The 72089-nt window shown below is 37.6% G+C and overlaps 1 protein-coding gene across 1 annotated transcript; it reads right to left on the reverse strand.

Annotated features, from left to right (window-relative positions):
* Nucleotides 1–29777: 29777 nt before the first annotated feature.
* LOC143555136 (protein ABSCISIC ACID-INSENSITIVE 5-like) lies at nt 29778–32657 on the reverse strand. Its single transcript, XM_077044756.1, has 5 exons — nt 32188–32657; nt 30434–31582; nt 30287–30358; nt 30162–30191; nt 29778–30066 (listed from the first exon to the last, which is right to left on the reverse strand). Exons 2-5 carry the CDS (start codon nt 31568–31570, stop codon nt 29971–29973), a joined length of 1335 nt encoding a protein of 444 aa, XP_076900871.1. The 5' UTR covers nt 31571–31582; nt 32188–32657; the 3' UTR covers nt 29778–29970.
* Nucleotides 32658–72089: the final 39432 nt, after the last annotated feature.

Genomic DNA, 72089 nt, shown 5'->3' on the forward strand with positions numbered 1-72089 from the left:
AGGCAAAACCCTTCACATACCTAGCGCTCCGCTGGGAATTGAAACCAAGAAGGATCTTCTGGGCAATGCTTGCGGAAACGGAAATAACATCCCCGCATAGCGGGAACGTCGAGAACTACGTTGTTTGAAGCTCCAAGATGGAATTGGTGGTCTTAACATAATTGATCACTATGTTTAAAACTACCAAAACCTCATGGAAAATACATACAACTGGGACTCAATGCTCCTGACTTGCGAGGAGGTTACAGACCTACCCGCATCATACCCAAAGACCAAGCATGAAACTCGGGCATTTCTGCAAGTGACAAGGACTTCCGCGGAAAGAATCCCCATGGAAAACCTTACAAAACCCTTTTCAAAACCCTTTGCTCAAGTCCAAAAGTTCACCTCACTTTATTAAACACTCATGAGAAGAACATTGGACTGGGGGGACTTGAAGAGGTAGGTCCCAGCAGAGCCCAGTTGGACCCGCAAGACTCACCTTAAACAGGGACGTCTGCGCAGAGACCAACTGGATCCGCAGGACCAACTATGCTCAGAGACGTGACGTCCTTACGCGCAGTACGCAAGCTGGTCCCGCAGGAAATGCCTCCCAATGGTGAAGGACTCCGCCTGTCCCCGCAGCCTCGGATACAAGCCATTAGGGAAGGCCACCCGCGCAGCATGGCTACACGCACAAGGCACTTAGCTCTCGATCATTCAGTGTCACCTGAAGGAATGAGCCAAGCCGGGAGCAATCCCGCACAGAGGCGTGAGGGGGAATACTCCCGCCCAAATAATCCAGTCCGTATACTGAAGGATCTTTTACTGTACCTGACGAGGTATGGGCGAAAGATCTGATCAGAGATACGACAGCTCACTGATACAGTATGGCGAGCAGCATGCTCCTGTACTGTATCACTATTAGCCGCTGCCTACTCACCAACTACTGCCATACCACGTGCGTAGCCGTCAGTTGGTGGAACAGGAATAGTATACAGCAGGCCTGGTCACTATCAGCCGCTACCCACCAACTACCAGCAGGGCACGTGCGTAGGCTACTGTTGATGAACAGGAACACTGTAGCAGCCGGCCATACCTCCTTGGAAACCTACCTTCGGCTATAAATACCCCAAATGGTATGACCATCTCATCTTATCATACCTTACTACATTATCATCATATTATACCTGATATCTGCTCTAGCAATCTCTTAATATACTTTTATATTTAAAGAGCAATCTAGTCTGATTCTCACGCCGGAGGGTGGTCACAAGGAGGAACCCCCCCTTCTCAGTGACGAGCTCACGGTGTCTGTTTTGCAGGTTATCAGAAGAACCATCTTCCAAGGGTCTAACCCCTCGTGGGAAACATCTCTCCAACCCCCAGGTTACCAGTAATCTGTCCGGGGTCAGGTTAGTGTTTCTTCATTGGCGCCATCCGTGCATAAAGCTAGAACTACAATTTTCTCCAGTTTTTTCAAACTTCAACAAAGATGGTTAGAGAAATTCCGGTAACCACAACCCCAGCTACTAGGGGGAATACCGGCAACACAGTTTTTACGAACACTACCCCGGCTACCGAAGCCGGGGCAAGTGAAGTAAATTTTACGAACACTACCCCACTTACCAAATCTGGGGCAAGTGCAGTAAATGACCGCCTACTGGGATCCACCGATACCCAGTTTGAGAAACGAAGACTCCCCCGCCAGACTCTCGATGAAGTTAAGGCATGGGCGGAGGCACGACAAAAGGAATTCCAGGCTGAGTTGGACGAACGCTTGCGTTCCGTGCAACAGGCCGACGAATTCGAGTACTGGGAGGATGACTCGGAGGAATCCGACTCCGACGCGAACCCTCGCCATAGGGCAAAAGGGAAGCGTAAGGAAACGGAATCCCAACCGAAAAGGCATTTTGGACAAGCCTTCAAACCAAAAAGCACAGGTGGAAGTCCACGAGACTTCTCAAAAACGTTCAGACCAAGCGTTGCAAATGCAGGAATGTCCAAGTTTGCAAGGGACATTGCGGAAGCAATCGCCCCAAAGAGTGCCAAACAAATGCCTAACATAGGCACATATGACGGTTTATCTGATCCAGACGATCATTTGAACAGGTTCATAGCGGGGGCAACCGTCAGCAATTGGACGGAACCCACGTGGTGCTACATGTTCCAAATGACGCTTGTTGGGGCTGCTAGAGCTTGGTTTGATCGTCTACCGGTCAACCACATCTACGACTGGGCAGACTTCCAACAGAAGTTTAGCCAACACTTCAGCCAGCAACGGAAGTATACCGAAGAGCAATGGACAATCCTCAAATGCATACGAGAGGAAGATGAATCTCTGCCAAACTTCATCACTCGCTTCAACTCAAAGAAGCTAAGTTTGGGCAATATCAGCGAAGATCTTGTTCACGCTGCCTTCATCCAGGGCGCACATGACCCAGAGCTCATCCGCACCCTAACGGGTAAAGATGGCATGCCATCCACATGGGATGGCATCATGACAGCAGCAAAACGCTATGCGGAAACGGAGAAGCAACTGGGTAAAGATCTCCCACAGAGCACAAACCTCTACACCCAGAGGACGAGAGAGGACAACGTCCTCACAGCCCGACTAAATAAAAAACGAAAGCTAGGCATTTGGCAGTCAAGGGTAAACTTTGACACCTCATCTGACTTGCAACATCGGTTGGGCGGAAGGGATAATGTACAGCCGCACCGAAACTCCAGATGGACGCCACTCACCAAAAGCGTCACTGAGATATTCGCCACTGAAGAGCTCCCGTGGCCAAAACCTCCGATAATCCGACATCGTCACGATGCTGATCGGAGCAAATACTGTAACTTTCACAAGACAAAGGGCCACAACACTGAAGAATGCATAGATGTAAAAGACATGGTCGAAGCATTTGTCAGAGATGGGACGCTCGCGCACCTCGTGGCGCAATAAATGCTGAGCAGGCGGATGCGTGTAGAACCCCAGCTGGGGAAAACGAATAAAAATTCCAGCTTCAACATTGAGACTACATGCTGCGTAAAGAACGAGATCCCGAACCAGGTGCGTATCGGCTCGATGGCGCTCCCATCCCAACATGGAAGGGAGCTCATTTACACAGTTTGCATGTAAATCAATTCCAATTTGTAAAGAAAAGGCCAAGAGCCACTTCTAATGGAAATGATTCTCTTTTAAGAACATCGAAGCTGATGATTTTACATTTATACTTTTCTGAACACTAATATGCCGGTTTTCACCGCATAATTACGTGAGGTCATTGCATGGTAAGGCGGTCCTACCCGCACGAACCCAAAAAACGTGACAAACCTTCACGCAACCGCGCGTCGAACGGTTAAACTATGCAACACTGGTGACGGCATTCACATTACGTGAAGTCGTTGCGTGGGAAGGCGGTCCTACCCGCACGAACCCAATAACGTGGCAAACCTTCACGCAGGTCAGTTGAAGGAAAAGTTCAATTCTCCCATTAAATGAAAGTGCCGGTCTATCCGCATGAATCATGAAAGGAAACTGAACACTAACCTATCGACAACCGCGCGTCGAATGGTCAAAAACAAAATTCTTAAAAGGATAAGGAAAACCTACACGCAGGTCAGATAAGGGTAAAGTTTTGCCATCCTACTAAGTGCAAGTGACGGTTCTACCCGCACAATCACGAAAGAGGAAACAAAACTTCACACCTATTATCAACCACGTTCAAAGGTTAACTTATCCTCAAAGGATGAGGAAAACCTACACGCAGGTCAGATAAGGGTAAAGTTTTGCCACCCTACTAAGTGCAAGTGACGGTTCTACCCGCACAATCACGAAAGAGGAAACAAAACTTCACACCTATTATCAACCACGTTCAAAGGTTAACTTATCCTCAAAGGATGAGGAAAACCTACACGCAGGTCAGATAAGGGTAAAGTTTTGCCATCCTACTAAGTGCAAGTGACGGTTCTACCCGCACAATCACGAAAGAGGAAACAAAACTTCACACCTATTATCAACCACGTTCAAAGGTTAACTTATCTTAATGCCTTAGAAATTTCGAAAAGGAAAACCTACACGCAGGTCAGATGAAGGCTAAAGTTTAGCCATCCTACCAAGTGCAAGTGACGGTTCTACCCGCACAATCACGAAGGAGGAAGCGAAACTTTAACCCATTATCAACCACGTACAAAGGTTCTTATTCTAAACACTTGGAAAATTGCTAATTTAAACTAAGTATGCAAGTCATAAGTTTATAAAGCAAGGAACCCAAAGAAGGAAATAACAATCTTATACGCAAAAAGATTAATATTTCAAGAATATATTACAAGAATGGCCGGGTAACTACCCGCCTAAAAGAATAAAACTATACAAGTCTATCTTAGCAATGGGAAGGGATCTTCAGGATCAAGCTTCAGGGCCGCTTCCACTAGGACCCGCTCCGTCAGAAGAACGGGGTGGTTCGAGGAACGCTTTGAGGACAGCTAACCCATCATCAGCAGCAGCTACTTCGTCCACCTTCTCCACCACTGGATGCGGGAAGGCGGCGTATTGGTTCAATGCTTGGTCATAAATGGCTTACGTATCCACATCGAACAAAGGGAAGTTGGAAGGCGGGACGCCTTTCTCAACAAACCCTAGACCAAGCAGGAAGCCGGCCTTTTCCCCATCCTCATGAGAAGCGTTGAGGGCTGCGGTCATAGCATCATCGTAAGAGGTCTCCGAAAAGACCCGACGCACAACCTACAAAGAAAACACAAGTATTAGAACCTTTTCTTACAAAAGAAAAGCGTGAAGATAAAACTAAACATACCTGAGGCAACGCTTCTCGAAGAAGCCATTGGAGGGCAGCTTGAGCTTCGTTATGGGCGCGTTCGGCTTCGCTCTTGTTAAGGTTGGCAAGTAAAACTTCCTTTGCGGCAGCCTCTTCGACGCCCTTAAGCTTCCGCTCGGTGTGGTCAAGCACCCCCCTCTGGTCCAGGATTTCCTGGAGTTTCTTGGCATCTTCCATTGCCAAGGCATCATGAGCGCGTTGGAGAGCCTCTAATTTGGCCTTGAGCTCCTCATTCTCCACACGCAAAGGCTCAGCAACGGCTTCAGCCTTGGCAGCCCTCTCGGTTGCGTTTCGCGCAGTCTCCCTGGCCAGCCGAAGCTGTTCATTCACAGCTTGGGCAGCCTTGGAGCGGGCCTCGAGTCGCGCCTGAACTTCAACCTCGAGGGCCTTGAAGGCCTTCTCCTTGTCGGCGGCAGCTGCCGCCAGCTGTTGGTTCTCCTCCCGAAGAGCACGCGCCTCAGATATGTCCTTGGCGCGAGCTGCTTTCAACTTGTCGTTTTCACGACAAAGCAGCTCGACGCGCGGCTGCATCCGGGCCTGGAGAACCCGAAGCTCATTAGTTAGCCTACCCTCCTGGTAGCTAACCATGGCTTCCCCCAACGCACCCGGAGGAGCAGCGTGGCGAGCCCAGTCCACGCACTCCACAGGTGTGCGAAGGGTTGTTCCTCGGCGTATGTTCCATCGTGGAACATACACTTCATTGGAATCCGACACTGCAAAAGAAACAAAGGCAGTAAGGAAAAGATGATAAAAAACATAAGAAAAGAAAGGAACCCTACGCACCTGTAGGGTCAATGACAGGCCGATAGCCGCCAAACCCATCACCTGAACCTAAAGGAAATCCATCCAACAGGTCAGGCAGACGGGAAGGTGGCAAAGATCGGCGGGAAGCCCTGCGCGTACCTGATGGCCCGGCCATCGGTGCCGGTGGCGCGGGCATGGTGGCAGCCGCCGAGGTCGCCGTTGTGGTCGCCGCCGCGGTCGCCGCCTCGTAGGCAGCAGCAGTAACCGCCGGCTCTGTGAAGGATGCTGTAAAAATCGCACTCACAGCCGGCGGTGACGTCATCTCAGCTGGAACAGTCTGCTCAGAGGGAGCAACTGAACCAGCGGAAGCAGGCGCAGGCACCTGGGTCGACGCCTCAGGTAGGCTGACCAAGCCTACCGTCATTGGCGGAAGGGTACTCCTCTGCGCTTCACCCCGGAATGCGTCAACATCCACGCCTGCACAAAGAAGAAAGTGTTAGATAAAGTTATGAAGTAATAAATCTGCAAAGACATTATGATTGTACTTACGGGTTTTCTTGACCCTGAACGTACGGACGGGCGGGGAGGAACCCGATGGAGCCGGCCTCTTGGTACCGGTCACCGTCGTCTTCGTTGGTTCTCCGGAGGTAACGGTCGTAGCCTCCGGAGCAGTGGTCTCCTCACCACCGGGGTTCCCCGCCACCTCTTCACTATCTGACTCCGAGTCAGATAGAACCACCGGACCAGCCGTGAAGGCCTTCTCCTTCCCTTTCCCGCCGGCAGCAGCTTTCTTCTTCCGCACCAGTGGAGGAGCATCTGAGGATTCCTCAGAAGAAGACAGGTCAAGAATTCCAACAGCGGGTACAGCATTAAGGGGTTGAGGAAAGAATATCGCCTTACCTGGCCGCCGGTGGCTCAGGATCTCGTGGCCCAGCGGATAGACCTCCACAAAACGATCCGCCGTTTGCTCCAGGATGGGCAACTCGCCCTCGTCCAGAGCACGAGTACCCATCCGCGCGGGACCGTCGGTTTCCCGCGGGAACAGAAGCGACTCCAAATTATTTCCCTCTGAAAGAAAAGAAACAGTTAGAAGACAAACTTGTATCAAAAAGAAAGACAAGACATACCATAGGGAATAGAGTTCAAACCGTATTCGAGAAGGATGGGAACCTGAGACGCATCTTTCCACACCCGGCTCATCCCTAACATAACCATCCCGGATTCCGCAAACCGGTAAACCGGAGATTGGACCCGGGATATCTTCGAAAACCATTCCGCCTCCTGGTAATTGGGGGCGTGAAGGCTCGGTATCGCTTGGCCATTTTTAAACTTCATGGCAAGAGGGATGGCGCGGGCAGAAATATAGAAGAATTCCTGCTTCCACGCGCGAAGACTGCGCTCGGTGTCGCAAATCTTCAGACCCTTAATACGGGTCGTCAGGGTGTACCACCCCTGGATGCACCTCCAGGTATAGAAGGTCATCAGGCGGTCCACATGGGGCTCGATGCCCAAAATCCGGCACACCCACTCAAAATGGCGAATCTTGGCGATCGCCATGGGGTGCAGCTCGGTCAAATGAACACCGTGCCTCTCAAGGACACGGTAAACAAATTTAGTCAATGGAAATCTAAGATTCCCATAGACAAAAAATGCAGCATAAACCCCGATCTTGCCTCTGGGGGCATCGTACACGGTCTGGTGGGATTCAGGAAACTCAGGCTCGAGATGATCGAGCATGAACTTCCTGACAACATACCGGTACTGATCGCCGGGCAGAGCACACTGGCACTCGCCAGCAGTACCCCTGTCATCGGCTATAGCTTCAGCATCACGAGAAGACATCTTACAGAGAGAAAAGAACGATTTCGAGAGAATGCTCGATTGAATAAAGGAGTATTCGCCGGAAATCGCCTTAAAGATGAAGAGAAGAGTTAAAAGTGTGAATTGCAAATAACCCTCTCCCCCTTTATATAGTAATCGCAATTAATGCGGTGAATTTAATGCGGAGGAGAGAGAAATCGAATGTGCAATGAAACTATGACACGTGGCAAAAAGCAAGCTGGCAACAGCTGTTGAAAGGACGTATGCCAGTAATTTCGCGGCCACGCGCCCGAAAAATCGCGCCCACGCGCCTGAAAAAGCGACTGGAATGACCATGTTCTGTCACGTCACCATAACTTCCTGCACGTCCTGACACAGTCAGAAGAAACCGTCGCACGACGTTTCAGAGGTTTGGACTGTTATCTTTTCACCAACTCTTCGAATTTCAAAATTCAAAATTCGAAAATATTAAAAAGTAAGCGGGAAAATACCCCTTACCCCTTGGCAAACAAGTAACCGTAAGACGGCTGCGGGTACAGTGTTAAGGCAAAACCCTTCACATACCTAGCACCCGCAGGGAATTGAAGCCAAGAAAACCTTGGTGAACAAGTAACCGTAAGACGGATGCGGGTACAGTGTTAAGGCAAAACCCTTCACATACCTAGCACCCGCAGGGAATTGAAGCCAAGTACCTCGGCAACCAAGTAACTATAAGACGGGTGCGGGTACAGTGTAAAGGCAAAACCCTTCACATACCTAGCACCCGCAGGGAATTGACGCCAGGAATACCTTGGAAGTAAAGTAACCGTAAGACGAGCGCAGGTGCAGTGTTAAGGCAAAACCCTTCACATACCTAGCGCTCCGCTGGGAATTGAAACCAAGAAGGATCTTCTGGGCAATGCTTGCGGAAACGGAAATAACATCCCCGCATAGCGGGAACGTCGAGAACTACGTTGTTTGAAGCTCCAAGATGGAATTGGTGGTCTTAACATAATTGATCACTATGTTTAAAACTACCAAAACCTCATGGAAAATACATACAACTGGGACTCAATGCTCCTGACTTGCGAGGAGGTTACAGACCTACCCGCATCATACCCAAAGACCAAGCAGGAAACTCGGGCATTTCTGCAAGTGACAAGGACTTCCGCGGAAAGAATCCCCATGGAAAACCTTACAAAACCCTTTTCAAAACCCTTTGCTCAAGTCCAAAAGTTCACCTCACTTTATTAAACACTCATGAGAAGAACATTGGACTGGGGGGACTTGAAGAGGTAGGTCCCAGCAGAGCCCAGTTGGACCCGCAAGACTCACCTTAAACAGGGACGTCTGCGCAGAGACCAACTGGATCCGCAGGACCAACCATGCTCAGAGACGTGACGTCCTTACGCGCAGTACGCAAGCTGGTCCCGCAGGAAATGCCTCCCAATGGTGAAGGACTCCGCCTGTCCCCGCAGCCTCGGATACAAGCCATTAGGGAAGGCCACCCGCGCAGCATGGCTACACGCACAAGGCACTTAGCTCTCGATCATTCAGTGTCACCTGAAGGAATGAGCCAAGCCGGGAGCAATCCCGCACAGAGGCGTGAGGGGGAATACTCCCGCCCAAATAAGCCAGTCCGTATACTGAAGGATCTTTTACTGTACCTGACGAGGTATGGGCGAAAGATCTGATCAGAGATACGACAGCTCACTGATACAGTATGGCGAGCAGCATGCTCCTGTACTGTATCACTATTAGCCGCTGCCTACTCACCAACTACTGCCATACCACGTGCGTAGCCGTCAGTTGGTGGAACAGGAATAGTATACAGCAGGCCTGGTCACTATCAGCCGCTACCTACCCACCAACTACCAGCAGGGCACGTGCGTAGGCTACTGTTGATGAACAGGAACACTGTAGCAGCCGGCCATACCTTCTTGGAAACCTACCTTCGGCTATAAATACCCCAAATGGTATGACCATCTCATCTTATCATACCTTACTACATTATCATCATATTATACCTGATATCTGCTCTAGCAATCTCTTAATATACTTTTATATTTAAAGAGCAATCTGGTCTGATTCTCACGCCGGAGGGTGGTCACAAGGAGGAACCCCCCCTTCTCAGTGACGAGCTCACGGTGTCTGTTTTGCAGGTTATCAGAAGAACCATCTTCCAAGGGTCTAACCCCTCGTGGGAAACATCTCTCCAACCCCCAGGTTACCAGTAATCTGTCCGGGGTCAGGTTAGTGTTTCTTCATTGGCGCCATCCGTGCATAAAGCTAGAACTACAATTTTCTCCAGTTTTTTCAAACTTCAACAAAGATGGTTAGAGAAATTCCGGTAACCACAACCCCAGCTACTAGGGGGAATACCGGCAACACAGTTTTTACGAACACTACCCCGGCTACCGAAGCCGGGGCAAGTGAAGTAAATTTTACGAACACTACCCCACTTACCAAATCTGGGGCAAGTGCAGTAAATGACCGCCTACTGGGATCCACCGATACCCAGTTTGAGAAACGAAGACTCCCCCGCCAGACTCTCGATGAAGTTAAGGCATGGGCGGAGGCACGACAAAAGGAATTCCAGGCTGAGTTGGACGAACGCTTGCGTTCCGTGCAACAGGCCGACGAATTCGAGTACTGGGAGGATGACTCGGAGGAATCCGACTCCGACGCGAACCCTCGCCATAGGGCAAAAGGGAAGCGTAAGGAAACGGAATCCCAACCGAAAAGGCATTTTGGACAAGCCTTCAAACCAAAAAGCACAGGTGGAAGTCCACGAGACTTCTCAAAAACGTTCAGACCAAGCGTTGCAAATGCAGGAATGTCCAAGTTTGCAAGGGACATTGCGGAAGCAATCGCCCCAAAGAGTGCCAAACAAATGCCTAACATAGGCACATATGACGGTTTATCTGATCCAGACGATCATTTGAACAGGTTCATAGCGGGGGCAACCGTCAGCAATTGGACGGAACCCACGTGGTGCTACATGTTCCAAATGACGCTTGTTGGGGCTGCTAGAGCTTGGTTTGATCGTCTACCGGTCAACCACATCTACGACTGGGCAGACTTCCAACAGAAGTTTAGCCAACACTTCAGCCAGCAACGGAAGTATACCGAGGAGCAATGGACAATCCTCAAATGCATACGAGAGGAAGATGAATCTCTGCCAAACTTCATCACTCGCTTCAACTCAAAGAAGCTAAGTTTGGGCAATATCAGCGAAGATCTTGTTCGCGCTGCCTTCATCCAGGGCGCACATGACCCAGAGCTCATCCGCACCCTAACGGGTAAAGATGGCATGCCATCCACATGGGATGGCATCATGACAGCAGCAAAACGCTATGCGGAAACGGAGAAGCAACTGGGTAAAGATCTCCCACAGAGCACAAACCTCTACACCCAGAGGACGAGAGAGGACAACGTCCTCACAGCCCGACTAAATAAAAAACGAAAGCTAGGCATTTGGCAGTCAAGGGTAAACTTTGACACCTCATCTGGCTTGCAACATCGGTTGGGCGGAAGGGATAATGTACAGCCGCACCGAAACTCCAGATGGACGCCACTCACCAAAAGCGTCACTGAGATATTCGCCACTGAAGAGCTCCCGTGGCCAAAACCTCCGATAATCCGACATCGTCACGATGCTGATCGGAGCAAATACTGTAACTTTCACAAGACAAAGGGCCACAACACTGAAGAATGCATAGATGTAAAAGACATGGTCGAAGCATTTGTCAGAGATGGGACGCTCGCGCACCTCGTGGCGCAATAAATGCTGAGCAGGCGGATGCGTGTAGAACCCCAGCTGGGGAAAACGAATAAAAATTCCAGCTTCAACATTGAGACTACATGCTGCGTAAAGAACGAGATCCCGAACCAGGTGCGTATCGGCTCGATGGCGCTCCCATCCCAACATGGAAGGGAGCTCATTTACACAGTTTGCATGTAAATCAATTCCAATTTGTAAAGAAAAGGCCAAGAGCCACTTCTAATGGAAATGATTCTCTTTTAAGAACATCGAAGCTGATGATTTTACATTTATACTTTTCTGAACACTAATATGCCGGTTTTCACCGCATAATTACGTGAGGTCATTGCATGGGAAGGCGGTCCTACCCGCACGAACCCAAAAAACGTGACAAACCTTCACGCAACCGCGCGTCGAACGGTTAAACTATGCAACACTGGTGACGGCATTCACATTACGTGAAGTCGTTGCGTGGGAAGGCGGTCCTACCCGCACGAACCCAATAACGTGGCAAACCTTCACGCAGGTCAGTTGAAGGAAAAGTTCAATTCTCCCATTAAATGAAAGTGCCGGTCTATCCGCATGAATCATGAAAGGAAACTGAACACTAACCTATCGACAACCGCGCGTCGAATGGTCAAAAACAAAATTCTTAAAAGGATAAGGAAAACCTACACGCAGGTCAGATAAGGGTAAAGTTTTGCCATCCTACTAAGTGCAAGTGACGGTTCTACCCGCACAATCACGAAAGAGGAAACAAAACTTCACACCTATTATCAACCACGTTCAAAGGTTAACTTATCCTCAAAGGATGAGGAAAACCTACACGCAGGTCAGATAAGGGTAAAGTTTTGCCACCCTACTAAGTGCAAGTGACGGTTCTACCCGCACAATCACGAAAGAGGAAACAAAACTTCACACCTATTATCAACCACGTTCAAAGGTTAACTTATCCTCAAAGGATGAGGAAAACCTACACGCAGGTCAGATAAGGGTAAAGTTTTGCCATCCTACTAAGTGCAAGTGACGGTTCTACCCGCACAATCACGAAAGAGGAAACAAAACTTCACACCTATTATCAACCACGTTCAAAGGTTAACTTATCTTAATGCCTTAGAAATTTCGAAAAGGAAAACCTACACGCAGGTCAGATGAAGGCTAAAGTTTAGCCATCCTACCAAGTGCAAGTGACGGTTCTACCCGCACAATCACGAAGGAGGAAGCGAAACTTTAACCCATTATCAACCACGTTCAAAGGTTCTTATTCTAAACACTTGGAAAATTGCTAATTTAAACTAAGTATGGAAGTCATAAGTTTATAAAGCAAGGAACCCAAAGAAGGAAATAACAATCTTATACGCAAAAAGATTAATATTTCAAGAATATATTACAAGAATGGCCGGGTAACTACCCGCCTAAAAGAATAAAACTATACAAGTCTATCTTAGCAATGGGAAGGGATCTTCAGGATCAAGCTTCAGGGCCGCTTCCACTAGGACCCGCTCCGTCAGAAGAACGGGGTGGTTCGAGGAACGCTTTGAGGACAGCTAACCCATCATCAGCAGCAGCTACTTCGTCCACCTTCTCCACCACTGGATGCGGGAAGGCGGCGTATTGGTTCAATGCTTGGTCATAAATGGCTTCGGTATCCACATCGAACAAAGGGAAGTTGGAAGGCGGGACGCCTTTCTCAACAAACCCTAGACCAAGCAGGAAGCCGGCCTTTTCCCCATCCTCATGAGAAGCGTTGAGGGCTGCGGTCATAGCATCATCGTAAGAGGTCTCCGAAAAGACCCGACGCACAACCTACAAAGAAAACACAAGTATTAGAACCTTTTCTTACAAAAGAAAAGCGTGAAGATAAAACTAAACATACCTGAGGCAACGCTTCTCGAAGAAGCCATTGGAGGGCAGCTTGAGCTTCGTTATGGGCGCGTTCGGCTTCGCTCTTGTTAAGGTTGGCAAGTAAAACTTCCTTTGCGGCAGCCTCTTCGACGCCCTTAAGCTTCCGCTCGGTGTGGTCAAGCACCCCCCTCTGGTCCAGGATTTCCTGGAGTTTCTTGGCATCTTCCATTGCCAAGGCATCATGAGCGCGTTGGAGAGCCTCTAATTTGGCCTTGAGCTCCTCATTCTCCACACGCAAAGGCTCAGCAACGGCTTCAGCCTTGGCAGCCCTCTCGGTTGCGTTTCGCGCAGTCTCCCTGGCCAGCCGAAGCTGTTCATTCACAGCTTGGGCAGCCTTGGAGCGGGCCTCGAGTCGCGCCTGAACTTCAACCTCGAGGGCCTTGAAGGCCTTCTCTTTGTCGGCGGCAGCTGCCGCCAGCTGTTGGTTCTCCTCCCGAAGAGCACGCGCCTCAGATATGTCCTTGGCGCGAGCTGCTTTCAACTTGTCGTTTTCACGACAAAGCAGCTCGACGCGCGGCTGCATCCGGGCCTGGAGAACCCGAAGCTCATTAGTTAGCCTACCCTCCTGGTAGCTAACCATGGCTTCCCCCAACGCACCCGGAGGAGCAGCGTGGCGAGCCCAGTCCACGCACTCCACAGGTGTGCGAAGGGTTGTTCCTCGGCGTATGTTCCATCGTGGAACATACACTTCATTGGAATCCGACACTGCAAAAGAAACAAAGGCAGTAAGGAAAAGATGATAAAAAACATAAGAAAAGAAAGGAACCCTACGCACCTGTAGGGTCAATGACAGGCCGATAGCCGCCAAACCCATCACCTGAACCTAAAGGAAATCCATCCAACAGGTCAGGCAGACGGGAAGGTGGCAAAGATCGGCGGGAAGCCCTGCGCGTACCTGATGGCCCGGCCATCGGTGCCGGTGGCGCGGGCATGGTGGCAGCCGCCGAGGTCGCCGTTGTGGTCGCCGCCGCGGTCGCCGCCTCGTAGGCAGCAGCAGTAACCGCCGGCTCTGTGAAGGATGCTGTAAAAATCGCACTCACAGCCGGCGGTGACGTCATCTCAGCTGGAACAGTCTGCTCAGAGGGAGCAACTGAACCAGCGGAAGCAGGCGCAGGCACCTGGGTCGACGCCTCAGGTAGGCTGACCAAGCCTACCGTCATTGGCGGAAGGGTACTCCTCTGCGCTTCACCCCGGAATGCGTCAACATCCACGCCTGCACAAAGAAGAAAGTGTTAGATAAAGTTATGAAGTAATAAATCTGCAAAGACATTATGATTGTACTTACGGGTTTTCTTGACCCTGAACGTACGGACGGGCGGGGAGGAACCCGATGGAGCCGGCCTCTTGGTACCGGTCACCGTCGTCTTCGTTGGTTCTCCGGAGGTAACGGTCGTAGCCTCCGGAGCAGTGGTCTCCTCACCACCGGGGTTCCCCGCCACCTCTTCACTATCTGACTCCGAGTCAGATAGAACCACCGGACCAGCCGTGAAGGCCTTCTCCTTCCCTTTCCCGCCGGCAGCAGCTTTCTTCTTCCGCACCAGTGGAGGAGCATCTGAGGATTCCTCAGAAGAAGACAGGTCAAGAATTCCAACAGCGGGTACAGCATTAAGGGGTTGAGGAAAGAATATCGCCTTACCTGGCCGCCGGTGGCTCAGGATCTCGTGGCCCAGCGGATAGACCTCCACAAAACGATCCGCCGTTTGCTCCAGGATGGGCAACTCGCCCTCGTCCAGAGCACGAGTACCCATCCGCGCGGGACCGTCGGTTTCCCGCGGGAACAGAAGCGACTCCAAATTATTTCCCTCTGAAAAAAAAGAAACAGTTAGAAGACAAACTTGTATCAAAAAGAAAGACAAGACATACCATAGGGAATAGAGTTCAAACCGTATTCGAGAAGGATGGGAACCTGAGACGCATCTTTCCACACCCGGCTCATCCCTAACATAACCATCCCGGATTCCGCAAACCGGTAAACCGGAGATTGGACCCGGGATATCTTCGAAAACCATTCCGCCTCCTGGTAATTGGGGGCGTGAAGGCTCGGTATCGCTTGGCCATTTTTAAACTTCATGGCAAGAGGGATGGCGCGGGCAGAAATATAGAAGAATTCCTGCTTCCACGCGCGAAGACTGCGCTCGGTGTCGCAAATCTTCAGACCCTTAATACGGGTCGTCAGGGTGTACCACCCCTGGATGCACCTCCAGGTATAGAAGGTCATCAGGCGGTCCACATGGGGCTCGATGCCCAAAATCCGGCACACCCACTCAAAATGGCGAATCTTGGCGATCGCCATGGGGTGCAGCTCGGTCAAATGAACACCGTGCCTCTCAAGGACACGGTAAACAAATTTAGTCAATGGAAATCTAAGATTCCCATAGACAAAAAATGCAGCATAAACCCCGATCTTGCCTCTGGGGGCATCGTACACGGTCTGGTGGGATTCAGGAAACTCAGGCTCGAGATGATCGAGCATGAACTTCCTGACAACATACCGGTACTGATCGCCGGGCAGAGCACACTGGCACTCGCCAGCAGTACCCCTGTCATCGGCTATAGCTTCAGCATCACGAGAAGACATCTTACAGAGAGAAAAGAACGATTTCGAGAGAATGCTCGATTGAATAAAGGAGTATTCGCCGGAAATCGCCTTAAAGATGAAGAGAAGAGTTAAAAGTGTGAATTGCAAATAACCCTCTCCCCCTTTATATAGTAATCGCAATTAATGCGGTGAATTTAATGCGGAGGAGAGAGAAATCGAATGTGCAATGAAACTATGACACGTGGCAAAAAGCAAGCTGGCAACAGCTGTTGAAAGGACGTATGCCAGTAATTTCGCGGCCACGCGCCCGAAAAATCGCGCCCACGCGCCTGAAAAAGCGACTGGAATGACCATGTTCTGTCACGTCACCATAACTTCCTGCACGTCCTGACACAGTCAGAAGAAACCGTCGCACGACGTTTCAGAGGTTTGGACTGTTATCTTTTCACCAACTCTTCGAATTTCAAAATTCAAAATTCGAAAATATTAAAAAGTAAGCGGGAAAATACCCCTTACCCCTTGGCAAACAAGTAACCGTAAGACGGCTGCGGGTACAGTGTTAAGGCAAAACCCTTCACATACCTAGCACCCGCAGGGAATTGAAGCCAAGAAAACCTTGGTGAACAAGTAACCGTAAGACGGATGCGGGTACAGTGTTAAGGCAAAACCCTTCACATACCTAGCACCCGCAGGGAATTGAAGCCAAGTACCTCGGCAACCAAGTAACTATAAGACGGGTGCGGGTACAGTGTAAAGGCAAAACCCTTCACATACCTAGCACCCGCAGGGAATTGACGCCAGGAATACCTTGGAAGTAAAGTAACCGTAAGACGAGCGCAGGTGCAGTGTTAAGGCAAAACCCTTCACATACCTAGCGCTCCGCTGGGAATTGAAACCAAGAAGGATCTTCTGGGCAATGCTTGCGGAAACGGAAATAACATCCCCGCATAGCGGGAACGTCGAGAACTACGTTGTTTGAAGCTCCAAGATGGAATTGGTGGTCTTAACATAATTGATCACTATGTTTAAAACTACCAAAACCTCATGGAAAATACATACAACTGGGACTCAATGCTCCTGACTTGCGAGGAGGTTACAGACCTACCCGCATCATACCCAAAGACCAAGCAGGAAACTCGGGCATTTCTGCAAGTGACAAGGACTTCCGCGGAAAGAATCCCCATGGAAAACCTTACAAAACCCTTTTCAAAACCCTTTGCTCAAGTCCAAAAGTTCACCTCACTTTATTAAACACTCATGAGAAGAACATTGGACTGGGGGGGACTTGAAGAGGTAGGTCCCAGCAGAGCCCAGTTGGACCCGCAAGACTCACCTTAAACAGGGACGTCTGCGCAGAGACCAACTGGATCCGCAGGACCAACCATGCTCAGAGACGTGACGTCCTTACGCGCAGTACGCAAGCTGGTCCCGCAGGAAATGCCTCCCAATGGTGAAGGACTCCGCCTGTCCCCGCAGCCTCGGATACAAGCCATTAGGGAAGGCCACCCGCGCAGCATGGCTACACGCACAAGGCACTTAGCTCTCGATCATTCAGTGTCACCTGAAGGAATGAGCCAAGCCGGGAGCAATCCCGCACAGAGGCGTGAGGGGGAATACTCCCGCCCAAATAAGCCAGTCCGTATACTGAAGGATCTTTTACTGTACCTGACGAGGTATGGGCGAAAGATCTGATCAGAGATACGACAGCTCACTGATACAGTATGGCGAGCAGCATGCTCCTGTACTGTATCACTATTAGCCGCTGCCTACTCACCAACTACTGCCATACCACGTGCGTAGCCGTCAGTTGGTGGAACAGGAATAGTATACAGCAGGCCTGGTCACTATCAGCCGCTACCTACCCACCAACTACCAGCAGGGCACGTGCGTAGGCTACTGTTGATGAACAGGAACACTGTAGCAGCCGGCCATACCTCCTTGGAAACCTACCTTCGGCTATAAATACCCCAAATGGTATGACCATCTCATCTTATCATACCTTACTACATTATCATCATATTATACCTGATATCTGCTCTAGCAATCTCTTAATATACTTTTATATTTAAAGAGCAATCTAGTCTGATTCTCACGCCGGAGGGTGGTCACAAGGAGGAACCCCCCCCCCCTTCTCAGTGACGAGCTCACGGTGTCTGTTTTGCAGGTTATCAGAAGAACCATCTTCCAAGGGTCTAACCCCTCGTGGGAAACATCTCTCCAACCCCCAGGTTACCAGTAATCTGTCCGGGGTCAGGTTAGTGTTTCTTCAGGTTGGTTCTGAAGATGATTCAAGGAGGGAGATTGCAGCTTTCTTTGCTCATGTTACACATGAAACTGGACGTAAGAATTAAGATTCATTCCTCTATATTAATTATGTTACATGATCTAAATAAGGCAACATTTGAACCATATTACTACTTTTGAAATCATTTTTGTATACTTTATAAACTTATATATGCCTGCCCAATATGGGTATTTTAACCGTCACAAGATATTTCTTAACAATACTTTCACATAGAATTCTTGCAATACCATGACTAATAGATTATAGGTATTAGTGAGATAGATGTAGAGATCTCTTTAAACGTTTGTATGTAATTATTTCACTTAACTAATGAAAGATCTATAACATATAAAAATATGTTATTACTTGAGTTTGTTACAATTAATTTTTGGTAATTAACCATTTACAACATTAAAGTCGCTAACAAAAATAATAAATAGATTGTGTTGTGTGTTCTATATATAAATTAACTATTTGTTTTGCATGTGACAGATTTTTGCTATATTAATGAAATAAACGGTGCCTCAAGGGATTACTGCGACGAAAATAATACTCAATATCCATGTAACCCTGACAAGGGTTACTTTGGGAGAGGCCCGATCCAATTGTCATGGAATTACAACTACGGTCCAGCCGGAAGGAGCATCGGGTTTGATGGGCTCAACAATCCTGAAACTGTGGCCACAGATCCTGTGATCTCTTTTCGGACCGCACTGTGGTTTTGGATGAACAACGTCCACTCGATCATCGGTCAAGGGTTTGGAGCTACTATTCGAGCTATTAATGGAATGGAATGTGATGGTGGCAATCCAGCTACTGTAAGTGCCCGTGTCCAATACTACACTCAATATTGCAACCAGCTTGGTATATATTAAAACGTTTACGATGTTAAACCAACTGACACACCAGCGCAGTTGGCTGGTGTGTGTGTGTTACACTCTGGTCCGGCCTGAGGTCGCGGGTTCGAGTCCGGCCAGCGAGTTTTTTGGTATTTTTCTATTTTGAAGAAGAAGAAGTTGCAGGTACAGGTGAAAAGACAAAAATGCCCTCACATGCTTCTCACGTGATGGGATTTAACAGAGTTTTTCTAACCCAGTTAGCGTAAAGGACATAACTTGTAGGAAAAAAAAGTTTAAAGTACACCGCCTGCAAGGAAACTTAGAAAAGGACACGAACCGTAATTCGTCTTATTTTAAAGGACAAAATTTGTAATTCTGTCTTTTATTTATAAGAAAAGCATGGGTTTTCTGTTTTGCTTGTATTCATTAATGTGAGCGAACTCGAGTGGTAAATTTCTAATATTAGACAAGTGTTATTGATCTTGAGAACGAGAGTAAAAGTTAGAATTATTATTGATTAAATTGTTATGATGAATTATCATCAGCCACCTATTTATAGTTTGAATTATAAAATTCTAACATGTATTTGTTTTTTAATATTTTGATAAATCAATTTTAATATTTATTCATCTATCTAAATTTTCATACTATAATGCTTGCCCCTTGTTTTTTTTTCATAATTATTGTTATTAAGATTTTTGTCATCATTATTGTCGTTATCAATTTTTTACATAGTTAAATATTATTGTCATCATACAATAAAAATGAAAAAAAATATCATAGAAGCACCTCAAGTATAGTCCACCAATTATCGACGATCCTTCAACTTCAAACAAACCCTTCTCTTGTCGCCATCAATATTAAACCCCTCTTCAAATATTTGTTTGTTTAAGCGAAATAAAACAAATTATGTTAATGTATTTGAAGAAAAATGTCATAAAACCGATAAAAAAACAAATTATGTTTGACTAAAATTAACACCACACTAAATATTCTTCTTTTACAAAATAAACATACCTTGAATTTGTGGGGTTGTCTTTGGGATATTGTGAGGTCGGTTTTGATTTGCGAAAAGTTAGGAATCTTATGAATTTTGCTTTTGGTCGATGGGAACAAAGGAGACATATAAAGGCGAAGGGTATTATTGAGACTTTCGGAGTGGTCTTTTGAATGACGGGTTTTTCATAAAACAGGAAATTGTGGGCTTGGGATAACCAATGTTGTCTGAGATCAATAGCGTATGGGGATCGCCTTTTACCGTAGGGTTACCCTGGGTAGCCCGGCTTTATTCGTTGGTAGTTAAAAAAAGTGTTGCACGTATATATATATATTGTTCATAAATAGATCATTTATTTAGGAATCTATGTATTTTGTATAAAAGATTCTCGATGTTAATAACTATATAAAAGATTCAAAACAATAATGTGTTTATCGTACAATATGTGTGTGACTTACAATCACCGTTGATTTTAAAAAACACATATTGTAGCAAAGTTGTAAATTAATTGATTCAGTTTCATTTTCGTACTAATTGATGAAACTGAAAATCTATTTATGATTCATTGATAATTACGAGTGATATGAAATGAATTCAGTATTCAATTTCATGTAACACAAAGTTTAATTTCATATTTGATATTGAGAACGAAACACTTCAAAATTGTCGACCAAAATCAAACTGAAATTCAAAATCGAACGTATTGGTTTGTGAAATCGTGAATCAATTAACTGATAAATGATGAGACGAGGAAAGGCTATTGAACTGAACATGAAGTGAGAGTAACATAGCGTAATTGATTTGAACGTTAATTTGTTTCAATTTTGTTCTATAGAGTTATTTTTATTCGTTTAGGTCAGCAGTTTTGTTCTGAGCGTTTTTCATTTTTGTCTTAAGCATTTTTTTTGTTCATGTGTATTTTGTTCTAAGTGTAATTTTAATTTGTTTAGGTCAACAATTTTGTTCTGAGCACTGTTTACACTGTGTATTTTGTTATGAGTGTCATTATAATTCGTTTAGGTCGCGAAATTTTGTTCTAAGCGCTTTTCATTTTTGTTCCGAGTGTTTTTGTACGTTGTTTATTTTGTTGTGAGTGTAACTTTGATTCGTTTAGGTCAACAATTTTGTTCTGAGCGTTTTTGACACTTTATTTTCTGTTTTCAAAACTTGCACATTTATTGTTTTTTTTTTTTGAAATCATGAATCTCGTATAGAGAATGTGTCAATGAAATAAATTTGACTAAGACTCTGAATTAATTATTTGCAGTCTTAAACGATTTATAGAGAATCGTGAATCTCATATCAATTAATTTGATATTGAAGTTTATAGATTCAGGTTTGATTATGAATCTGTCATCGTGTGAAATTGAAATCGAAAGAAGAATTCAATCGATGTATTAGATCGTGCCAACGAATTAGGTTTAGGTTTAATTATGAGATTACCACCGCGTGAAATTGAAATCGATGCTCAGAAGTGTCGCATATGTAATGTAAAATAATTAGTTATCGTTCGATAACTCACTCAAGTAATAACTATATAATTTTGTCTCTCATCATATTTGATAACGTATATCGTTATCAACTTAAATAAATTATTGTATACTAATGTCATTCTCATATTTTAAGTGATGGTCCAATTTACTCGTTGATGTGATGTTATGAAACACCCTTCGGATGTGACTCATTTTTTCTCACGCATTAAGTTATATATTTTCACAACTTTAATATAAAACTAGTTTTAAAACCTTGCCGCGTTGCGGCGGGATGATGATTTTAGTATACGTGTTCGTCAAGTCATTTTCACCACCAAATCAGTATGACACCGTCACCTAACCATCACCACCATAGCACCACCATGTAACCATCGTTGCTTCGTTCTCTTATCCTCTACAAAACCATTATCGCGGCCAAACACTACTTAGTTTAGCGTTCAGACACACACTCATCATCGCTCAATGATCCACCAACCAAAAATTACAATTTAATATGTATATATATAGTAAAGTAATAATATGTGAAATTATGACAAATTTTAACACATGTGAAACTATGCATATGTAAGTAATGGAAAACACTTGGCTTCTTAACCTATGAATAAGATACAACTTTTATTACATGGTGTATAACCCATGATGCAACCAAAAGTTGTAAATTAATATATATAGTAATAAACAAACTATCCCATGTAATCTCTTTTAGGCGATGTGTTGTAGTGGAATAAACGATAAAAATGATATGTTGTAGATGCCACGTAAGTAGGGAATGTTTCATCTTTTACTAAGATATGAAAAGTATGAAATGTAATGGGTTGAATAATAAATAATAAACTTGAGATGAAGCTAAATAATTAGTTTGTAAAAAAACTACATTTAAACATTATGAGCCTCTGCACACGTAAAAACCTCAAACACCTTGCCCCTCGCGACCCTCACCTCACGCCATGTCGTCTAACATGACTTTGCTGCACATCCCCTTTTCACAAATGACATCAGATAGTCTTATAGCGAAGCTATTGATGGAATCTCGAATCTTTAATAAAAAATATGGTCTAAATTCTAATACATGATAAGTTTATTTTAATCATTATTTTGATACGATTATTACAAACCGAACTTTATTCGATTTAATTTATTTATGATAAAATTTTAACTTACATATTGTATTTAAAATATATTAAATGAATAATAATCTAAAAAGTAAAATTAATTATCTCATCAATGAAATTTGAGATTTTTAAAGATGTAAAATCCCCGTATTCAAAAAATGGAATCGTTCTTTCAACAGTTATTCCTGAACTATGATTTTGAACCTCCTACCGTCCTACGTCCTCATATATATTTCATGCAACTAATGACCAACAAAATTATTTTCCACTACAACATATTATTTTATCACATATATTTTTCGACGTATTCAATTCACAACTTTAATAGTGTGTAACATTATGAACCTACAAAAGTAAATGTGTAGTAACAAATAAAAATTAAATTTTCACATGCAAAAACCGGCCTATATAAAATTTTGTTGAAACTTCAGACCTCATTTGTTTCCTATATTTACATTATTATTTTCTATGAATTTACATACTTTTTATTTTTATGTTATTCAAAGTTGGCTTGTACGTTTACTTCCATGCCCAGATTTTTACTGATATGATTCGGTTCATGAACAACCTTACACGGATGAATAATAACTTATGAAAATATGATGATTTTATTATTCTTACACATTTATGAATAATAACTTATGAAATTAATTATACGCATTTATTTATAAATATGATGATTTTATTATTCTTACACGGATGAATAATAACTTATGAAAATATCACCTATGTGTTATCGACCAAATAAGATGCAATAAAGCAAAGAATCAACTGAAAGACGCATTCAACTTTTAATATCATTAACCAAAAGTGATAATGATGGATTCGTGTATGGTTCTTGACTCAACCATTCTTTCAAAACGACTTTTTAACTTTAACATTTAGCAAATGAGAAATCTTATATAGCAATGATGGTATTGGTAACCTGGAGCGACGCGAACATAAATTTTATTAATATCACAGTCAGGTCATCTCAACATTTTAAATCACGGTTATATATACAAATAAAAACTTATCCAACATATTTACTCATATAAATATCCATAATTTTTCCACCAAGTTGCATTGTCTGTGGCATGGACGAAATTCTAGTGGATGGCTCCGTGTTACTAACAAAGAAATTAAAATTCCACCAACAAATTCTGCAAAACAAATATATTAAAAAAAGAATTCAGATTTCTATTCTAATAATTTTTTACTGAATTCCTTTAAACAAATGTACCTTAATATTACATTAAGAAGGGTTTTGGTAAAATACGGATGAATTATAATAGATGGTGTGTGAAAATAGAACTGACGATATATATATATATATATATATATATATATATATATATATATATATATATTATTTCAAACGACTAACTTGAATCATTAACGAGTCATTGATCTATTCGATCATTTTCATCCTTTAGGCTTTAGGTACCGGAGACCAAAGTCATATAAGATAACTAAATACTCCATATATCATAATGGTATATTATATCAAACTAGATTTAGAGCCCGTGTAATACACGTGATTAAACAAATTATAAAATTACATGGAAAAAATAGTCAATTTGTCAAATCCCGAATCTTTTGATTATTTCCAAAAATGTCAATAAAAGTAAATTTGAAACCCGAATAATGTTTAAAATTCTAACTTTCACCCGTTTTGACGTTTTAAAGTCAACACTTTGAACCTGTAACAAATCTGACGAGAAATCTATTTGTATTCTCAAACTTTAAAAAATACTCAGATTTCTCAATTTGACCCGTAACAAATTTTGACACAAACGTATTTAACTTGTATCAAACAATTTATTTACCAACTTTTGACTGTATAAATCAAATTAAAGTTTCACAAAACCCGAAACAATCCTACATAAAAAATCAAGAAATTAAATATGATAAATTTGTTACATATGAAAGTGATTGGTATATATTTACCAAATAACCGAAAAAAATATATAGTTTACTAAATTAACTTAAAAAATAAATTGATAGATTTAAAACATATATTTATAATTTATAAATTTATATGACAAATGTATATATATATATAATATAAACATAATGTAAAAGGAAAGTAAATATGACATACATTAGGATCAATTAAGATCTTGGTTTTAGAGGGAAAAATGTTATGAGGTTTAACCATAAACTGACATGTGACACAGTTATTTTATTTTATTAGAATAGGTAGATAATATAAAATAAATTTAATAAGTATGACCATATTAAAATGGAATGTCAAGTGGGAGATATTACGTAAGATGGTCTTTCCAACTACCTTGTGGAGATGCTTGTCCTCAAAATTTATGAAAAAATCTTAGCAACCCTCTGCTCCCTACCACTTCTTTTTATCTTCATCAATGTAGGAGAATAAATCAAAATCATTATCACTCAGACCGGGATGTATGGGGTATGTTTAATTGAGTATCACTGATGGTGCTAAGGTGACACCAGTATTACCATAGAAATACCACGCCTCCTACCACTACACCATTAGTGATGAGTTTCCAATAACCCGAATCACACGGCTCAGTACCCAATCAAGCCTTTCTTTTCTTTTTTCCTTTTTCTTTTTCATTTCTTTTTGTTATTAGATAATATAAATAAATAGAACTGTAGAGAATAATGAAGAATGATGTATAACATATGTTGAACGGTGGGGTTGAATGATGGAAAAAATAACTAAGGTGGCGCTGATAAAACGAATAATCCAGAACGATAAAAGATTGATCCATAACATATAGCTTGATCTAACATTGACTAATATTATTACATACTTTATCATTAACTTAAAACTAAATAGAAAGATTTTACATGTAACAAGTGTAAAATAGAAGACTTTTTCGGTTCATGCACACAAAGAAAATAAGGGAGGACGGGGCATTCATAGCAAGCTTCGAACTCATGTGTGCCATCTGTGTACTCATGCACGGCTTCAAACCTGTGTGGTAAACCTTTGTCAGATAAACCCACACCATTTTCATTTTATATTGTAACAACCAAATTAAAAACACAAAAATAAGGGTAATTGTGGGTAGGTGTTGTCAGTAATTTTGTAATTTGTGGGTATTTTAGGTAGAAATTAGATGACAGTACAGGATTAGTCGGTGCATAAGTAATACCAATGACCCCTCTTATACAACTCTACATTTTATTTGGTTGGTAAGAATCTTCTACCTACACAACCATATTTTACATATCAGAAGGACTAAAAGGTAAAATGCCCTATGTTACTATCAGGCTTGGCTTGTTTTTCCCCCTATTTTCCTAATTATAACACACACTAAGTGACCTAAACATGCATTTATAACTGAAAACATTCATCAAGACATACACGAACAATGATAAATATCAATTCAGACCTAAATGCTCATACACATCAGATCAATTGTAAAAATATTATTTTCTCTAACATTAATCCATCAATAATCAATATAAACCGAGAAAAATCCAATATTCGACAAACAATCATCAAAATTAGGTATTTCATTAACTAAGCATTAATTAGACAAATTTGGGTCATAATCGCCATCCCAATAAAATCGGGGTCATGTTATTCTATGAAGGAGGACAAAAAAGAGATGAAAGAATGATTTGTATCCATAAAAAAACCCCTTAAAAATATTGAAAAATTAATTAAAAAAACATATAACTCAAAATTTAATAAAAAATGAAAAAACAAAAAAATGTTTTCATCGTCTTTCTCATTCACACACACAAAAAAAACAATGTTGAGGAAAAAAGATCATTGTGTTTTTTATTTATTTTCGTTATTGATTGTGTCTTTCTGTCTTGATATTGTATTATATTTTGTTACTATATTTTACGACCTACTGTGTCTTTTTTTATTTATCATTGTGTTATATGTTCATTTTTGCCATTGTATCTTTTCGTTGTTTTTTTTTGCACAGGAATGGCGGGGAAACATTTTTGTTTTTAAAATTTTTCGTTTTTCATTTATGTTTTGAGTTATGATTTTTTTATTATTATTTTTGAGTTTTTTTAAAGATTTTTTGTATGAACATAAACTCTTGTCACACTTATCATTTTTATTTCCTTTTACATTTTAACATCCCCATAAAATTGCAGCTTATAAATTAAATGTTAAGTCTCCTTTTTACAGCACAACTAAAGGGTAAAGTTAAAATACAAAGGATAACAAAAATGAGAAGGATAAGAAGTAATCTAATCCATTGATATTAGATTTGGATGGTGGAGATTAATTCAAGACTAAAAATTAAATAAAAATAGATGAAAAGGGCATGAAGGTAATAACCCACTTATGAAGACATTCTCTCTTCACATGCAAGGCACATGTCAATTCCTCCATCATTTTAAAACGTCTATAACTTTTTCATACGACATTTTTTTTAGAAAATTTTTTTACCATAATAACAAGCGTTTTTTATCTTTAATATGAATATCATATTGTTATATAAAAATAAAAAAAATGTTGGTGGGTTTTTTTATATTGTGTTATTTGGTTGTTCATTGTGTTTTTAATTGGGTTTTTCTATGCATTGTGTTATATATTTCGGTCATTGTGTTTTTCAATTGATACTCGTATGAAAGATAAAAATTAACACAAAGATTACGTCATTGTGTATTTCGTGCGTCATTGTGTCTTTGTGCTCAACATTTGTCTTTATACTCATCTTTGTGTTTTAGTCATTGTGATCAATATTCACTTAATTTGAGAAAAATAGTATTATGTTGTTTGTGTATTACGTTCAAGTCATTGTGTAATATATAGATTCCATTGTGTCTTACGTTGCAGGCCATTCTGTTATACGCATTTACCATTGTGTCTTACGTTTCAGGCCATTGTGTTATACGTATTTACCATTGTGTCTTACGTTTCAGGCCATTGTGTTATATGCGTTTACCATTGTGTCTTACGTTTCAGGCCATTGTGTTATGTGCGTTTACCATTGTGTCTTACGTTTTAGGCCATTGTGTTATGTGCGTTTACCATTGTGTCTTACGTTTTAGGCCATTGTGTTATGTGCGTTTACCATTGTGTCTTACGTTTCAGGCCATTGTGTTATACGTATTTACCATTGTGTCTTACGTTTCAGGCCATTGTGTTATACGTATTTACCATTGTGTCTTACGTTTCAGGCCATTGTGTTATATGCATTTACCATTGTGTCTTACGTTTCAGGCCATTGTGTTATATGCATTTACCATTGTGTCTTACGTTTCAGGCCATTATGTTGCTATATGTATTAGTTATTGTGTTTTACGTTTCAGGTTATTGTGTAATATGCATTCATCATTGTGTTTTATGTATTAGATAATTTGTTAGTATTTTTCATTATATATATATATATATATATATATACTATTGCACAACGGTGTTATTAGTATTTAAAAAAAACACAATGATCAGATGAAAGACACAATGGCGAAAAAACACAATAACAAACAGAAAGACACAATGACGAAAAAAGAAACAATGGTAAGCAAAAAGACACAATGACGTAAATTATTTTTTATTTCTATATAACAAAATTATACTCATATTAAAGGTAAAAAAACGCTTATTATTATGGTGAATTTTATTTTTTAAAAAAATATCATATGAAAAAGTTATTGACGTTTAAAAATATATATATATATATATATATATATATATATATATATATATATATATATATACTATTGCACAACGGTGTTATTAGTATTTAAAAAAAACACAATGATCAGATGGAAGACACAATGGCGAAAAAACACAATAACAAACAGAAAGACACGATGACGAAAAAAGAAACAATGGTAAGCAAAAAGACACAATGACGTAAATTAATTTTTATTTCTATATAACAAAATTATACTCATATTAAAGGTAAAAAAACGCTTATTATTATGGTGAATTTTATTTTTTAAAAAAATATCATATGAAAAAGTTATTGACGTTTAAAAATAATGGGATAATTAGCATGTGATTTGCATGTGGAGAGTGAAAATATGTAATATTATTTTTATACCCTTTTTTCTTTGGTCTCTATATGACACATGTCAACTAATTATGGCTTCTCATCCTTCTCATTTTTATTCCACTTTGTAGAATAACTTGACCCCAACTAAATTGCCTTTTGTTTGCATATTGCGTTGTTAAGCCGTTAAGCCCAATTCACATTCACATGCATTGATGGATTCCTCTTATTTGTTCAGCCCACAATTCCTTTGATACGATGAATACTCTCCTAATTATAGGTGCAAAAAAAAAACCTAAACCCTGAACCGGACCCAGAAAAAAAACCTGGTTCTCCAAACTCGTACCTGATCTTACCCGTAGGATATGGATATGGTATACATTTCAGTACCAAAATTTGTACTTGAAACCGGACCCGTTTTGTACCCTGTAATACCCAAAACCGAAACCGGTTCCATACCCGAAACCCGGTTTTTGAAATACCCGATCTATACCTTAAATTACCCAAAAAAAATACTTGAAAAGTACCTCTAAAACGTGCAACCATTAAAAAATTCAATTTATACTCGAAAAATACTTGAAAAAAACCCCGAAAATAGGTTTTTTTCAATACCCGAAAATAGGGTATTCAAATACCGGTTTTAGAATACCCGGTTCTATACCCGACTGAACCTGATGCATAGGGTAAGGTTTTAGAGAATACATGAACCTGAACTAGAACCCGGGTATTGACAATACCCGATTTTCAACACCCGGTCATTCCCGAACCCGGTTCCATACCCGAAACCGGGTATTTGAAAAATCCGATTTGTGCACTTCTACTCCTAATGAGTAATGACTAATTAAATCAATATTTAATTTCTTTTGCTGTTTGTTTTGTGTGTAGAGTTTGGTTGGTTTAAGCTTTGGTTGGTAGACTTTACTTGTTGGGCTTGTTGGGCGTTGTTCCCTTCTGTTTGCTTAGGCTTTGATTGGTTGTATACTAGGCTTTGTAAGTTGGGCTTTGCTAGGTTTAGTTCCCTTTTGTTTTGAGGGTCTTTGTTTCCTAAAGATATACCATGTTTAAATGTCTAATGCTGCTCTTTGTTTGTTTTTTTCTTTTTAGTTTTAATAAAAGTTTGTCTTGGTGATTGCAGATTTACCAAAAATAAACAAAATATAAATAGAAATTGAATGATTATGGGAGCGGTCTTTTATCTCGAATGTTGGAAAATGTTAACTAACATCCCAAAAAGTAAATTCATATAACTCACATGTTTGGAGACTACCACCAGCCAAGACTTCTACGGGATATATAATACAACAAAGAACAAAACCACCTATAGATATAGATATACTGTCATATAACATCATATAGTTAACATATACTAATTTGAAACAATTACATACTAATGCCCCCATCAACTTCTAAGACGTTATGATCAATAGCTTACCAGTTCTTTGCATGCAAATTCGCGTTAATTAACGTTCACCTGTCCACCTAAATGTGTGACTGCCTCATGCATTTTTTCAACTAAGTTGAATGATAGTGGGAGTAGTGTTTTAACTCGAATGTTGGAAAATGCATGCAGTGTCAGTCATCCCAAAAATGAAATCCAAATAATTCACACATTTGAAGACTCTTAACATAATAAAGAACCAAACCACCTATAGATATATATCATATAATTATAATATATAATATATTTATTTGATCAACTCTAGTTTGCAAGAAATACAAAACACCGAAACTAGATATGCTCATGCTCATGCCCATTCCATCAGTTTGGACAACTTGAGCACCTCCTTAACATCCTCGACTTGTCTCTCGTCTTTTGTGCTTTCCCCGCACCATTCATCCTTATTTCGTCCGAAAACTGCATTCCAGATCCCATGTTTCGGAACAAATTAATATAACTACCTATCAACTTCTTTAAAGGATATTAAAGAGTTTAAAGATTCATTCACACACCTGTTGTTTTCTTTGTCTCTCTATTTCCGCCTAAAAAACCACCACAAAAACTGAAACTTAGTATTCGATCCCGATCGTTCAACAAACCTAAAAACTTTCAAAGTCCGAAAGAAATCGGTCCTTACCAGAGCTTGTTTGAGTTGAGCATTTTCCTCTTTTAGCATATTCAACTCCGCCTCCAGTTCGACCGTGTAAGCCTGCGAAATAAAACATATTAAAAAATTATCGTCTACTTGAAAATTTGAGAATGATCAAAGTGATTTAATATTTACCTGTTTCCTAGCTCGGGATCTCGCAGCTGACTCTCGGTTCTTTATCATCCTTCGTTGCCGCCTCTCCACAACTTTCTCCACCGGACCATCAATAATCCTCTTCCGGCCGCCTCTAACACCGCCCATTTCCAACCCATACTGATTCCCGCTATCAAGTTGACTAGTGGCAATTCCATCAGAAGATACTGGACTCGCTGGTGATCCAATCCCGAGCCCTTGTCCAAAACCGCCAGCAACACCGCCTCCATTTCCTCCCATGCCACCATAACATGGGGGCGGCTGCGGTTGATAGTTTCCTGCTCGTTTTCCTCCAGGATAACCTGGTGTCTCGCGGATAAGAGGCGAGTACGGTGGGATAACATTTGCACCGCCCCCTGTGCTTAGGCCTATCATGGGCCTTACCATGTGGGACGAGCCCGGTGGAGGCCCAATAACACGATTGTTCCCGTTTGTTGGGTATAACCCGAACAAAGCCGGCACTTGCGATTGAACGGGTGGGGCATTGGGATGATTTTGTTCCCGAACTACCCCAGCCTTAACTAAGAAATCCTCGAGTGTCATTTCTCCATAAGTCGGTTGGCGTTCGGCAGAACCGGCAACTTGTTCATCACACGAGTTATTACCATTATTGCCATTACCATTACTCAGTGGTTGATGACCTTGTCGGGTCTTTTGAATTTCTGACCAAACCTCATCAACTGTTTTTCGAGATAACGGCCCGGGGAGAGTCAACGACCCTTGTCGAGACAAACTTAATTGCCTAGCAATCATATTCGGTTCGGCTGAGCTCGAGTTGATTCCCATCAAGAACTGTGCACTACTACTAGCACCGTTGGCAGCCGTGACAGCAGAAACCGCGGCCATGGTGGCGGCGGGAGGGTGGACTTGGGTGTGGGCCTGGTTTTCCTCCGCGGTCCAAATGCTATTTAGAAACTCGTCCATATTCATTGAACCGAAATTCTTTCCGCTCTCGTTTAGAGTATGTTGAAATTCATCTAAAGTAAGGGAATAGATTGAAGACTGCCGACCGAGTTGTTGGGGTACAAGAGTATTATGGACATTATTCCTAGCTTGATGTTGGTCCGATTGCAATGGCGACTCGACTTCCCCGGGCGACATGATTTCCGTGTCCACCATTCGTTTATTTTTCTGCCAGCCTCACCAAATTAGAACAACAAATATATGATAAATGATAACCAGTTAGAAATTAACTATAAACAATATCAATTTTAACCTCATAAAGTTACCATAAAACCAAGAAAATATTAATTTCAATTCAAAGAAAATTTATTTATAAGGGTAACATGTATATACATATAACAAGGTAACCATACTTTCTTTGTAGATCTAGACTTGACAACGGATTGGTAACGCTAGATACGGTCCTAACCGACAACAAGACACTATCCAGATTTCGTTTCATCAACATGCACTATAAATCAGTACTAAAATTTCCCATAAAGATTGGCTAATTCAAGATTATAAATACTGGATCTAAGTCATCTAACCATTTATAACAAATTACCAATGTTTTATGTATACTTCATAAACTTGACACGTGTAAAATGTTAAGGTTAATACCACTCCCCAATCAATATTACACGGATGTATGATTATCTCAAAACCTTTCTACTTTTTGCAAAATACCAATATACAACATATAATCAAGATCTTGAAACATCAATAAACTTACCAATTAAAGATTAATTCAAGATCCATAATTAATAAAGATTCAAGTGCATGCATTAATATACCTTTAATGGTGGCAACCAATTAACCAGTAGATCTAATTTCAGAATATTGAGAAAACCTGCTAAAATATCACAATTATAGACAAAATACTCAAAACCACTATTAACCAGCTGCTGGTTTAAATTAAAAGCCACAGTTTTAATATATAGCTAGCAATATGTATATGTATATAGAGAGAGAGAAATGAAGTGTGGGACTAGGGTGAATTGAGGTTGCAGACAGAAGGTGCAGTTGAAGGTAAGGGATGTTGAGGTGGGGCCCAGGAGGGAGGGGTAAAATGGTCAAACAAATATTGGTGCCACCATGGTTAAAACGGGGACTCTAAATTTCATGCATTGGGGAAGAAGGAATATGATCGGGAGAGGGGTATTTTGGGAATGGGAAGGTTGTTTTTGGTTGACACGTCTTGGACAGGTGTCTGTATTGTAGGAGCCTCGTATTTTGTGGTGTCCTTTGTTGTCTTCCACGTCTCCTTCGTATGTCAGACAGCATATGTCGACGGCTTTTAAGCTACGACGTCTTTGAGTACTCGTTGGTATTTCGTCTTCATCTCTTTTTTGTCAACGTGGAAAAACAGTGACCAAATACATGAATATATATACGCATATTTCAAAATGTTATTGAGACGAGACCGACTATTATTATATAAACTAAAATGTACATAGAATTTACTCATTTAGCATTCACATCGGCCTCCTTTAATCGAGTCCGTTTGAGGTGGCAAGGGAGGCGGACGAGAGTCACACCATCTCCACGACTCTACCATTGTGTAGCCAAGTCTGCCCGGGGCAGCTTGTTGTTGTAGATGAAGGAACGGACGAGGGTGGTGCGGCCTACTCGCCTTAATTTCCAACACATTTGTATATATATATAATATATATATATATATATATAAAGTAAATTAAAAGTATACTTGTTTTTTTCCTAAAATATTAATTTAAATAAATTTATAAGATCAATAAATTTAAAAAGTATCAAATAAAAATAACATTAAAAGTAAGATTTACATAGACTGCATTCTTAAAAATAAAAATCACATAAAATTAATAAAATTCATAAATAACACTTATAAAAATAAAAGTTGTTTAAAGCCAATTAAATTTTTATAATTTCAACGTTTTGTAGTTGTCTAGTAATAATCATTTCTTAAAAAATTATTGTAACCAGTCGAACATTTCACACTATATGTTTCTCATTGAACCTCAACAGAGTTTCATAACTTAAATAAGGCTAATTAGATTTTAATAGTCCTAGTTTCGTTAATTTTTTTTTAATTTCAAATTGTTTTAGAGCTTTTAATCAGAAGGAGAAAACGAGTTAGTTGATGTAAAACTTCCCTCGGAATATGCAACCTTAGGCCTGTAAACGAACCGAACATTTAGTGAACTGTTCGTGAATTGTTCAGCAGAAGTTCGTTTATGTTTGTTTATTCAATAAACGAAAGAACTTGAACAAAAAGTTTTTGTTCGTTTAGTTAAACGAACGAACATGAACACAAGGTCCGTTCGTTCATTTATGTTCATGAACGTTCGTTTATGTTCGATTATTTATGTTTGTTCATGTCTGTTTATTTATTTATTAATAAAAAATAATTAAATATTATTTGATGAGTCATCTACTTTAAACCTTATATTTGTTAATTTGTTTTTATTTAAGTGTTTTCATTAATGTTCTTTTATGTTTGTTTGTGTTCATATATGTTCATTTATATTCGTTTAGATTTTAAACAAACGAACATAGACAAACTCAAATGTCCATTTTTTAAATAAACGAACATGAACATAAATATTTGTTCGACTAAGTGTGCGTATTCGTTTAAAGTTAAATGAACAAACACGAATATGCCCTTGTTCGTGTACGTTCAATTCTTTTACATGCTTTCAGTATTCACAATTATGAATACATCGGTTTTAATCTTTAAGCTTTGCCGATTTTATTTGTGTTCGTTTGTGTTCGTGAACTGTTTGTGACACATTAGTTTCCTTAATGAAAGAACAAACATAAAATCTCGTTTGGTAAGTGTTCGGGAATCGTTCGTGAACACATTATCTTCTTAACAAACGAACACGAACAAGCCCTTGTTCGTGTTCGCTCGGTTGGTTTACAGCCTTATGCAACCCCATTTGCGTACCCTCCAGATTCAGGTTGGGTTTAGAACCGGTATTTAAAACATAAAATTTAAATACTCTATTTTCAGGTATTGAAACAACCTTATTTTTAGGTTGTTTTAGGCTTTTTTTGGATATATATTGAGTTTTGGGTTGCACTTTTCAAGGGTATTTTCGGGTATTTTTCAGATATTTTTCGGGTATATATCGGGTATTTTAAAAATTCAGTTTCGGGAATTGGAAATATTCAGTTCCGGGTATGGAACCGGTTCCGGTTTTTGGGTATTACCAGTTACAAATCGGGTCCGGTTCCAGGTACGGGTATTGGTACTGAAATGCATACCTCCCTACAGGTAGGTTCGGGTCCGGGTTCGCCTATTAAAAACGCGGGTATAAAAATCCGGATCTGGGTTTTTTTACCGGGTTCGGGTTATTTTTACACCTCTACGGCTCTACTTATGAGCGAAGGCCCAATTCTTGTTACCACAGTTTATTTTGGAATCACCAACGGCCCAAGATTGTCATAAATGCAAATTGGGTTTTAAGTTTTACTAATTTCAATATAGATTCATGTGTTAAATCTTGGGCCGCATATTTCGTGGTAAACTCCACTTCATCTTTGGGTTTTAGCTGGACTCTTATCTTTTTCTTTTTAAGTTAATTAAATATTATACAAGTAGTTTTATTTTTGTAACTTTTTTTACTTTCAATTTATTTAAATTTGGATACTCGGTGTCACTTGTCAGTCCAATGCAAATTGGTTCAAATTATTCTACCATTACACACAAGAGTAAAATTCAAGTTTGGTGCGTGTATAGATAGTTATTTTAATATTTGATTTTTGTTTAACTTGTAAATAAAATCTAAATTTTAGAATTCGAATATTTAAACACAAGTATCATACGTGTTGCTTTGGCGTATCATGGTAGGAGTAGGAGCGGTGCCATTGTTTTGGCATGAAGCACCGGTGGCGCCTGGAAATTTTAAGGGTGGTGGTGTTTGGAACCGGGGTGGATGCCATACAAGCATAGCGGCACCCCATATATGGACCATAACACTTGCTCTAACAAATTTATCATTTTATAAACATTAAATATAACTTTTAAACTTTTAGATTTACCCCCACAGCTTCACCAACTTCTTTTTTTCGTAATATTCGTACTGCAACTGTGTAATAATCAAATTAGGGGTGTTCTTCGGGTTTCGGGTTTTTCCGGCCGAGTTATTCGGGTTTCAAAGCTCAAATACTAGACCCGAAACCCAACCCAAATCCCTAATGGTTTTTTCGGGTTCGGATAGTTTGGGTTCGGGTTTTCTTGGGTTGGGTTAATCGGGTTTCGAGTACCCTAGAAAACAAACGAAAATTAAAGGACTGCAACACTAAAACAAAAGTTAACATGTTCTTTTTCATTTGTAGCGTAAAATAACCAATAAAAGAACGAAAATAACCCGGTAAAACAATCTAAAAAAGTGTAACATTTAATAAAGTTTAACCATAATAAACAAACTAACATAATCGTCTTCAATATGTCATGATTATAGTGTTCGATTATGTTGTTTTTAGTCATAAATCGAAAACATTAAGAGCATCTCCATTGGTGGTTTTTGTTTAGTTCAAACCAACTTAAAAACCAAGAAACCATTGTAGAGCTTGATTTGAACTAAAAACCAATGTTTCAAGTTTGGTTTTTCAAACCACCAAAAACTATCAATTGTGGGCCACCTAACATCACATCTTTCAAAACACACACACACACACATATATATACATACACACACCATATTTATATTTATAAAATATATTAAAATATTATACATATATACAAATATGTATTTTTTGTATGTATTTTTTACGTAACGACAAGTTTAACGGTTAAATATTTTCTTGTGAATCGCTAGTCTCTTCGGGTTCATATGCGAGCGATCCGCAAGAAGTATGTTCATAAATTGATTATATATTTTATAGTATTGTGAAATTCTTATTTAAAAATAAATGTAAAAGTAAGTGATGATGTGGAAATGTAAAGATGGTTTAAGAATGTGTATTGTGGAGTAAAAAATGTGGTTTTTAAGAAAGCTGATGTGGCAGAATGTGACTAGTTTGAACCAAAAACTGTTGGAGATGACACTAACAATCTATCCATAATATGTGGATTGACAGCAGGGCCGGCTCCGAGAAAGCAAAAAAAAAAAAAAAAAAAAATTGGGTCGAAGGCGAAATTTTTTTTGGGCCTTAAGTAAAAGAAGTTTTTAGTTGGGTTTAAACAATTTAAATTTTATATGGGTTTACTTTGTTATAATTTGGGTTGTGTAAAAAACTTTTGTATAAAGAATTGATTAAATATAAGTCAAATGAGACTTGAACCCTAACCTTTTGGTTAGGAGTAATAACCTTTACCACTAGACCAAACTATTGGTTATGTAGTTAAGTTTAAACATTAAATATACATATGATATTTCATAAAAATACAATATAATTTAAAAAATAAAAAAAATTCCGGGCTTAACAGGTGTCGGGCCTGTGGCTGTCGACCACCTTGCCTCACCCCAAGGCCTGCCCTGATTGACAGCAATCAATATAGGCATATTATCATTTGGTTTTAAAACTAAAACTTTATTCGGGTTTTTCGGGTTGACCCGAAACCCAGAAGAACCAACCCGAATTACTTCAGTTAGGGTTCGGGTTTTCGGGTTGGGTTAGTTCGGGTACGTGTTTTCTCGGATTGGATTTCAAGTTTCTGGTAAAAGTGTCAGCCCTAAATCAAATCTTCTTTAAGTAATATGATAAAATTAAGATGTCTTTCTAAAATATGTTAGAACTTTGGATATAGTAACTGTCCTTTTATATCTTAGTTTGAATGGGTACTTGGATAAACTAGTTATACACGAAACATAGAATAATGCGTGTTTATCATGAAAATTCCTTTTTAGTAACCAATTACATAATCAAAAGTGATCTAAGATGCTTAACATTTTTTAAGGTTTATTCATTAGTCTGTTTTTAGGTTACGGGTGTCCTTGAATTTGTTTTAAGATACTTGTAGCGTTAAACAATTTCCATTAATATCTAATTTATAGGGTAATCAAGTTCGTTTGCTATATAATGTGAAGACGACGAAACGTGTTACCTTCTAAAATTTTCTAGAATACGATAACACTTGTACGCAAGGGTGTTTGTTTAGTGTGTAATAAATTAAGACAATTTGTTCTTAACCAAGTAATACGATTGATGCATGGATAACAATTTGTATGTAACATATTATAAAGTGTGTATTAATTTTATACGACGGTATGTGTAACTTATCATAAGTAAGTGTATTATCTTTTTATCTATATAAATGTTTATCAGTTAATTCTATGTGTCTCTCTTTTTGTTTAACAATCCCTCTTTCAAACAATCAGATTGATTGATTTGTGATTTGAGGCTTTTTCATGCGTTTGATTCGAATTCACGGGTACGGATTTCACCAATCCCGGATAGTTCTTAAATTTGTTATAACATATCATAATAAAAAAATAATTTCACGGGTCATGGGTCTCACCAAACCCAGATAACCCTTAAACGAGTTATATCACCTCATGTATTTATGAAACTCCTTGAAGTCCAACCAATGTAATATCCATATTTGTTTAAAGTTCAACCAATTTAAAAGTTCAAATCAAATGAAACCCAAACAAAGTTTATAGCTCAAAGCAAATAATATTTTTTTTCTTTTGTTTGAACGAAAAACACTAGATAGAAACAGGCTCAAACAGAAGACAGGCCCAACAAAATTATTATTTTCTAAAAGTTCAGTTCAGATAAAGCCAAAACAATGTTTATATCTCATAGCAAAAAGAACCACTAACCTTTTTTTTCTTTTATTTAAACGAGAAACAACAAGGAGAAATAGACTAGACGGTATCTAATAGACTTATTATTGAGTTATCTTTAGCCAATATTATTTTCATGTAAAATGCATTTATTGTTGAGTCTTATCTTCATATAGAAGATTGTATTGTAAACAATATATATATATATATGATGTTAATAGAGGAGGAGTCATGGATCAAATTATATCTCTTTACCAATTCTATCATGGTATCAAGAGCCCTCCCCAAGAAACCATAGCCGTCTCCCACAACTTTACGGCTGTTTCGCTTTATCATTCATCCGATCCTGCTATCCCTCCTCCCTCCTCTACCATCTCTTTTACCCCCTCTCAACAACCATGGAATCTAAGCTCCATCCCGCTGTGACGGATTCGAATATCAAAAATTTTGTTACCATCATCCTAGAGATGGAATCCGGCCAATACACGACTTGGTCGGAACTATTCACCATCCACTGCAAAGCCTACCTTGTCTATGATCACCTCACCAACAACAAACCACCGGTTTCGACTACATCTTCCAGCAAAGAAGACCCCAAAAGCCCTCCACCACCTGCTGCAGACTCCTGGGAACGCCTCGATTCCATTGTCCTTCAATGAATATATGGAACCATCTCTACCGACCTCTTGAACACAATTATGAAGAAAAACACAACGGCTTAAGCCGCTAGGAAAGCACTAGAAGACATTTTCACCGACAATAAAGCCTCCCGAGCCATTCACTTAAAGAACAAGTTTGCTACTACCCGACTTGATAATTTTCAGAATACGAGTGCTTATTGTCAAGAACTAAAGGTTCTTGCAGATCAGCTCGCCAATGTCGATGCCCCGGTCACCGATGATGATCTCGTTCTTCAACTCATCACCGGCTTAAACGAACAATATGAAGGGATCGGCATGCTACTACAAAACCCACACCCGCTGCCATCATTTTACGCTGCTCGCTCAAGTGTTATCCGTGAAGAAACGAGAAAATCTGTCCAAGCCGCCGGAGCTGCGGCTAGCGCCGCCACCGCCCTTCATGCTACCGCAAACAAGACCGGAACAAACCTCAACTCCTCTCCTGATTATCGTAGTGAGCACTCGGACCGAGGACGTAGTCGCGGTGGTCGGTATCGTGGTGGCAGAGGGAGGGGGAAAAACTATTCTGGACGTGGTCGTGGAGGACCACAAAATTCTTATGGTTCAATTGGATTCAAAGTCAACAACAACAATGGCAAAATACACCATATTGGGCTCCTCAAAACTTTCCATGGCCAACCCAAACTTTGCCACAAAACTACAATTATCAAAACAATTGGAACCCACCATGCCCCTACCCAACTTCTCCATGTCCCAATCAGCAATCTCATGGCCAGTCTGGATCCGGTATCCTTGGGCCTCGACCCAACCAGGCATATGCAGCAGCCTACACTCCAACAAACATTGAGCAGGCTCTACACACTATGTCACTTAATCCGCCGGAGCAATGGGTCATGGATACCGGCGCTACATTTCACATGACTAACAACCCGGGTAATTTCCAATCATTTTTTAATAATGGCATTTTACATAATATTATTGTCGGTGACGGTCAAACCATTCCGGTTAATGGACAAGGCACTCAAACTTTACCACCCCCATACCCACCCTTTAAACTAAATAATGTTCTTTTCGCTCCCAAATTAATTAAGAACCTTATTTATGTTCGTCGCCTAACCATTGATAATGGGATTTCAATAGAATTTGACCCGTTTGGTTTTCTTGTGAAGGATTTCAAGACCCGGATCCCTATCCTTCGATGCAACAGCAACGGTGATCTCTATCCGCTTCTTCCACCGGAGTCTACTCAATATACTTCACCTTCCACTTTTGCTGCAATCTCTCAACAACTTTGGCACCAACGTCTTGGTCATCCCGGCCCGGACTTATTACAATCTTTAAAGTTTTCTAATGTTCTTTCATTTAATAAAACGAATAAGACTCTTTGTCAATCTTGTGTTCTTGGGAAAAGTATTAAATTACCTTTTATGTCTTCCAATAATTGTACGTTTTTCCCGTTTGACATTATTCATAGCGACCTTTGGACTTCTCCCGTTTTAAGTACCGGGGGCCATCGGTATTATATATTGTTTTTGGATGACTTAACTAATTTTCTATGGACATATCCAATTGCTAAAAAGTCTCAAGTATATTCCATATTTTGAAACTATTCCAAACAAATTGAAACACAATTTGACGTAAAATAAAAACCTTCCAATGTGATAACGGTACCGAATATATCAATTTTGCGTTCAAACAATATTGTGACCAACATGGCATGATTTTTCGTCTCTCGTGTCCTCTTACATCCTCCCAAAATGGAAAGGCGGAACGCAAAATCCGCTCTATAAACAATATGATTCGCACCCTCCTTGCTCATGCATCTTTACCCGCTTCATTTTGGCATCATGCCTTAGAAATGGCTACTTATCTTATCAATATCCTTCCTAGTAAAACTCACAACTTCAAAACACCCACGAAACTTCTTTATAATCGTTACCCCACCTATGAACATTTACGTGTTTTCGGATCACTTTGCTATCCTCTTCATCCGTCCACTCTTACTCACAAACTTGCTCATCGTTCTACTCCTTGCGTTTTTCTCGGATACCCTACCCAACACCGGGGTTACAAATGCTTGAACCTTAAAACTAACCAAATAACAATTTCCCGTCATGTTGTTTTTGACGAAACGATTTTTCCATTTTCAAACCCACCTCACACTACCCCCGACTACAATTTCCTCTCCGCTCCACCTCATCCTCAAATCTGGGCACGTGTGGACCCCACTCCCACTTCAGCCCCCTCACTAAATAAACCCTCCCCAACACCCACAGCTCACTCCACTGACAACCATCTCTCCCCAATGTTAACCCCCATGAACAATTCCACTCATACACCGACTTCCCCTACTTCGGCCCAATTAATGAATTTCCCCACATCTCCCAACACAACCTCAAATGTTGCCACTGTACCACCTATTACCGTCCAAATACCACCACTTCCCACTACCCGCTCTATGCGCACGCGTGGCATGGACGGAATTGTTAAACCTAAGAAACTTTTCAACCTCTCCGCTAGTTCAATAATTCCCATTCCAAAAAATCCGGCCTTTGCTTTGTCCATCCCGGAATGGCATAACGCCATGACCGACGAGTTTAATGCCCTTATTAAAAACGAGACTTGGGAACTTGTCCCACGTCACCCTCAAATGAACATTATACGTAGCATGTGGCTTTTCAAGCATAAGTTTAACTCCAATGGCACCCTCGAAAGATACAAGGCTCGATTAGTGTGCGACGGTCGTTCACAACAAGTTGGTATTGATTGTGGGGAAACCTTTAGCCCGGTTGTCAAACCGGCAACGATTCGTACAGTTTTATCCATCGCTTTATCGCGATCTTGGCCGGTTCATCAGTTGGATGTGGCGAACGCCTTCTTACATGGGAAGTTAAACGAAACGGTTTATATGTATCAACCGATTGGATATAGAAACAAAGATTACCCGAACCACGTTTGTTTACTTAAAAAAATCCTTATATGGGCTAAAGCAAGCACCGCGGGCCTGGTATCAACGATTCACGGATTATGTTTTACGATTGGGTTTTCGACAAAGTCTTTGTGATGCCTCTCTCTATATTTTAAATATAGGAAAAGACTCGGCATACCTTCTCCTATATGTTGACGACATCCTACTCACTACATCGTCTGAAACTCTACATCAGCACCTCATGTTTTGCCTCGCCACTGAGTTCGCCATGAAAGACTTAGGTTCGTTAAGCCACTTCCTTGGCATTTCGGTTACACGTACGGGTGACGCCATGTTCCTTTCTCAGGCTACCTATGCTCGGGAAATAATAAAACGGGTAGGCATGGAATTCTGCAAACCCGTGTCTACCCTTGTCGACACCAACGGTAAGCTAAGTGCCTCAACTGGCACTCCTTTTTCCGATCAAACCTTATATCGTAGCATTGCCGGAGCGCTTCAATATCTCACTTTCACTAGACCGGATATTAGCTATGCAGTTCAACAGGTATGCATGCACATGCACGCTCCAATGACAAGCCACTGGGATGCTCTAAAACGCATCATTCGGTATGTTTCCGGGACTGTTGAATATGGCCTAACATTGGGTAAAACCACCAGTCCGTCCCTTCTCGCATACACAGATGCTGATTGGGCAGGTTGCCCAGATACGCGTCGATCAACCTCGGGTTACTGTGTCTATTATGGTCATAACTTGATCTCTTGGTCTTCCAAAACACAGCCGACTATCTCTCGTTCAAGTGCCGAAGCCGAGTATTGTGGAGTCGCAAATGTAGTAGCTGAAATATGTTGGTTGCGCAACCTTCTCCTAGAGTTAAATCGTCCACTTTCTCGAGCCACTTTGGTCTACTGTGATAACGTAAGTGCCATCTACTTATCCGGCAACCCGGTTCAACATCAGCGAACGAAACACATTGAGCTTGATATTCACTTTGTTCGCGAACAAGTACAAAAGGGCCAAGTCCGAATTCTCCATGTCCCTACCTCTTCTCAGATTGCTGACATATTTACAAAAGGTTTACCGCGCACTTTGTTTGAAGATTTCAGATCCAGTCTCAGCATTCGATCTCCTCCCGCTTCGACTGCAGGGGAGTAATAGACTTATTATTGAGTTATCTTTAGCCAATATTATTTCCATGTAAAATGCATTTATTGTTGAGTCTTATCTTCATATAGAAGATTGTATTGTAAACAATATATATATGATGTTAATAGAGGAGGAGGAGTCATCGATCAAATTATATCTCTTTACCAATTCTATCAGTATCATCATTTTGAGGTTGGAGTTTAATATATGGTTTTGATATACAAATTCAAGAATTTAAAAATAGATTTTCAGTGAATTCTCAAATAGTTTGTTAGAAAATATGTCTAGTTTAAATCTATAAGATTCTTTTTCCAAGTTTTACATATATAAGACAACGGCACTTTTGAAATGTATCCGAATCATTTCGGATGATCGTACAACTTTTTATCACACTTTAAAGGAAGATAACAAATATTCAAAATTAGGTGGAATGTGTGACCTTGTGTGTGTAATAGTGGAAACCGAAAAACATACCATCTTTTCTTTGATTTATCGAATATCGAATATTGAAGTTAGCGTTGGTTTTATCTATTAACCGCAACCATTGAAATATGTTTTTCTAAAATGAAGCTTATCAATACGGGTTTGTACAACTGAATGAGTGATGCGCATTTGAACAATGCTTTAATTTGTGCAATCGAAAGAGAATAGTTTGATAAAGTAAAAGAACATGATGTAACAACTCGATTTCAAACGTTCAAAAACCGAATGTGTTTAAATATATTTATTATCGTGTTTATATTTTTGTTTCGTTAACATTGTATGAGTACGGTAAAAAAAATCGAAAATTACCCCTGACATTTATGTCTAGATCCGTCGGTATGAATAGCTAACAAAAAAAAGGAGCATCCATGTGACCAAATCCGCGTTAGTTTGTGCCAAGACGAGACGAAAGAATTATAGGAAAAACTGTCTACTTTTAGATAAAACCAACGCTAACTTCAATATTCGATATTCGATAAACTGACTTGTGATTAAGGACGGCGGACCAAACCTTAACACAACCGAAATTCTGGAATCTTAGTAGTTAGTAAATTAGTATCCACTTGTCGTGCTCTTTCACACTTTACACCCTTCATAATCCTACTTTTACACTTCAGCCCCTTGAGTTTAAAAATATTTCCAATTTACACCCATGAAACTCCTATACAAATACCAACCCCATAAGCTCGATCGATTACACATTCACACAATCAAATTCTTTCATTAATCCTCATTATGACTCTCATTACCCTCTCTGTTCTCGTTTTAGTGCAGAAAGTTTCATAATTTTCAATAATTTTGAGCTCAATTTTCATCCCCTGTTTTTAATCTTCTTATTTTTTCCACAGTAATCGATCTTATTTCATCTCTTTGCTCCAATTCTTCATATTTTATTTCAATTCACAGTTCATTACTTTCAATTTTATATAAATTCATCATATTTACCCATTAAAATATTCTATTTAAGTCCAATTTTTATCCCCTGTTTTCAACCTTCTTAATTTTTAAAACAATCGATAATATTTCATATTTATTGTTAAATCCTGAATATTTTATTTCAAATTACTGTTTTTTCATATTCATTTTTGTACAATTTCATCATAATTACAGGTTAAAATCTTCTAATTTAAGTTCATTTTCCATCCTCTGTTTTCAATCTTCTTGATTTTACACAATTATCGATTTTATTTCATCTCTTTTCTTCAAATTCTTCATACTTTCTTTCAATTTACTGTTTATTACTATCAATTTTATATAATTTCATCATAATCACTTGTTACAATAATATAATCTTCTAATTTGAACCTCTGTTCTGGTGGTTTATCAATGGCGGATCCTTTTTCACCGCCGCCAACGAAGAAACCCACCACGGCTCTTCAACCGAGAAGGGGAAAAGTGAAAGCTCAGATTTTTAAAGGGATAGCAGAAACAGTGGTTTCCGCAGCCTCGAGAACTGGTGAGTTATTTGGTCTCGTGACGAAAAATGACGAGTCGGCCCCTGCAACACCTCCGAAAGCTGCCATGACTGCGGTGGCTGACGGCAGAGATGGAAAGGCTGTTTAGTTATGAATATGCTTTGAAAAATTGTGTTATGTTATGTTACGTTATGTAGCAATGTAGCATGTAATACTTGAGAAAATCCTTGGTTTTAAAAGGGGTTTATCAAATTATGTAAGTAATATAAATATTTGTGCTTAATCTCTTTAGTATTTGATGAAGAGATTGATGTTATTAATGATTTCAGTGTGGTTTGTATTTGATGTATAATCAGTGTTTGATATATCATCTTTTGTGTTTGGTGTTTAATAAATTTTCAGTGAAATAATTTAATATGATTTTTCTTATCTATGAATGTTATTTTTGTTGGTTTATAAAGTGGTTAGCAGTTAAAATAATCCTGTGTGAGATGAGAAGATCACATAACAACCTAAAATGAGAAAATATTTTAAGCCCCTAATTAGACTAGAATACTAAATATGAGACTTGTTATTTAGTGGCGTAATATGTCTACTTTAAAAGAGTTAATCATGTTAGATTACGATACCAAGTACATAACACGTCTTATATTTTTCTTTGTAAAATACATCAACCATATATCACTCAAACGTTAAAATATCATTTAGCCGAACTATGACATATATAACATGTTTATCTATACTTGTTATAAATGTTGTAAATGGGATAATGATTTATAACTTATAAGTTGATTGTAATCAAATTATGGATGAGCTGTCGTATTCTACATGGAATTGCAAGTTGCAACAAATGGTTTAAACCTCATAGGCTCATATAAATTGACAATATAAAAAATATATTTTTTAACATGTTGACATTTTTAATAAAATGTAATACAGTCAATCCGAACAGAACGTGTTATAGAGGTTCACCTGAAAATGATCTGTTTGACTAACAAATTAAGGCTAATAGCTTTTTTAACATGTTAAACATCTACTTGAAAATGTTCTGTTTAACTAGCAGATTAAGAATAAGGGTACGAGGGGCACCTCCTCCACGAAGGATTAGGTCGCTTGCTACCAATCTCCAAAGCACCCCTATCAAATCTCCATAACTAGTCTTTGTAGCAAATTAGTTTCGTTACACCAATTGTACGTATTTTGTTGAATGTGAACGGTATTTATGGATTTGGATGCCCCTACTAATATTATATTTATAGATTTGATTAAGCAGGTTGGTTCTATTCTTCATAACCTCCATGATACTCCTTACAACCTTAACAAGTAACAACTTTGATTATTTATAATAATGAATTGCCACGACTTCATTATTATCAAATCTCAGACAACAACAAACTTTTAGAGATTGATATAGCGTTCAGGTTGTTTGTGGTTGGTGATGCAGGGAAACATTTCAAAAAGAACTTTTATATATATCTTATTTACCTACTTTTATAAAAATATATGAAGTTATAAACCAATAAAAGAAAAGAATATTATTATATTAACAAATATATCATCGATGTAGGATCCACGTACATAAAAATAATAATAGCAATAACATAAACTAACTCGATAAAACTAAAGCCAATTACTAAAAGATGAAGGGAACGTGCTTATTACATATCATTATCATTATATGCTACTTTTGTACGGCTATAAATACTAGTTTAATCATAAATATATATTTAAAAATAACATTACTATACTCATAAACTAATCATTAGCGATAGAGGTAAGAACAAAAAATCTATAATTAAATTAAGCAAGGCTAGACGTAACTGATGACATCTTGGTAGCTCTTGTAGGGAGTTGGAGTGTAGAGGAGTCATACCACTTACCTCGCATAGCAAGTATACTTATGTAATAAGTTTCTTTTATCCGTCATCCTAAGTTCCTAACTATGTTTTGGCATGTCTATGAAAAGGTCAAAATAATTTGGTTTCTAAAAGAAAGCCCATCTCCATCCTGAAATTGATGGAAGACCTGAAAGCCCTTGGATTTTTTTTTATCTGCAATCAGTCTAAGTTCATAACATAAACCTAGGAGGTGATCTGGAGATCTTTCGAATAGGCTACTTTGGAAGTTTTGTTGTGTTTTTCTTGGTAGTGTAATTTGAGTATTTGGTGTTTTGTTGTAGTGATTATGGTTTTTGGAGACTGTTTCTTTTGTTTTTCAGATCTAGTTTCTAGCTAGTTGTTATCATGTTTTAATAAAGTTTTTCTTTTGTTGGTTGTTCGAATAAAAAATTGATTTGGGTGTCATGCTTCCATGGGTATCAAGCTCATGTAAGATTTTTTTTTTAAATTATATAAATGATGATGATTTACCCTTTAGAAATAATTTAGTTAAGACAAGCATGACTAAAAGTTTGGTAACCAGAGGATGGCAAGTTCAACACCAAAAAATGTATGAGACGTCGATAACTTGAGTCAAAGCGGATAATAAATTTTGTTGACTTGTCCCGACAAAAATATCTTTCCATAGACACATAGAAAACAGTTAAGGGCTCCGCCGCTACTTATACATATAAAATTCTATTTTAAGGGGTCTAGTTTTACCATTCGTATAGGGTATCCGATATCTCAAGATCGACCCTAAGCAACGAGTAATCACATATAGTCTATAATCCTTGAAAGCAAGGAGACACTAAAGCAAGAGGTAGAGACCTTTCTCCTGTTGATCAGTTTCTATAATCGATGATATAATGGAAACAAGGAAATATGTAATACCTGATAATCCAGTGATGTTTGAGATTGACATCTTCTTAATCTGATCGAGTTCCCCTTTAGGGTGTATGGTTAGGATAGAGATTAGGTGTTCTTGATGAACACGATTTGAGAGAGAGAGGTAGGGGATGATTCTTATGGTGTTATTATTCATCATTAGTTTTTAACCTCTCTAATAAGCTCTCTATATATACACCCAAGGGGAAACCCTATTAATGTTAGTAAGGGTAATTCCGTCCATCAAGGATTTACCAGTTATAAGCATAAGGTTATTTAGGTCAATGATCAATAATAAGATAAATAATTATAAGGGCCATATATAAATATATATAAAATATATTTATTCTAACATTCTCCCACTTGGCCTAGTAATTATTTATTATGAGAATTAGATTAGTCTGATCAGAGGTTAATACTCATTTTAGTTCTAAACCCAAATTGCAGCAGAGAAATACAGTCGTTGAATCAATATTCGACTCAGGACCCCATTAATCATACTACAACTCAAATTTAAAACCTAACTTTAGGATCAAATTGACAAATAAGCCCTTACCGTTGATTTGTATAATTAGTGTCTATACGTCTTTAGGCATGCATGAACGTATTTAGAGACAAAACAAATTTTCAACGTATGAGGAAAAATTAATAATTAATCATTCATAGTACGATACGCAGTTGCGCTTGGTCATTGGTAAAACCCGTCTCTATTATCGGCCATTTAGGAGACTTATGGGTGACAGACCTTTAATTAGTGGATCCATAAGCATATCATGAATGCATTCGATACAAAAGTTTAGTTTCCTCTATTTGTTCTTAAGTCATAAGCGAACAATAATTTAGACTTGTATCGAATTCTAATGCAGCTCCGCTTGAACTGTTACTGTTCAAGAAATAAGGGTAGCTGACTTTATCACAATAAGTCTTCAATATTGGATTTATATGAAGTTAATAAATTATGAGTCAACTGATAAAGTTTTCCAACAACATTTAGTGACACGTTGCGTTATGATCAGCAACATATTATGTCATTATAACTTAGGTCGTTGTTATCAGTTAGTTAGGACTCCTTCATGAGATAGTAATGTCTGCTGACATAAGGATATACCCAGAAGTTGACAAAGTTAGAATATTAGTAGTCAACCGTTTTTTAGTTCTCACTTCTTTTTCTTTAAATTATTGTGTCTCGTTTCTTAGAGATATTGTGATATTTTATCAGATGCTTCACAATAGAAATAATTAGTCTAGTGTTTAGCAATGTGACCAATATCTAAACGAGTATAGATTTGAACCTTCTTAAGGCATCTAATTCATGATGCATAAGGAAATAATCTCATTTATCCTATTAGCCTCTAAAGGAGAGCAATATTGTATGTTACAAGTGTAAGGACCCGCTTCATGTAAAACATATAAAACTAATGAGTCTATCTCGGTGTATTTTGATAACTATTAAATAAGAGGTATCTCCGAGATTGATTAGGTCAAGATATGCGTTAACAATACTTTGACTCATGTAACATATACTTGTCAAAAGAATGTCATCTATATAAGGACAAGTTTACATTAGTTGCTCCCACTCATCTTGAGGTAGGTAAATCAATCCACTTAGTTCTTGATGAAGAGAGTTGCATTATGATTTCATTATTGATTCTTGCATCAACCCATACATGGATTTTATTGACTTACAAACTAAGTGTTCTTAACCTTCAGTTTAGAACTTACAGGTTATTTTACGAACATGTAGGCCAGTGTTAGGGAAAGTTGTTTTAATGTTCATGTAATGTAGCTCTAAATTATTATAAGCTACTAGAACAGTGATGATCCTCAAAGTAACCTTTTGTAAGACAAGGAACTAGGTTCTTTGATAATTTATTCCCTCTTGAGTATATCTTTATCAATCAATCATACCTTTAGTGTATTAACGTTATTCATTCAGATTTAGTTTAGTAATGACTACCTTTTAGGTAATTCAACCAAATCCCAAACGTTATACTATTTTAGAAGATTGATTGATACTAATGGTTTAATTAGAAGAGGTAGGATCATTAAACCTTCCAAAATCCATTTAATCTTTAGTCAGGTAGGGTACATAATCATCAAAGTTAGTAGGCCTTTGAGACCTAGATGACCTCCTGAGTTGATTATTGGGTTTATAAGGAGTTTCATATTTTCAGGTATATTAGGAGCAATATTAGTTTCTAAGTATGTAAGAGTTGGTGCAGTATGGTGTACAAGAGGTGTAATCGGAGTTAAAGTAAGCGACAATCTCTCCCCCCGCGTCTTGTACTTAGCCAAGTTATGATAAGGACTTTTACTGCTCCTACTGACCTTAGAAATATGTAAGAATTCAGCATGCTTAGGGTCAACATCAGAAGACTAATAAATTCTAATTGAGGATTATATTAATTAGTCTTGGTAAGAAATCTAAGTTTTCCCATATTTAGGTATCCAACAAAATTTGTTAGGAGTAGCATTAAATGTTAAGGAGACAAGATATAATGGAGCAGTGTCTTATACAAGGGATGTTTTATGAGGTAGATTAAGTTGTTTCTCCCCCATCTCTTGCATATAAGGACACTCAGTGCTCCCACTGATCTTTTAGGCCTCTAAAACTCCATACAAGTTTTGGCGATTCATGTCATAGGAAACTTTCATACATTTAGACTTGATTTCCTTATTGTCCATATTTCATAAGAAATTTTAAGGACATATTTGTAACATCTGCCCCGATCCGACCCGACCCAGGTACCCGTTTCTCTGACCCGATCTCTTTCTTTTATGATTTAGTATTTATTTATACTTATATTTTACTTTTAATAATATATATATTTTCCTTCCCGCCTCTTTCTCTCTCTTTCTTTCCGCCGTCCCGTCCCTCTTCCTTCTCTCTTTCCGCCTTCTTTTCCCTCTTGTCGCCGTCCCGCCCTTACGCCTTGTTTCCCTCTTTTTCTTCTAACTCTTTGCTTGTCCTTTGTTCCTTCCCGCCTAAGGTTGTCTGCGCAGCTCCACGCGCCAGACTCCCTTACAAGGAATCCTGCGTGAAGACCACCTGTACAGCGATACGCGAGACGAACTCTTCTCGCAGCGAGCTAAGAATTGTAATTCTTCTCGCAGCGCGCTAAGAACGGTAGTTCTTCCCGCGACGCGCTAAGGATTTGTAGTTCTTCTCGCAGCGCGCTAAGAATCGTAGTTCATCCCTCGACGCGCGAAGAATTATAGTTCTTCCCGCGACGCGCTAGGAATTTTAGTTCCTCCCGCGGCGCGCTAAGAAATGTGATTCTTCCCGCGGCGCGCTTAGAAATGTAGTTCTTTCCGCGACGCGTTAAGGTTAGTTCTGTCTGCCTTCGCGCTCGCGCTCTCTTGACCTTCTGTGTCAGCCTTCTCGCGCTAAACCCCTTTGAGTTTTCTTCTGTTTAATCTAGCCGTTGCTTTTGAGTTGTCTTATCTTTTGAGCTGTTGACCTAATCTGCTTTATGTCTGAAAAGTTACTTTCGGCGCAGCATGCGCACCAACCCCATTGGTTGGCAGAAAAAGTGACTGACATTATCTTTTGAGATCTGCTTTTTCCATGCTTGACCAGTACCTTTTTCTGAACCGCCCATGCCTTTTTCTCTTTTTCCCTGCTGCCATATCTTTTGATATCTTTTACTTGCTTTTGGATATCTTTTGTTATCTTTTGTTTTGTCTTGTTCTGTTTGTCTTGGAATCTTTTCCCCTTTTTCTGGATTCATGTCTCCTAGGGTTTCTCTATAAATAATAGTATTATTTTTCCTAACACTACACACACAAAACACTTAATCTCTCCTGTTCTCCTTGCTCTCTCTGCCGCCTTCCTCTCTGCCTCCGTCTTCCTCCCTGTTCTGTCCTGCTCTTCCGGTAATATATATATATTATATATAATAATTTACTTATTAATTATGCTAACTTATAATCAAGACTTAAAACAGATCGTTAAAACAATAATCTTTAATTATAGGTTAACTTGTGCTTGTTTAAAGTTGGTTCTTGCTTTATCTTACACCGCATCGTCTATCAAGTGAGTAATCTCGTACCTAATCCCTTTTTGCTTTTAATGTTTTGGGATGTTCATGTGTTCGTACAAACTTAGAGTCTTAAACTTGTTTATGAACTTTAGTCGCGCAGTATCCCATGTGTTGAGGACGTTTACTTGGCTGTTTATTTGTATGTGTGTATCATTAACCGCTTTGTTCGGCCTATTCCGAAGTTTTCATGGATCCATTAGATGAACACGGGAGACCTATCATTTACGGTTTTCTTTGTTTACACTTGCACATATGTTTTCTCGTTTTTGTGCTCAATTGGGAGCACGGATTGAACTATGAACTATGAGCTATGATCTATTTAGGCTTGATCACAATCTGATTGCACCCTTGTTAAACACCAGACATACACGTGTTGCGCGCAGATTTATTGTTATCTATGTATTGTATTAAACTTGATTTCTCACCAACACGCAAGTGTTTGACGTTTTATTTTAACACATGTTCAGGTTTGCAGTAGCTGTTTTGGAGCTTGTGGACACATAGGAAGTTTTCTTTATTTTGGACCTAGATTAAAATGTATCAAGACAAGTTATTGCTGTTTTAATATTATGATTTATAATATATTGATTTATGATGATTTATGTTATCTTGTGTTTACGTTGCGCGTGCGCGAATGAATGTATTTATTAAATATTGACACCCAATAGTGTCACGAGTAATGAAACAATATGTGGCGCCCCGATGTATAATCCGCCTTTTGGTCGGGGTGTTACAATATTTAGAAGGAATACTGATGAGTATATATGAATTGATTTCTTTAAAGAACTTGTCCAGTAGGAAACAGATTAGATACAAGTTGATATTCTTCTAAGCTCCACTAATAGCAGTGAATTATAACTTATGGTGAACCTCACTTACTCCCTTTATCCAGTTTATATTTAGGGCATTTAACACATGCTTTCAAATTACTAAGAATGAGATTTAATGGCAATTCATCCTTTGTCAACCGAGTCATGATTTCTCATGAAAATTTTGGTCTTAATGGATGAAGTACGTAAGTCTCATTTATCTTTTGTTAAATTCTCATTTCTATGATAACAAAAGGTTGTGAAATTTGTAGCATCGCTTAGTTTTATCTTATAAGGTTTCTATTCAGATAATAACGACCGATAATATGATAGTTTTAGTTAGTAGTGACTTTGTTTTGGTCATTTAAAACCTTATAACTGTCAAAATGTAGCTTTAGTATTGATACTAAATTCTGAGTAAACTCTAGAATGTTTAAGGCATCATAAAGCTTAATACAAAACAGCTTTTATGGTTCTTACAACCTTAACATTAAATGAGTCACTGACTCTCATCTTAATTATTATCGATTTCTGATAAGGAAACGTATAAAACTAAACTCAACTAACATGTGTTAATAGGGATATTAATATTAGTGGAGTTAAATATCATTAATTGGTAGCTACCTTTCTTAGCCAACTGTTCCCTTGAGGTATGGATAGTCTCTTTGCTCGTGCTTAGTCTAATGGCATGATTTTGCAGTGAGACTTTCCCTTTGAGAACTTAGAGCTGGAAGTAGTACTTGTATTTTGTTTCAAGACTTTAGAACTATCATCTTTTAAGGTTTAGTGGTAATAAGGTGAATAACATTTGATTTTCAATTTTAGGCATTCCTTTTCTTGTACATATATTGCTAGCAACACACTCAGTTTCCTTTAGTACTTCTGAGTGTTATAGTTGATTCTTAAGGCATCTAATTGTACTGGTGGAAAAGTAATACACTGAAAAGACTTCATTAAGTTCCATGTATAAGCTCTCAGTTTATGGGTCATGGAATTAAATATTAGGATGTATTCACAAATGCCAATTAACCTTTTTATTTAGAATTAGAGTGTTTTGCATGCATCTTAGGAATTGTTTTGATTCTATTATTTCCATAGAAAAAAAAACGTTAGTCTTAGGAATTTTAGAATCCGTAATTGCTCACCTGATAGGAATCATGTAAGGAGTTCTTGATTATCATAAGAGACATATTTATTTATCCCACTGATTATGCTCAAGTGTTTTTCTGTAATACTTTTATCAGAATGAGCAGTAAGAATTTCAAGTCTTTAAGGATAATCAAGACTCAAAAGGGCAAATTTTATAAGACCCTTTTAGAAGCAAAACTCTTCTTAGGTTTTGTAATAAGAGTGGATGATTTAGGTTTGAGATTCAAACTTTATAGAAGAATTTTAGAGTGATTTATGTTATGGGTAATCTAATAAGGCAGACTGAAATTAGGATCATTAATGAAGGATCATTAATGTAAGGATCATTATGAAGATGTGATAATTTTAAGTATAACACCAAAATTAATTTTATTATACTTAAATAAAATAGATCACCGTTGGACAGAAAATGTATTATTTAAGTATAAATTCTTGTGCGAAAATAATTGTAACAAATCACCGTTGGGCAGAATTGGAACAATCAAGTTGTTATGCACAAGGTAAGTTTGCAATACATAAATGTAACAAATCACCGTTGGGCAGAATTGAGACATTTAAGGTATTTAAGGCAAAGTTAATGTCATTTGAGTATCTAGCAATTTTAGGATACTCATCTTTTAGATGACTATGCTTAGTTAGACTAAAACAACTTTGTTAAGCTACCACATCACCATTGGGCATAAGTGAACTCATGAAGTGTTGTTTAAGTTAAGCAAAACTAAAGTCATGCGAATGTCTGATAATGTTAGGACATACACTTTTAAGTGACATACTTAATTAGACTTAAATAACAATATTAGGTTACACATCACCGTTGGGCAGAAGTGAACTATAAGTGTTATTTAAGTTAAGTAATTTAACGGAGCAGGGCCCCTTAATCAGTTAGGTTATATATAAGGGTTTCTGATCATTTCGCAACATGTAAGATATAAGTAAAGTTGCGATTTCTTCGAAGTGATGTTGCGAATTTGGTTAGGGGATTTTAGATGTTGCGAACAGTGCAGTCATAAGTAATGTTGCGATTGATGTTTTATAAGAGATGTTGCGAATGATGTTGTTATGAGAGATGTTGCGAATGGAGTTGTTGTGATGTAATCAGCATTGTTGCGATTTAAAGCACTCGCAACATAATTGTTGCGATTAAGAGTACTCGCAACATCCTGTGATTTTATGGGCTGATCGCAACATCAATAGGTAATACTCGCAACATCTTGCAAAATTAGCTCGTCGCAACATCTTAAGTAATACTCGCAACATCTTAAGGTTCGCAACATTAGTGACTTTTCGCAACATATGTCCCTTCGCAACATTCTGTGATGCTAGGTTCTGATCGCAACATAATTAGTGGACATTCGCAACATGTTACTCGCAAGATAATATGAAATTCTCGCAACATCATGCGATTTCGCAACATTTCATTTGTTGCGATTAGAGTCCAGTTGTTGCGAATAGATACCTTGATTCGCAACATTAGCAGAATTCGAAAAGAATAATCAACCTGATAACCTTTTCCTAATTTTAAGGGATTTGGGAGATTATGTTATAAAGTTTTAGATTATCTCAAAATTTAATAAGATTTCAAAATTATATCTTTTATCTTATTTAAAAGATTTTGAAATTAAACTTAGAGATAATATTATCTCTTTAAAGTTTTAGATTATCTCTAATTTTAATAAGATTTCAAAATTATATCTTTTATTTTATATTAAAGATTTTGAAATTAAACTTAGAGATAATATTATTTCTTTAAAGTTTTAGATTATCTCTAATTTTAATAAGATTTCAAAATTATATCTTTTATCTTATTTAAAAGATTTTGAAATTAAACTTAGAGATAATATTATCTTTTTAACAGATTTCATTTTCCCAAGTTAATCCTAATTAAGGTTAGTTTTCGAAAATTATGATGTTCTTCAAGAACATCTTCGAAAAAAAAAACAAGAACAGTTTCAAGAATTTTACGAAACTGTTTTCGATTATATTATCAGATTTAATACTGGAATCGAAATCTGAAAGTTTTGTAAAACAGATTTTGAATATAATCAGGTTTTTATAATGAACAGGTTTTAATCAGACCTAACAATTCGTTAGAAGTAATACGAACATCAGATCCAATCAGTTTTATGATGATGATCAAAACCGTAAACATAAGGGTTTTAATCAAAAAACTCGTTTCCTATTTTAATTCCAGTTTTTATGGACATCGAAGAAACTGATTAATCAACATCATGCTCTGATACCACATGTTGATCAGTTTCTATAATCGATGATATAATGGAAACAAGGAAATATGTAATACCTGATAATCCAGTGATGTTTGAGATTGACATCTTCTTAATCTGATCGAGTTCCCCTTTAGGGTGTATGGTTAGGATGGAGATTAGGTGTTCTTGATGAACACGATTTGAGAGAGAGAGGTAGGGGATGATTCTTATGGTGTTATTATTCATCATTAGTTTTTAACCTCTCTAATAAGCTCTCTATATATACACCCAAGGGGAAACCCTATTAATGTTAGTAAGGGTAATTCCGTCCATCAAGGATTTACCAGTTATAAACATAAGGTTATTTAGGTCAATGATCAATAATAAGATAAATAATTATAAGGACCATATATAAATATATATAAAATATATTTATTCTAACATCTCCTTCATTACTTGTCAAGTTCTCAAATCATTCGTGTCGCAAAAGGCATTCCTACAACGTTACTTTGACACTATGTTGGTTGAAGTGATCATTGGTTAGTTTGAATGCTCAAGGCATCATGTAATGACAAGTAATATATAAAACGTAAGTATAATATTTTGAAAGAAAAGTAATCAAAACACCTCCCTCCAGACTGTCATCAGTTGGTGATTCATTGTTAAATAAAAGCTTTTAAACCCTTCCACGTACAACAATAATTTAAACAAAAGTTGCCACGTAAAGAAAAGAAGAAAAATAGCTCCAGTTTGCCTACTCCTACTACGTGTGCAAATGAGGGATAACATTGGTCAACGAATGGGCCTACCAAGTGGCTGCTCGAACTAAAAGGTCGGTGGTTGCAAGTTGCAACCTGGGTTTTGGTCCCAAACTCCCAATCCCATCAATGTAGAGTTTTTATAATTCATTACAAAAAGTCTTTGATTATGAATACTCTAAAACATATAAAAATGCATATTTATTAATAATAGCATAGGCACGCGGTTGATCTACCGTAGACTCTTTGTTTAGATCATATTCTAATTAAACAAAAGTTCGCTTTTGACTCATTCAAAACGGTGAAGATTTGAGTAGTACGAAAACTTAGATTTTTGAGATTTATTGATTTAAAGTAACAAAGTTCCATGAATTACTTTAGCCAAAAATATGTTTGGATAACTTTTTTTTAATTGAATAAATACTCTCATTATTGTCTCGTTTGAACAAAACTACACATATATTTGAAAACCTTTTCTTAGTAATATATATATTTATCAAGCATATAAATGATTAAATTAATAATTTTACATTATAAAAGTTTAAGGGTTATTGGATTATAATAATTCCAACTTTCATCTATTAGTCGAGATTAATCATAACTCAAGAAATGTTTGCAGACTTTGAACGTATTTTTCCTTAGAATTTCCAAACTAAATAAAAAGTATCCCCGTTCTTTTTCTAGGACATGGTAAACATGTATGGGATTGTTGGAGAAAAATATGCTCAAAGTTGATATTGTCTATAAATATTTTCTGAGTTAAGAATAATCAGGGTCAATAGGTGAAAGTTGAGATAATAAAAATTAAACTCTAAATTTTAGATGAAGATGAAGACGAAGGATCCAATTAATTTGAATGTCATGAGTCAAATAAAAAATTGACACCTCTAAAATTGACAACTCTAAATCAGGGTCATTACGTTTTGGGGATTTAATGAAGCGGAATATTCTCGTTACCTACTTTTAGAAAGGATATCCCATTTTTTCTTTATGAAATATATTTCAAACATATTATTTTATTGAAAACAGATATTGTCGATGTAGGATCCACGTACGTAAAATACCAATAACGCCTTTTCGTTATTAAAAAACTAATGCACCATCATTTTTTTATTCTTAATACGCAATCCCCCAATAAAAAATAACAATAATATTATAATAATAATAAGTTGATTAGAACAAAAGTCACATACTAAAAGAAGTAAAGGTTTTTAACCAACACGTTACATTAAAAAACCACTAAGAGGATAAAAAATTAATAAAAGTTATTTTTTACGGTTCATAAATACTATTTTATTCATGACTATTATAAACCAATGATTTAGTCACGCGTTGCACGGCAAAATCAGGGCACGAAAACGAATATTAGGTACTCGTGTATGAAAATTTTAGTTATTTCAATTATAATAGTGAATATTAGATTAAGATAAAAAAAAACAATTGTATAGAACGGACATGTTATTAGGTGATACCGGCCTAACTACCTGATATATACATTGTCGTTTACACTACCTATACGATCCTCGTAAATTAATTGACTAATTTTAGTTTTTATATTTATAATATTTTTGAATGATAAAAATATATGAAAATTAAAACAATAAGAAATATATATATGTATATATAAAAATTTCCAATAGATAAATTTTAACAAATAACGGGTATAGTTGATAATCAACTAATATCTAGTCACAAGCAAAGATGTAACTGGAATTAAACAAACCGAATCATCATAATCACAAAGCTTATAAAATTTACCATAAATATAAAACAAAATCTATATGAATTCATTTTTTATAGTATATAAAATTAAAAAACCAAACTCCAAATTTAGACCATGACCAGGTGCTCACACTTGTAAAGAGTTAAGTGTGGACGTGTCACACCACTTAACCTTGCACCGCAAGGAACACTTCAATCAATGCTTATTTAAACTCACATAACCAATATTCATATTTCATATTTTCATTCTCATAATATCCCCATTTGCTCTATAAACATCACCAATTCACTTAATAATCCATCATCCCCAAATCCAATCTCAAAACATGACCCTTGTTACTCTTTCTGTCCTGTTTCTAGTCGAAAAAGTCCCATAATTTTGTCTTTCAAGGTTTAATTTAGATAATATCCAATCCCCTGTTTTTGATCTTCGATTGCGTTTAATTTTCATATTTAATCGATCAAAACCGGCGTAATTTGCATAAGTTATCTGTTTTTATTATCTTTATTCGTCTGATTTCATTAATTTTGGGGGGTTTTAGTTTTAATTTTGGTTCTAATTGATTTATATATGGCGGCGGCTTTTACGGCACCGCCGGAGAAGAAACCGGCGCCGGCGTTTCCGGCGAGACGGGGGAGAATTAAAGCTCAGATTTTTGGTGGGATTGCTGAATCTGTAGCGTCTGCAGCCACGAGAGCTGGCAGTTCTTTGGGGATTATTAAAAAATGTGACGGTTTTGCCCCTGCGGCGCCGCCGGTTTCCGCCAAGAGTGTTGGTGGATGATGATGGAGATGGAAGGGCTCTTTGGTCATTTTATGTTTCATCAAAAATTAGTATAATCTATTTTACTACTTTTGTATGTGATTTCTGATTAATTGGTGTTGTACTTTTATGTCTTATGTGTTGTACTTTCTGACTTATCTTTTGTACGTATGGTAATAAATGAAGCATAGTTCATGTTTGTTTGGAAATATTTTGTGGTGTTGATGGAGTTTTGTTTTGTTTATAAAAAACACATAGTTTTTCTATTTATAAGAAGACTAACTGTGTAACTTATAACATGCTATATCAACGATATATAATTAAAAAATAAAATAATACACATAGTTGGTGAAGTTAACCTTCATTCGAAAGGGGTAGGCTTGGTAAAAACTAAAAACATTGTCACATCTATGGATCACGATTCTATTATTAAGTGACTGGCTAAGGGAAATTAAAAACATTGTCACATCTATGGATCACGATTCTATTATTAAGTGACTGGCTAAGGGAAACTAAAAACATTGTCACATCTATGGATCACGATTCTATTATTAAGTGACTGGCCAAGGGAATTTTTTTTATAGGAACGATACTCACTATTCAGTTATAACTATCAGTATATTAGTCGGTCTCGTTTATCTGTTAGGGTCAGGTTAAATTGGCATATATATATATATTTTTTTTGTCTGGTTCAGCCGTTTAAGTCACGTCAAATCGGGTCGGGTCATATAAATAAAAGATAATCAAAATCATGTAACCAGAAAGAAGAGTACGTGAAACGTAATTAAAAATGCATAACTAAACTACACCGTATCTAAAGTCGTCTACAAGTTTTCGTTGTTTAAAATCTAATTATGATATTATATATAACATTTTTAAGCAAAATTTTCTTAATGAATAACAACTATTGTTTATGAGTATTAAATTCAAGTTTAATTTAAAATTGAACTTAAAAATTGGATAGAAATTGATTAAGTTGGGTATATAGCTTAAAAATTGAGTATTAAATTCATAATTAATTGGAGAAGCTATTTATACTATACTAGTTTAATCCTTCCGTGTTACGGGAGTTTATTTAAAGTTTTGTTTTTAATCTTTTTGCTATTTTATGATGATTTATTTTATTTTTTAACGTAGTTTTGTTTTAATTTAATACATATATATTAGTTTATTATTATTATATTTTTTAAGGTTTGGGTTTTATCAGTTGAGATGTTTAGGTTTTAAGATTTTTAACGAACAGGAGCATGTTAGTTTTTTAAATGTAAAAACATGAATACAAAGATTTGTATAATGAAAAAAGGGGCGTTGATGTAGTTGACGATGGAGATGATAGACCGACAACGGAGAACATGCAAGCAGATAAGTTAAATTAGAGTTTGATGATGAAAGTGTTTATCAATAAATGAGATCTTATAACCCATTTGAAGGCTATTAGAGTTTGGTAAGACCCATAACATGTGAAAAATATTCTTTGATGATTGAGGGGTTATTTCACAAATAAATGAGATGTTATAACCCGTTTAACGGTTATCTGGGTTTGGTGAGACCCATTACCCGCAAAAATTATTGTTTGGTTATGAAATAGTTTTAAAAATAAATGAGATATAACTCATTGAAAGACTATCCGGGTTTGGTGAGACCGATACCCGCAAATTCGGGTCAAATGCATGAGAAATCTTCATTTATAAATAAGCAATCTGGTGGCTCTAGAGAATGGGGGGAACAACCTAAGAACGACACCTAGAATTTTATGGTAGACGATTATATAGATAGTTAGATTTATATAACTATATATGTAAATCTTATCATTTTAGTTTTTATTAGGGTTGGTCTCGAACTTTTATGTGGTTGTTCACGAAATTTCATAGGGGTCGGTGTCAATATTTTACAGCGTCGGTCGAGAATTTTAACACTATAATAACACTATTTTTTTTCACAGGGGGATAACAAGCCCCCTTACCCCGAGGGTAGGTTTGCCAATGCTACTCATGGTCTAATATATACTACAAAAATATTTAGGTTTTAGTTTGTTATGTCTAACATGTTTAATAAATAAAGTCACGACTGAGTTAATATTTTTTGCTTACAAAGTTCATCTATATATGAACCACTTGGCCCGATATTTACAATGCATTAACCTATTCATGACATGTTTATAACTAATCACAAACTCGTGTAGATAAATGATTACATAAGTCATGTTCGAGTTAATATGATTGTAAATGTATCTGTATTAGTAGGCTTCGATTTGTTATCCCTAACATGTTTAATAAAAAAAGTCAGGACCAAGTTTTTCTTTATATATATATGTGTGTGTACTATAAGGGTGCCCGCGCGATGCAGCGGGAGTTTGAACATAGACTCTGGTAATCACGTAACAATTATTGGAGTTCATGGTTCGGCTTGAAACCTTAAAATCGTTTGGCTAGGTTAACGATTGGTTTTTTCTTTTAACTTTCGGTTTCAGTTTTCTACAGTTTAGTTACTATTTTTGGTGACAAATAATCGTTACTAATAATTTGGCTTGCATGTTTAACTTAAGCCGTCAAAACCGGCCTTGAATACTCATACGCAACATGTTGATTTTTTTTAATTGAAAAAAACTCCAATAATATCATACTCAAATTAAAGATAATAAAATTCTTGTTTTTATGGTGCAACTTTTTTTAAAAAAATATAAACGTACGAAAAAGTTATGTTTATTTAAAAATCGTGGGAGAAGTTGGTTTAAAATTAAAATAGTTAGTAATAAATGGTTAAAGATGTGGGGGCAAAATTGTAAGTATTCTTTTATTTAATAAAAGGTAAGGGTAAAGAATTGTAAATATATTGGATGAATTGAAAAAAGTCGATTTTGCCCTTCTTTATGTGTATCATGTGTTGTATAAAGTGTAAATCCTTTAAAGCCATGGTGTCTTAATTTACCCTCTTCTCATATATTATATATAGTATACATATAGATATATAAATGGTTAAGTTCAGGAGAGAAATTATTTTAATACGAGAAGTGTGAGAAGTGAATTCTAACCAATCATGTAATTTGTTTTTTGATTACTTAATAAGAAGGGTATACTTGTAAAATGCACGAATTTCTTTTTCTAGTAACCATTACTAATTAATATTAAGTACATTTTTAAGTAATTAATTTTATTTGATTTCTAATTCTATTTTTCATCTTATTTGTTACGTTGTATTATTACTTTAGGCTAAAGTAAAGTGTTCCTGTTAAACCTTAAAAGATCACATATATAGATACCTGTACAAATGTTTTATGTCTGTGTATGTTTTTCAAATTACTGTGTAAAATGTGTACTCACTATAGTATGTGTATATTTTTTGATTTATCTTATTTTGTTTACTGAGTAGGCACTGTAGTATGTGTTCGTTTATAATTTTTAGTATATGTTTAAATAACCATTAGGGGTAATTTTGGTATTATTCTTATTAGGATCAAATGATGATGGTTTTATTCGGGTGAAAATCTGCTGATTAAATGGGAACATATCCTACACAACAGATAACACTTATCATACATAATAGCCATAGACTCTCGACACAACATATCTTATGGTTAAAACCACCAACATACTGACTTTATCCTTAGTAAACTAACTGGTCATTTTGAACTTAAAACACCCATGATGTCAGATCTTTTCGTGCTTATGTCCTCACAGAATCTTGGTCGCATGGTTTGTTTTTAGCATTTTTAAGCCGCTGGAGTAAACATTTTATGTAAAGATAGATGACTTGATTAGCTGCCATGGAACAGCTAGAAATTGGCGATAACGTACCCCAATTCTTAATTCCGGAAGCCCAAGCCGTGGGATCGGTTGGATCTTCGGTACCAACACATCCATCATCATCAGGGAGTGTAGGATATGTTGAACATCACCAAGAAGTTAATCAGGTTCTTAGTCCCAGTAATGCGGGGAGATGAACCGGCTGACATTGGTCTTGGGGCCGAAAGTGAATGAAGGGTAGCCGATAATGGTGTCGGGGTTGTCGGGCCCGTGGACGTTGTTGCTAAAGTGAACGAAGTTGGTCACGGGGTAGCAGGTGATGTTGTCGGGCCTCTGGCGGTTGGGGCTGCTGCAAACCAAGTCTTTATTCCCGGTAATGCGGGAGATGAACCGGCTGACATTGGTCTCGGGGCCGAAGGCGAAGGAGGGGTAGCCGATAATGGTGTCGGGGTTGTCGGGCCCGTGGAGGTTGTTGATGAAGTGAACGAAGTTGGTCACAGGGTAGCAGGTGATGTTGTCGGGCCTCTGGCGGTTGGTGTTGCTGCGAACCAAGTCTTTATTCCCAATAGTGCGGAAGATGAACCAACTGACGAGGTAAAAGGAGGGGTAGCCGATAATGGTGTCGTGGTTATCGGGCCCGTTGTAAGATCTCGATCCCGTTGTCCAACTTGGACGTTGCATTTACTCATAAGCATAGTTCTATATATCATAGTGAATTAAAACCTTTCGCGGAATATAAAACTTCAACCATTACATAATCATAACATTCTTGTTAAAGCATTCATATTGCCTTACTTATCTAAAGAAATAAAACATCATATTTTCATTCTTTAGAGGTCAGTTGCTCAGTCCATACCATGTGTCATCCTTAAGTAGCCAGCTCCTTTAATTTATTTAATTGCGTGCATACTAAAAGTCGGCTACGCTGAGTGAATTCTATTTAATCAGACAACATACACTTACTTGCATATACGCGTAAGAAGATACGTATTATATACTTGACATGTTTACTTTTTTTCGTACATTCATACATACATTCTTTATTACTTTTATACTTTCATACTATCTGCATAGCTATCTTTATCATCTCAGATATTAGTAGAATCTGGACCCTTCTATCTCAGATATTAGTAGGGTATGGTCTCTTCTATCTTAGATATCAGTAGGGTCTGGTCCTTTCTGTCTCATATATTATTAGGGTCTGGTTCATTATATCTCAGATATTATCATGGTCTGATCTCATCATTTCATATAACCATACATACATTTCTTTACATATACATTTTATTATATACTTTCATACATACTCTTAACCTCATGCATATATCATTCAAACACATTCACATATCATACACTTACCACTTAAGGTAAGTGTATTAACTAATCACATTGAGTATGCACACAGCCCTGAACACATAACAAGGAAATTAGGCTAGAAACTCACATGTGTCTTGTTCCTTTCTAAGTTAACGGTAATACCCCTCCTTAGCTGTGCACGGCTTACTGTGTAATAATTATATGTATGAGTTAACTACTTCTAATGTATCATACGTCCAGGTTAGTGAAATCACTAGCTAACGAGGGTCCGGTGGCGGCAGCCCCTAGCAGGGTCCAAGAGAAAGAGCCACTGGCTAGGGTTAAGCTGTCAGGTTAGCTTAATTGGAAACAATTTATTTTCATTAATAAGTCTTTATTAAACCCTAGTCAGAAATTTATACGCCGCATAAGTTCATATTCACCGTTTATGTACTTATACGCTGCATATCCTTCTTTTATCCGAAAATTCACTTATGCCTCATATATGTTTCCGGCGGATAAGTCTCCTGCGTATAAGTCATTTCGTATGAGTCCTTCAACGTATAAGTCTACATATGCGCCGTATATGTTATATAACATATGCGATGCATACGTATAACATACGCATCACAAATACATATACGCTTCAACTGCAGATCTAGTTATTTTTAACGCGTTTTTAGGGCCATCAGACGCCGCGTTTGGCCGTAACTCGATCATTTTTTACCTAGATAGACTCGATTGATATATATCCAAGCTAAGGTGACCCTTAAGTTCATATAATCACCCGATTCGTTCTAGATATAGATTCAAGCGGCTCAAACGACGCCGTGGGGTTGCGGTGTCGGCTTTTATAGTGTTGGGTCAGCTGAGATAAATAATATTTTACCTTTGATTGACCTGGTTCGGAAAATGGAGCGTTGTAGAGAGCGCGTTTGGCTTAAGTGTGTGTTTTTAAGTGCGTAGGCTTAGGTGAGAAATGGATTGAAATGAATGAGATGTAGGGTTTTAAGGGTATTTATACCCGAACCTCATGGACCTTAGGCCCATTATCCTATTTATGTCCATGATTTATTCTAAGTCCATATATTTTTAATCCTATCATCTTTATTATTTAATTAACTTTATTTATTTATTCCATAAAGCTAATTTTTCTTCGACATAAATTAATAATACCTTATTATTATTAAAATTTTCGGATTTTACACCCGTGGAGGTTGTTGCTGATGTGAACCAATTTGGTATCGGGGATGAAGGCGAGGTAGTAGGACATGTTGTCGGGCCCGTGGAGGTTGTTGCTGAAGTGAACGAAGTTGATCTCGGGGTAGCAGGTGATGTTGTCGGGTCTATGGTGGTTGGTGCTGTAGTGAACCAGGCCTTTATTCCCGGTAATGCAGGAGATGAACCGGCTGCCATTGGTCTCGGGGCTGAATATTGGTAGCCAAGTGGACAGCAAAAGGGTCGGAATTGGCCGTTGCCCTTCGATCCTTGGTTACTATGTGTAATAAGTGCCATTTCGAATTCCCAACAATGGAACCAATTGATAGAACCTAAATAATCAGAATAAATAAACAATGGAATTGAAAGATTGTAATCTAATTCGAGAAGGACCAAGTCTCCAAAAGGTAAGAACCTAATTTAATTAATTAACATCAAGCAAATCAAAACAAACGAACATAGCGTATTAAACTACTACTACTAACAATTATGAACCAACCAACCACTCATTGCTTCAATTTTTGTGAATTAATTGCAGCCAAAACATATAAGCTAGTAGGTTCTTAAGAGATCAAGTGCGTATCAGTCTATCTATATACGGACCACTTAGCCCAACTTTACAATGATGACATGTTTACAACTAAATTACAAACTGTTAGGTACGTGATTATATGATTCATGTTAGAGTTAACATGTTTGTTAGTGTATCTGTATTAGGGTGGATGTCTTTGACGTGAATATATATGTTTTTTAGAATTATAATTTGTTGAGAACCACAAGAAATGTGTTAATTTTTATACTATTTGCTATATAAATTGACTAGAATGTATGTTTTGTTCAACGTGTTTAAGATCCATTTAAAAAATGTAGCATTTATAAACTTTAATCCAAATGCATATATACATACTACATGCACATATCTAAATATAAGAAATCAAAGAAAGAATAATAAGATAAGTAATTCTTTTTCAATTTTTTTTCGTTGAAAGAACATCCATATCTTACATGATTATCGCGTTTCTCAATATACAATTGGTTTTAAAAGTAGTATTGTTCAGTATATAAAACTTGTTTTAGTTTATTACATTAATCTGTTAACCAGATACGTTTTCAAGTAAAGACTTTCTATGTTGGATCAACAAACCTTGGATGTCATTGAATTGTAAAAAGTGATGTTTTTTTAACTTAATAGTTAATATTATTTTATATTTTAACAATTGCTTTGAAAGTTCTAACTAAATTGTCACGCCCTATTAATCGGCCCGATTTGGTCTTTTGTAAGTTGTGAGTTGTGACTTGTGGTTTTGGTAAAACTTATGGAGTTAGACATGCAAAGCGTTGGTGGGTCAATGGTGTGCTACAATTAAATAAATTTTGATGGAGATTGAAAATTATAAGACCGTCTCTTAACTTTATTTAATTTATAAAAATTATTTCTTGAATATTGATTATAATTCATAAATAAACGTTACATATAAGTTTATTGACACGTGTCCGATCCATTCTATATAACCAATAACCAATTAAAATAGGATTAAAACGTCTTATAGCCTATGAGCTTAAAGTAACAAGGAAGTTGTAAACCAGAATATAAATGATGAGAAAAAAAAACAATTTAAACTGCAAACTAAAATCAAGTTAATCAAGTAATGATTGTACATAACTATATGGCCATGTGTATGCATATTTGTACATTTATATACTTCAAAAAAATAAAAAGGAGAGAAAATACAATCAAAGAAAACGCCGGGAAAGAATAATAACCCAATATTTTAGTTCAATTAACCTTTCTAATACTGAACCGCTATGTAGACGTCTTATATGGTTTTCTAATCTTTTAACATAACAAACGTATATTTATAGACACGCCTTTTCTCCCATGTAATATAAATATTTGGAGAATATTATTAAAACATCCCCTAGCTTCTAAAAGAATATATAGTTGGAAGTAGGGGCGTAGGAAGCTTTAGGGGAACAAGTTCAGACGAATCCGTACAAAATTTTGTTTTAGTGTTATATATTAGTGTATTTTGACATCAAATATGTAGAAAACCCAAATTTAAGTGATAAAAAATCGGTCGTCCGTCCCTCAAAATTTCCAGAATCCGTAGAAAAAAATTTCTACATTGGAAGCAGATGCGCCACATTGCGGTATTGCCTAATACCATGTTACGTGTGCAAATGATGGATAACTTTGGTCAAAATGGCCCTACCAAGTGGCTGCTTTGTCGGGTAAAGGGTCGGTGGTTGCAAGTTGCAAGGTGACTTTAATTGTAATAAGAATACAAAACCTTTTAGTTAACAAATACTATAAAACATGTAAATTGCATTTTCTTTAATAACTCAGGATTGACATGCCTGCCCAACTATGCGTTTTTACTCTTCAAAATAGACGTTGCACTTTGTTAGATCTGCACACACTCGTTTTCTCATGAACTGATTTGAAAGTATAAAAAAGTTCATTTTGATCAAACCAAGTTGTTGAGGATTTGAAGTAGTTTGGAAACATGGATTTAAGTAACAGCAAAACATGTTAGGTTAACTTTATGTTATAATAGATACTTCCATTACCTTCTTGTTTGACCAAGACTATAAATAAAGGTCGAAACTATTTGTTTTCTTTTAATAAAGAATAAGTTAGTTCGGATTTCCTCTAAGAATATAATTATCTAATTTGTGGCTATGAAATATTATAATAATTTCAACTTCCTTTGGTTGATTTTTCATCATGAATTTGAGTTATTAATTTCCAATTAGCTTTGGTAATCTTTCTTCTTGAAGCAGTTATCATAAAACATATTAGAGTGTATAATTTAATAAAAATATCCGTACTCACCAACAATATGCCTCTCGTTTATGATGATAATATCTAATGAGTGATTAAAATTACAAACCACAGGTACTCAATGAGTTAAAAGAATTTGAGTATTAAACTCAACTCGTTAAAATGAACAAATAGATATTTAATCAAATTTGACATTTGATCAAATTACATTTTGCCATGAACAATAGTACCATACTAGGCAACTAGCCCAGTAGCCCACCATGGCCGAACCTAATAGCCCATTTAAAGAGTCCAACAAGAGGGCAGATTTGTTGAATTGTGAAGAAACGATCACTCAATATAGATAGAGAATGCATATGAAGATTGTTTAGAATGTTGAGTGTTCTTATTCCCACCCTTTCTTTCTTTAAATTTCTGTATTTAATTTCCTTTTGCAACTGAATACTAATGAATTGGGGATGTTGCTTAGAGCATTTCCAATGGGTTCTTTATATCTATCTTCATTTCTAAAATTTAGAAAAAACATCCAAATAATTACTCCAACACATTCTCTATCTCCAAACTCCATTTCTAAATTTTAGTAAAATGATATAAGAAGCCTCCAAATTTAGAGTGTTCCACAATACTCCATTTGCATCTACCCTTCTATAAATTTATATTAGAAATCATTTTATATTGAAAATAATAATAAGACAAATGAATATAGAGATGGTAATGGAGAATGGGTTGGGGGATGTTATTAGAAAATGATGTATAAATTAAAGAAATTATGTTTTTTACTTAAATTTTAAAGACGGAGATAGAGAACTCATTAAGAATGCTCTTATCACTTGAATTACCTTGCTTGATTATTCTGTATATTGAGATGTAACCACTTCACGTATAACACATGGTCTTTGGCGTTGCCGAACCAATGAGCTGGATAAATCTTGCATTTTTAAGGGGTTGTGGTTTCAAGTCTAGCGATTATTAAAATATGTGCAATTTAGAAATACTGTCTCTGTGACAACACACAAGTTTTTGTTTGTTTGTTTGTTTGCCATATATAGAAATATTGTCTCCGTAGGATCATCAGCTCTTGTTTTTGTCGGATCCGACATGATTTTTAGTCTATTTTGAAGATTTTGTAGAATATGGGCTATTTCCGGAAAAACTGAGTCAAACTAGGTAATATTAGGAATTTACCCATTTTTTGTTTGACTGTCTTTAACGTTACCAATCGCTGCTGCATGCCGCAAAACGGTGGATAGAAACCTAGTTTATTACTAACTAATCCATATATGTTTTCATTTTAAAATATACATTTGTGCCACCCCTTTAATATATTTATTTGTAGTTTCTAGACTTTTACTGTTTCTTTTAATATATTTATTTATGCCTTTTGAGAAATTCTTAGTAAACGGGATCGAAGGCAACTACTTAATGGGCTTCAACCAAACTTTACTACCAAAGTTTTAGGAAGAGGACGCTTGAATTTTGTATGCCTTGTCAAAATTATTATTTTAGTTGTAGTTAGTAAACGGGATTTGAAGGCATTTACTTAATGGGCTTGAAACAACATTTATGAGACTTATGGCTTTCTTTCTTAATGGGCTTCGAAAAAACATTACAGCAAAAAAATGGGCTAAAAAGAAAAACGTTACAGCTAATTTTTTTCGGTACAGGCCTCACTAAAGCATGCCTACACTGTCAATCTGTCACAAATTACGGCATAGGCTCGACCTTAGATTAGCAACCCTCCCGCCTGCAATGTAAGTCACCAACGTAGGCCATGAACCTTTTTAATAATCCAGTCACCAACCTCGGCATGAACCTTTTTAATAATCCAATGACAAAGTCCAGGAAAGTAAATAATACAATAGCCTCTCTCTTTTTTACAAGAGAGGAATGAACACTCGTGGGTATTACCTATTTCTTAACAAACCAGAAAATAACTGTAAATCCATAAGTACCCTAAAAATAATTTGTAATAAATTGATTATTAATGGGTATTTTAATTTCTTCAAAAGTCTTTAACAATTATATAACCACATGGTAAACCTTTGCCATAAATTGTAATTTGGCAAACTACCCATATAGTTAGGGGTGAGTTTAGCATGTGGTAAACTACCCATGAATCTTACCCACACTAGTGTCTCAGCCTCTCTAACCACCACTGCCTCTGTGGACCTTTATACTCCCAAAGATGTTTAAATGGAATTTATTTTATAAAAAGAGACAAAAATAAGAAGAATGAGAACAATTTGTGTCCTAAAAAAACCCTTAAAAATAATAAAATAAATTAAAAAAATCATAACTCAAAATATAAATCAAAAGCAAAAAAATTAAAACTAAAATGTTTCTTCCGTTGCCCTCGTTAAAAAAACTATGTTGAGGAAACAAGATTATCGTGTCTTTTTATTTATCATTGTGTTTTTTTCGTCATTGATTATGTATATTTTTTCTTGATATTATTGTTATATTACTCAAAATCGTGTAATACTTTGTGATATATTGTATATTTTTTTATTTATCATTGTGTTATTTTTGATTTCGATCATTATGACTTTTTTTTCAACATTGTGTATTTTGTGTGCGTGTGTTTTAGTTTGTGGGTTTTTCGCTAAATCACCAAACTCCGGCCTTGCTTCAGTATTCTTGAAATCGATCAACGTGTGCGTGCGCATACACTCTTCCCTTTTTTAAGACTGAACATATATATACCTATGTTACTAGAACGCTTTCAAGGTTTCACCTCTTGATTTTTGTTTTTAACCCGCTTAACGAGTTCAGCCTCTACCTTTCTAACATCTCTATTTCTACATGCTACACGAAAGTTATACACTTATACCCTTTCCATTATTGGACTTTTAGCTTATTAAATGTAACATATAACAAAACACACATATACATACATATTGTAGCATCTCGGATTTTACGTATTTGTATTCGTTTAAGTTTAAACCAATTCGGGAACGCAATTCGGATCTTTCGAACTATTTAAAACTTTTATTTATTGGTTTTTTTAGCGGCGAATTTCAATTTGGAGTATAGTTCGCACACCCCATTCGAGCCAAGACTATGTTGTCTTAACCAGGCTCACGCTTGACGTTCGAGTTTGGCATCGTGCCCCGAGAAAATTTCAGACCACGTGCCATTTGACAGATGTTGTACCTACCACAAAGGGGGATTCCCTCTGCTGCAAATACACCCTAATAGAAAACTCGGGCGACCTCCGGACTCGAACTCGTGACCTCAAGAGGCCAAAGTTTTATCTATCATTGGGCCGGCCATTGGGGGAGACCCAATGACTTGGTTTAAATTATTTTATAATTTCATAATTTTCATTTATGCCAAATAGTTCTTAAAAACCCTTAAAATCATTTAAAACGGCTAAAAATCGCATTTATAAAAGTACATGGACTATTTTGACCCAAATCTCGAAACTTATGCCCCAAGATAAGTTATATAATATTATAACATGTCCATTTTTCTTATCTTAAATATTTAAAAAGAATTTTTATTATCAATTGGTTTGATTTTGTTATTAATTGATCATTTTGTTTCCTAATTCGTTTTTAGCATGCAAATCACTTATTTTAAGCATAAATCGGGTGAATTAAGCTCCAAGAAAACTAATACAACTAAAATACATGTCCATGTACATAAACCCTTGATCGAGAACGAAATTTACAGCTTATAACATTGATTTAATCATTAAAGACCCATTCGTTTCTTAAACGAGTAAGTTACCATATTCAGATCGATTTAGTGTATCCTATCTAAACATATCATTATTTCTCTACCACAAATAATCCCTAAACCCTAAAACACTACTCTCAGCCGTCACCCTCCTCAAACTCTTCGGTTTTTGCTTATTGGTTGAAGATACGTTCATAACCGGTTGACTTTGCATACGTATGGACCTTTGACTCATCGTTTCCGTTGATTCTTTCACTTTCCGGGTAAGTTGTAAACATAGAAATCATTCATATATATTCCCTAGTCAATAACCTTCAATCAATTTTGGTGGTTGAAGGGTGTTGACTGGTCAAATCGTTTAAAACTCGTTAAAGAACAAAATAGTCAATTAGTTTGACTTAACGTTTTCTCATACTTCTGGTTGGATTCAACGTT

The sequence above is a fragment of the Bidens hawaiensis genome, unplaced genomic scaffold (assembly GCF_021521415.1).
Source record: "Bidens hawaiensis isolate Kalapana, Puna unplaced genomic scaffold, B.hawaiensis_p1.1 tig00001032_1, whole genome shotgun sequence".
NCBI lineage: Eukaryota > Viridiplantae > Streptophyta > Magnoliopsida > Asterales > Asteraceae > Bidens > Bidens hawaiensis.

Bases quoted from the DNA above. Each gene is read 5' to 3' on its own strand.
- LOC143555136 (XM_077044756.1), bottom strand. From the start codon at position 31,570: ATGGTGGACACGGAAATCATGTCGCCCGGGGAAGTCGAGTCGCCATTG. The intron at 30,359-30,433 runs GTAAATATTAAA...TTTATTTCGCAG, and splicing joins GATCCCGAGCTAGGAAACAG to GCTTACACGGTCGAACTGGA. The intron at 30,067-30,161 runs GTGTGTGAATGA...TCTGGAATGCAG, and splicing joins AGAGACAAAGAAAACAACAG to TTTTCGGACGAAATAAGGAT.